At 39.0% G+C, this 72089-nt stretch overlaps 2 protein-coding genes across 2 annotated transcripts; one reads left to right on the top strand and one right to left on the bottom strand.

The window, feature by feature from the left end:
- Window positions 1–4689: 4689 nt before the first annotated feature.
- On the top strand, window positions 4690–12290 carry LOC104224699 (AP-1 complex subunit mu-2-like). Its single transcript, XM_009776384.2, has 11 exons — window positions 4690–5026; window positions 5349–5489; window positions 5857–5919; window positions 6021–6197; window positions 6271–6374; window positions 9471–9578; window positions 10046–10142; window positions 10239–10336; window positions 10469–10610; window positions 10713–10835; window positions 11945–12290. The coding sequence occupies exons 1-11, from the start codon at window positions 4898–4900 to the stop codon at window positions 12041–12043; spliced, it is 1281 nt and encodes a 426-aa protein (XP_009774686.1). The 5' UTR covers window positions 4690–4897; the 3' UTR covers window positions 12044–12290.
- Window positions 12291–18418: 6128 nt separating this feature from the next.
- Window positions 18419–25600, bottom strand: LOC138879864 (uncharacterized). The gene is made up of 4 exons (XM_070159505.1): window positions 25040–25600; window positions 24812–24919; window positions 24273–24769; window positions 18419–18497 (listed from the first exon to the last, which is right to left on the bottom strand). The coding sequence occupies exons 1-4, from the start codon at window positions 25598–25600 to the stop codon at window positions 18419–18421; spliced, it is 1245 nt and encodes a 414-aa protein (XP_070015606.1).
- Between the last annotated feature and the right edge of the window lie 46489 nt (window positions 25601–72089).

Genomic DNA, 72089 nt, shown 5'->3' on the forward strand with positions numbered 1-72089 from the left:
GTGGTCGACCCCATCGTATGTCTTGCTTATCCGTTACCGTGGTTATCAAATTTGGACGTATACATTGTTGTTCCTCCTCCACTTCTCCTTTGCCAGCACTTACATTTGAAGTTGCTTGAGTAGTATAAAGATGTGATCTAAGTTTGTCCAACTACTTAAGATATTGGATCACATTAGAAACTCATATTATTAAATGCTAACCAATATCTTACGAAGCATTATGTTATTCTTGAGATGATTTCTTATTAGAACAAGTGATGATAATACATAAGAACTAACTGATAAGCAGATTTTACTCACGTTTAAATGCCTAAATTAGTGGGTCATTGTAATCACTGCATGTTCAGATTTAAAAAGTTCCACTCCTAAAAAAAGTCAGCCCGCGACACGAAGCTCTAGTTATGTGCGGGGTCCCGAGAAAGGCTGGACCACAAAGATCTATTATACGCAGTCTTATCTATATTTCCGCAAGAAGTTGTTTCCACGTCTCGAACCATGATCTCCCGGTCATACAGCAGCAACTTTACCCAGTCGCAGAGACAGAATTACCGCCAAGAGGGTTTAAAAAAAAGAAAAAAGTTAGAAAGATTGTAGCTAGTGGAAATAGAACCAATGACCTTATAAAGGTTTTGAACCCCCTTGATCACTAAGATATGCTTTTGGGCTATATCAAGGGGATTCAAAATATAATATATAGAGGTAAAAAATAGCTTTCTGCGAATGGGGTTCGAGTGAATACCTTCCGGCCCCCTAAATCCGCCCCTGACTTTACCAATTACGCTAAAGCTCTCCTTCCAAAAAGTTTCACTCCTAGTGTCTTTGTGAATTTTTTTGAATGCCTCCTCTTTCTAAAATTTTAGTAAAATATAAAATATAAAAAATTTGCAGCAAGCATCAAGGAAATATAGTCGTGAAATTTGAAGTAAGGCTTTCATAGAAAGAAACACATTTTAATTGAACTTCAGACTTGTTAGTCTCAAATTGGAAACTTTAGGCCTCCGACTTCAATTTAGGAGTTTTGATACAGTTACCCACAAAAATAAAATTATTTACCTTTGTTTATTTATTTGTTTTTCTACTCATAAACTAATTACATTTCCTACCTATAATAGTTTCTGTGGGGAATTTTTTCTTTATTCTCCAATTCTTTTTTATTTCTATGCTTCTTTTCTTCTTCTTTTTTCTTTTTTTTTTTCTCCTTTTTTTCTTTTTTTTTTCTTTTTTTCCTTTTCTAATTTCATTTAACTTCTTCTTTTTTTAATTCTTTTTCTCTTCATAATCTAATTTCATTTACCGTTTTCACTATTTTTTGTGATTATTTTTTATACAATAAGAAAAAATAACTGATATAATAAATATTTGTTCACCTTTTTTTAATATAACTAGTACAATATACCTTTTTTTTCTTAAATTCAATTATTAAACTGAAATAATATCAGTTGTCACTTGATCTAATTCACTGAATATCACATTGATTGTTGATGAGCACCATAAATTACATAATCAGATTCTAAGAATCAACACGTGATTGCCATGCAAACCTTGATCTCCTTCCCTATAAATATCAGTATACACTCTACCATTAGCAGTAATACAACCAGTTATAGAGCAAGAAAGCATAATCTACGATAACCAAATCTTCATATATACTAGTTAGAATAAAATGACAATAAAATATTGAAAAATGCAACAAAAGTATAAGTAGCAAAAAAGACTTGTAGTACCATGTGATACCGATATGGTATATATAGATACCAACAGAGCATATGATTTCTCTAGAATAATGCTACAACTATCTGTGACTATACTACTGTACCAAAACATTAAAGGACGCAATAAAAGTATGAGAAAATTACATGCTCGTAATGCAAGCTAAATATTCGCAAAACAACTTGCTCATTTCGTATACTAAGAGGGTATATAGTTGTATGGAGTAGTTCCAATAATTGCCTATAACTATAAAAACTATTACATGATCCACATAATTTATGTCCATCGGCACACAAAAATTCCAGCATTACAACTCATGTTCATATAAATAATTTCATAATAGAATTTACTTAAAATGCAGCTAAAACAACCAAAATAATGTTCAACTACCATATGATACCAATATGGTATATAACTATACCAATATGGTATACAGTTTTACTAGTTAATTCCCGACAACTATATGACTATACTACTATTACATAACACACATGCATGAAGAGAAAAATAAAAAAATAGTGTACCACATATTAATATAATAAGGTATTTCAAGATATTGTACTATATTACTATTATTAAAAGAAAATCAAATATTGTACCAATTAAATGCAACTAATACAACCAAAAAATGATTCAACTAGCATATGATACCAATATAGTATATATCTATACTAATAGGGTATATAGTTGGAATGAATTGTATACTAAAATGGTATATTTGTATACTATTTGTGTATACAATACAAATTCGTCTTCTTCTCTGGTTCAACTATATTTCAAACCCAAATTTCTAAAATCTACTACAAAATCTCCACCAAATTGACTAAAACTTTAGCTACAACCTTCAATTAACTTTTCAAACAAACCCATACAGGATCGGATCAAAATAATTAAAAACTCAAACAAACCAAGTTATGAGTTTCAAGCTTCAAGGTCCTTCAATGGTGGATTTAAATTTTTGTCCAATAAATCTCCAAAAACCAGCATCAAAGGTACAATCTACATATCAAAGAACAATAACTAACGAATTTCAACAGTAAAACACTATAAAAAAATCAGATCTGCATTTGAACTCATTCATATGGAGTTTCAAAAATTGATCTGTTCTTCCTATGATCTAATTTTTGAATTGGGCCCTGTATTTTAGTGTTGAAAACTTATTTGCAGTTCTAAAACCATGAATGCTTGAAGTTATTTCAATTTCCAGTGCGAACGAATGGGAGAATAGGGCAAATCAATGCCTCAGTTCTTGGTCGCATAAAGCATCACTAGAATTAGCGGGTAAATAGTTTGGGCCACATGGGTAGGAGTGATAAATAGTTTGGGCCTGAGCATTAAAGGTTAAATAATTTGGAATTAATGGGTATAAAGTGAGATTTTTCTTTCAATTTTACCTGCACAATTGAACTTGATTTTGAGGCGTCTAAATTTTTAAAAAACTTTACAAATTTGGCTATTCTTTAATATATTGTGCACCCAACTTGTTATAAATAGGACAATATTACCCGATACGACCCAAATATGATTGAGAAAACTATCCTCTATATCCCCTCAAAATTTTAATAGCCCATGTTTTGTCCCACTTACAGAAAATGGCCTTTCGGCCCAAACATATTGCATATACTAGCCGAAAGGAATGAACATGACAACATAAACGCCTGTAGCTCAGTGGATAGAGCGTCTGCTTCCTAAGCTAAGGTCGCGGGTTCGACCCCTATCTGGCGCGATAGAGCAATCCTTTTTTTCCCTTTTAAATTGTATTTTGTACTTCTGGATTTGATAAGTATTAGCTAAGAATTGAATGAAATATGTAATGCAGGTCATATACGAAATATTTATTTTGTATATTTTTTGTATAATAACAGTCTATTTTTGTATATTTTTTGCATAGTGACCGTCTATTTTGTATATTTTTTGTATAGTAACAGTCTATTTTTGTATAGTGACAGTCTATTTTGTATAGTAACAGTCTATTTTGTATAGTGATAGTCTATTTTATATATTTTTGTATAGTAACAGTCTATTTTGTATATATTTTGTATAGTGACAATCTATTTTGTATATATTTTGTATAGTGACAGTCTATTTTGTATAGTAACAATCTATTGTATATAAATTGTATAGTTATAGTCTATGTTGTACATTTTTTGTATAATGACAGTTTATTTTGTATAGTGACAGTCTATTTAGTATATATTTTTGTATAATCATAGTCTATTTTTTATATTTTTTGTATAGTGATAGTCTGTTTAGTATGTATTTTGTTTCCAATTATCACTTTCAAAAACATACTTCAATACGTAAAATATGTTTGATTCATCTTCCACAGAAAAGAAAATAAAAAATTATCATACCCTCATTGTACATAAATGAAACAGAGAGAGTAACCAGAAATTGAGGCTCAGATTTGTGTTTAACTACAGGCAAAAAAAGAGAATCCAACGACACCATGGCTGCAAAAACCCACTGGGAGCATGCCCTGCCAAGATACGGGTGGGGTTATCTCAAAATTCCCCAATTGATTAATAAGCTCAGAAGGGAATGACAAAATCATCATCGCTCCTTTCACCAGCTCTACCGGCAAACATCGAATGCTCCGGCGAAAACATTAAAGAAAGGAAAAGAAAAAAAAAGTGGAAGTGTTGTTACTAATGCTATTCTTATTTAATCTACTAAACAACCCCTTAATAAAATTGATAAAAAGGGATGTTGTTTGGGTTCTTACAGTATATGGAGAAATCAATGACTAATTACAGAGAGAGAGGCAATCGATCGAGATGATAGAAGAGAACGGGGCAAGGATAGGGATAGGGATAGCAGATTGAGCCGTAATTACTTTTGGGCTAGCCACTAAAATTGCTTTTGGGCTATAAAATGATATTCCAATTTTAAGGCTACCGGGTGTTATATGTTTGGGCCGATGGGCTATAAATGATATTCTCTCAATATGATTGCACTAGCAGCCCATGACAACAACTTGATCGGAAGTCGATTTCGATCTCAAAACCCATCCTTCACCCAACGCATGAAAATTTTCATTTTACAACAATGGATCAGTGGAGCTAATAATTGTCCGTTTTAACTCTTAACACCAGTAGATCTTCACCGGGAAAAGGTTATCTCCAGACAGCTTTTCCGTTCCGATCCGTCGATATTGATCGGAATCAATCCTTAGTAGTAGAGTCACATGGCAGGGGCGGCCTCTGCGCTGTTCCTCCTCGATATCAAAGGCCGGGTTCTCGTCTGGCGTGACTACCGCGGCGACGTCTCATCCGTTCAAGCCGAACGCTTCTTCACCAAGCTCATTGAAAAAGAGGTAACATTTCTGTTCAAGATTTCATAATTGATGCGTTTGAAATTGGAGTTAAATTTGACTTCAGGGGAGTGAAAATTGATAGTTTGATTTGAAATTATGCAATTAAGTTTAATAGATTAGAGAAGGAGTTAGAATTTCTTTTGATGATTTCACTTCTTTCAAGTTTAGAGCTTCAAATCTTAAGCAATTTTTTGCAAGCATAGGTTCAAGGACTTATATTGATTCATAATTATTGTTGAATTGTTTTTGACTTATAATTGGAGCTTGAGAAGTTTAATGTTTGCTGTGCAATTTGATGATTATGTGATTTGATCCATTGCAGGGTGATCCTCAGGATCCTGTTGCATATGATAATGGCGTGACCTACATGTTTATACAGCATAACAATGTGTATCTCATGACTGCATCGAGACAGAACTGTAATGCGGCTAGTCTCCTTCTGTTTCTACACCGTGTTGTAGATGTAAGTTCTAATGTAGATATTTGAGGATGTGTCCTCTGACTGTGTTAATCCGAAGTCAAGTACTCCCTCAGTTACAAAAGAACGGCGGACTTTGAAGTAGGGTCAACCCATTCAATTTTCGGTCTCTATTTGGACATCAATTCCTTTAAATTTTAAAGTAAAATTTACATATTATGAACTACTCCTATATAAAATATGGTGTACATCAGAGTATTTTATAGTTAAAAATATTCTTGAAGTGGACGAAATATTTTGTTTGACTCCTCAAAATAGTAACAGTACCGTGTAGAATGGAACAGAGGGGGTAATTGTTTTCTTAGTTGGAACTTGGGAAGAGTTATCATTTTTTATTTTACCTTTTTGGCAGGTATTCAAGCATTACTTTGAAGAGTTAGAAGAGGAATCCCTTCGCGATAATTTTGTTGTTGTGGTATGGGGAAATTTCATGTGTCTTTAAGATCAAAAGTTCGAGAGGAAATTATCATCATGTTGGTTAATTTTGACTGAGCTGATGTTTCTTGCCTTTTGCAGTATGAGCTACTTGACGAAATGATGGACTTTGGTTATCCTCAATACACTGAAGCAAAGATTCTCAGTGAGTTTATCAAAACTGATGCATATAGGATGGAGGTTACACAGAGGCCTCCAATGGCAGTTACAAATGCTGTGTCCTGGCGGAGTGAAGGGATACGCTATAAGAAAAATGAAGTAGGTTTACATGTTTATTTAAGAGGAATTCCTTTTCTTCAATTGGCTACATGGAAGTTTGTTGTTCTTTCAGGTATTTTTGGATGTCGTAGAGAGTGTTAATATACTTGTAAACAGCAATGGGCAAATAGTGAGGTCAGACGTTGTTGGTGCACTGAAGATGAGGACATACTTGAGGTTAGGATATTCTTCCCATTTTTACTGAACCTACTATCTGGCTCATGCCTCATAAGAAAAAAATTAATAAATATTTTTTTTTTTTTTTTACTTTTCCTCCTATCCCTTTAGTTAAGTTAAGATACCAAGAAATCCAACTGCATGAATTTACATTCTTTAGTTAGCGTGAGATAGTATATCAGAAACATAATTCACTAGATTTTTGAGTCATGCATTGCACGTTCCTACCTCTACAGGTAATCTGACATTTCAATGTATGAGTCATAGTGTTCATTAGGTGGTAAATGTTAAAATTATGTATATAGGTGATAAATCAGTTTGACTTTTACCTCATTTTGTGCTAGTAATGTAAAGAATAAAGTTTAATTCACAACCTTGTTCCTTCTTTTCACTGAATGTAGCTATAAAGTGATCAAGTCTTTATACATCTCACCCAGGAAATTTCCGTCACCAATAGAATTGCTTGCTATACAAGCTAATTTGACCATCATAATCTGCAAGCGCTCAATTATAAGTTAGAATTGCTAAAATCTTCCCGGCAAAGTTAGGCATTGTTAATGTTTCATTGCATACTCATTTCTAGGTGCATGTTGGATTTTAATATGACCTCCTGGGATTGGGTCGTCTTTGTTCTAATCTTACAACTATGTAAGATTAGAGTAGCCTAGGGGACGGGCACTAAGTAGAAGTTCTGAGGACCCTCTACTTAGTTCGAGAGCTTTAATTGTCACAGAGGTGTAGATGGAGGTTAGGGGTGTCAAGTTTATACCATGAAAGATTAACCGGAAAAGGGCCAAATATACCCTTGTACTATGAGAAAAGGTTTAAATATGTCCCTCGTTATGCTTTTAGTCCAAATATACCCCTGCTGTTATACTATTAGTTTAAATATACCCTTCATCCGTTAAGGTTGTCCAAGGTGAACATTCAATTATATATGACACTAGCATTTGATGAGGTGGATGTCACGTGGCATGCCACCTCAGCGCCCCCAACCCATTTTACCCCTCCTCTCGATTTGTTCTTCCACCACTAAAATTTCCTCCCCCACCACCTAGAAAAATAGTCAATGCTACATGAGTTTTTGCCGCTGGCTTCTCATAACTCCGATACTCCTGATGTTGCAAACACACACTATTGAATTGTCGTTTTTGATACTATACACTTATGTTATCGAATCAAGAAAAAAATCACAGGTAACATTTAACATAAGCTTGAGGTCAAGCGGGTTCATTTATTTGTACACATAAAATGCTTCATTTTTTAGCTTAAATTCTATGCATTGACAAATTAAAAATATTTATACTATCACAACACTTAAACATAATTGCGGGTAACTTTATAAATCTCTTCTATCATCTTAGTCTTATCTTACGTTACAAGGAGGCTTAGAGTGTATATTGCTCGACAGAAAAATGATGATGAAGATGTGGAGGATGAATTTTACTCTTTGGTTATAGTTGCTGGGACCCTATCAGATGGATTGAAGGGGCTTTTCACTAGGGGTGTACATGAGTCATTTTTGGTTCGGGTTTTATTAGTGGAAGAACAAATAGAGAGGAGTAAAATGGGTTAGGGGCACTGAGGTGGCATGCCACGTGACATCCACCTCATCAAATATCAATGCCACGTAGGATTGGATGTCCACTTTGGACAACCTTAACGGATGAGGGGTATATTTGAATCAATAGTATAAAGGCAGGGGTATATTTGAAACAAGAGTATAACTAGGGATATATTTAAACCTTTTCTCATAGTACATGGGTATATTTGACCCTTCTCCGAAGAATAACCCATTCAACCCACCTAGACTTGAGCGGACTAGGCAGGATATTTGCTTATTGGTGGTTATTTTGGGCACAACCCAAACTAACCATTCTAAAATCTTTGACCAATTTCGGTTGCATATGGATCCCAAATTGATTTATAAGAAAATTTATCGAAACATAGAAAAATGAGTTTTTCGATTTTGGTACGTTGCGTTCTTTGAACTTTGAAGTAGTCATGCTAAATAAAGAAAAAACTTTTATTAATTCGAGTTGGTAATTAAACAAATTGTAGAATAACAAACAAACAATGAGAAAAGCCTTTGAGTTGGCGGGTTGGGTTGTGACCCATTGTTTAGCCCAAATTGGCACGCCTATTTTGACAGGTTAAACCCAACCCATTTATTGATTCAACTTATTTTAACCCGTCAATATTAGCCCAACCCACCCATTTGACACCCCTGATCAAGTTTACAAGGCCGAATAAAATTATACGGATTAATGAATATTCAGAGACACACCCATAGCAGCAATCAACCGGTGTTGCACTTGCAATCATGCCTCCTCTCCACCCGAAGATATCTATGGGGCACATGTCCTAATAAGCATACAAATCCAGCGCTTAACTTCTTGATTGGTGGGTTGCACCATGTAAGGGCTAGTTTTGATACTCCTAGTTAAACTTTCAAGTACTCAAGTGAAAGTTGAAATTAGTTCCCTCTTCTAATTTGTTTTTTTTACTTACCCCTCCCCGGGAGCTCCCCACTTTGCTCCCTTGGTGACTCAAACCCGCAACCTCAAGATTGGAGGTGGATGGGTGCTTACCACTTGCGCAATTGTCTCTTGTCCTTATTCCAATTTGTTTACTTAACCTTTTTAGAAGCTAATACAAGGCCTTCAATCTCTAAGGGTATTTTCTATCACCTTCAAAGATGTTCCAAACTGAGTATGATTCGTCCCAATTGTAATCATATCTGAATGCAAGTCCCTTCTCCAACCTTTTGATTTAATATATGTGGTCTAGTTGTTGGACTGAGTTGTTCTTTGCCCTTCCCTTGATTTCTTTCAGTTTTCAGTGATCTAGTGAGCTTTTTATTCTGCATCGGTTGTAGGCTAGTAGTGTCACTACCTTATCTCCTATTTGAATGTCAACTTCTTTAGGTAAAGTTGAATGTCTGGGATTTTTCCTATGTTGATACAAAAAGCACTTAGTTCCACTACTTGAAAGTCATGCTCCTCAGTCTCGTTGAGTTTGACTTGTTGGTTTTATCTTACTGTATATAGAGCGACTGTTATCTGGAATGTAAGCCTTACTGTTTCTTTCTTGCAGTGGTATGCCTGAGTGTAAGCTTGGTCTTAATGATAGAATGTTGCTGGAAGCACAAGGACGAACTACGAAGGGGAAGGCCATTGATCTAGATGATATCAAGTTTCATCAGTATGAAATTGTTCAGTTATTTCTTTTTGTGGTGTTATGATTTACTGGTCTCTCCTGTCAAACGGAATTGTATGGATTGGTAATTGATTTACTTGTATATCGGGCTTTTCGAAAATAATGGGGCATGGGAGGTCGGGAAAAGGAATTAAGTAGTTAAGTAGTAAAAGGTCCCTTTTTTTGGGAGGAGGTCCGCCTACGGTTTTTGAACCAGCAAACCTAGACCTCCCATACAATTAGTCAAATGAATTTGATCGAATATCCTGACCAGTTTCTGATAGTAACATATGTTGCTCGGACTCTCTAAAATATGCCGCACCCGTGTCGGATCCTTCAAAAATGCATTACTTTTGGAGGATCCGACAGTCACTCCGGGCAGCATTTTTGAAAAGTGTTAACATTGATAGTAACCCATTTTTCTCTCTTATTGCCCTTCTCTTTCTATTCTACTAATTTTGCTTGTAATATAGGTGTGTTCGCTTGGCCCGATTTGAAAACGATCGCACTATATCATTCATACCTCCAGATGGAGCTTTTGATCTTATGACATACAGACTCGGTACTCAGGTAAATCATGAGCTTACTGCATCTCTAAAACTTTTAGTTTACTTGTGGAAGTCCTTAAGCAAAATAGTTTAAACCCTTGGTGGTACTTGTTCTCAGGTTAAGCCTCTCATATGGGTAGAAGCTCAAGTGGAAAGACATTCTAGGAGCCGTATGGAAATTGTGGTTAAAGCACGGAGCCAATTCAAGGAACGAAGGTATGTGTATCAAGTATACATGTGAAATATTCAACTGATTAGATGCATCATTTACTCTGTACTATGGATGGCATGCAATATATTATAACAAAGCTTTCCATGTCTAGTTATGAGTTTCTTCAATAATTTCAGTACTGCAACCAATGTTGAAATTGAGTTACCCGTGGCAACGGATGCTACAAATCCAAATGTCCGAACATCAATGGGGTCATCTACTTATGCACCTGAGAAAGATGCATTGATTTGGAAAATAAAATCTTTTCCAGGTGGTAAGGTTAGTATAGACTTGATCATAGTTGAAGATTAACTCATAGTTTTACTTTTCTCTTTGTTCTCTCGTTGGGCTTGCCTATACGTACTTTCATTTCTTTTTCAGGAATATATGTTGAGAGCAGAGTTTACTCTTCCCAGTATTACAGCAGAAGAATCAGCTCCTGAGAGAAAAGCTCCCATACGTGTGAAGTTTGAAATACCTTATTTTACAGTTTCTGGCATGCAGGTAAGCCCTTAAAGGCATTAGTTGTACTTAAGTTTCAGAAAGCCCTTAAAAGCATTGGCTGTACATAAGTCGTAGACTTCCAGGTCTTTTTTCTCCTTCATCTCTGTAATCTCTAGGCCCATGCTGATAACCTTGCTTAGTCTATCATATTGAGCCACCACTATTAGTCTCGGATAGAGCTGTTAGCTCTCCATACATTAGGATTTAGAACTGGCAATTACTTTAGGGGTTGACACTTCAAATGGTATTCGGAATTAGGGCTTATTGTACATGATAACCTTGCTTAGTCTATAATATTGAGCCACCACTATTAGTCTCGGATAGAGCTGTTAACTCTACATACATTAGGATTTAGAACTGGCAATTACTTTAGGGGTTGACACTTCAAATGGTATTCGGAATTAGGGCTTATTGTACATGTCAAGGCATATAGGAGACAATGAGGTGATGCGGATGGTTGAGTTCTGCTGTAGAGGCACATTGGAAGAAATTTAAAAGAACTGCCAAAACATAAAACAAACCTGTCCATTTAATTATTATCCTTCAAGTTATTTTCCTCGCTAGTGGCTACTGTTGGTGCTTGACAAACTGCAATAAGAAAAGAGAGGCAGGGCGAGGGTTCTGTGCTGGATGATGGGGCGATGGATAGCTGATTGTAATCTCTTCATGTACAGTAACTGCATATACTACAGTCTAATTACCTATGGGTGTGGTCTGTTTTTCCGGTACAGGTATAGGCTGTAATACTGCAATTCACCACCTAAATAATAATGATTTAAGTGGAGACAAGTTTATAAGATATGGTTCCGACAGTACTGACTAATATGTGGATTCCAATTAAGCACTTAGTGTTCCCCATATGCCTTCCTAGAGAACCGGAAGTAACAATCTCCAGTGATCGAACTTTTTAAGATCTAATCTGGCTCTGCTGTGTGATTGAACTGTCATCCATAAAATATCTTGCCTTCTATGACTTATCTCCTTTGTTTAGTGTTTGAAGAGTCTCTTTTACATGGCAACTCAAGTATACTTTTGTTTTTATCTGGGCTTTAATATGATATGGTGTGTTCTTAACATTGTAATGACATGGATTGTTCAATGCATGTTAGGTTCGCTACTTGAAGATTATTGAGAAAAGTGGCTATCAGGCTCTTCCATGGGTGAGATATATTACGATGGCTGGTGAATACGAGTTACGACTAATATAAAAGGTCAAGCTGAGATGGTGTTTCCGGCCAATTGAGTTTGTTAGCAGGCCTCAGGTAAACCACAAGTTCTAAAATTTTGAGCTGCTTCGTGGAACGCAACTGCTCATTTTCTGACTGGGTTTTAAGGAAAATTCCTGGGCCAGTTTTGTTGTTAATTGTAATTGACTCTGTTATATGTGATGGTGTTCATTTGCTTGTAGCATAAAATGCTTATGATTAGTTGCGTATCAAATATTTTTTCAAGGCAGATTCCCAACTTCCAACTGCTTGTATGGCCAAATATTCATTGTTTTAACTTTGTTTAAAGCAGCTTCGCTTCGAGCATTGGATAAACAATTGATGTTAACATTGAATTTCATTTTTATATCTCAAGGTCCTCGAAAGATGATAGCTCAATAATATTTGCTTGTAAAAAAATCGTTTAGTAACTTGAGTTGCTTTATTTGTACAAAGTTTGGATCTCGTTATGAATCAAGAACCTTTGCTTTTAATATGTTGAATGGTGAATAGAAGGAATCACTATTGTTACGGGATATCATTATGGAAGGGATCATTATGTTCAGTCCTTTGGGACAAATGACATACAAGCAATTCTAACGCAGTGAAGAACTGCAACAACAACAACAATAAATCCAGTATAATCACATGAGTGGGGTTAGGGGAGGGTACTGTGTACGCAAACCTTATCCCTACCTTGAGGGTAGAGCAGTGAATAACTGAAAATTTAAAAGAAAAAAACACTAAAGCGGAACCGTAAATTGATAAGATCAAATAACAACGTGAAAATAACTGACTTTAAACGAACCATTTTATGGTCTGGTGACTCTGAATGTATATGCCTAGAAAGCATAGACGTATCCAAGTTTCCTATGATTTGCATTTGCCATGGCCCCTTCTATTGTCCTTTGATTAACAAATTTCATTGGAACGTCACAGATAACTTCCACTTAATCTGTTAAAACCATAATATTGCGCCCTGTATATACAATAGCCCCAGCTATACTTGAATTCTTTCTTTTATACCGAAAGTGTTGTAATTTAAAATTCTTTCTTTTATACCGAAAGTGTTGTAGTTCAATTTTTCCACGGTTACATCGAGTGTCATCATGAATTGGCAAGAAATGAGGATAACTAAAAGAAATGAGAATTCATATTGCTGACATCAGTTTACTTGGGATTGAGACATAATTATTGTTACATCGAGTGTCATCATATTCCCAACCGTTGGTAAAACTCCTTGATCTCTATTATTCTTTCTATACTAACTTACGCTCTTGCAGTGTATTCCTTAGGCAATATGGTGAAATAGCGAAGCAGTTGAGCCATAGCCCTTTGTAACGACCTGGTCGTTTGTTCTTAGAGTTATAGCCCCATTTTCTCCATCTATGCTTCTTTATTTGTTGTTTGGCTGTGTTGAGTTGTATCGAATTGGTACGTTTGAGTTCAGAGTAGTTTTGGAGTAAAATGAGCACTTAGTCTCTTAGTTAGAAAGCTAAGTTAGAAAAGTCAATCGGAAGTTGACTTATGAGTAAACGAATTCGGATTTGGAATTTTATGATTCGATTAGCTTCGTCGGGTGATTTTAGAATTAGGAGTGTGTATGAAATATAATTTGGAGGTCCGTGGTAGAATTAGGCTTGAAATGGCGAAAGTTGGAAGTTTAGAAATTCTTAGGCTTGAATTCGAGGTTGATTTGGTGTTTTGGTATTGTTTTGAGTGTTTTGGAGGTTCGACTAAGTTCGGGTAGTGATATATGACTTGTTAAAATTATTGGTTGAGGTCCCGAGGACCTTGGGTGAGTTTTGGATAGGTTTGGGTTATGTTGTGCTCGTTTTTCTTATGTTTCGACGCCGTTTCTTCAATCATAAATGATATCATATTGAACAAATGAGCTCCGATTTTTTTTTATTGAAGCATTAGATCCGTATCGTAATTATGGACCCGTAGCAAAAAGAATCGTCGAATTTGGACATCGTATGAGGATTTTATGGTCATTTTACTAAGAATTAGGTTGCCAGATCTTTCAGATTAATTACGAAATTGCCACTGACGGCGTATTTAAAAATCTGCACTATTTGCAAATATTAAAACCTACATATCTCATTCATTATAAGGTCAAATTGAGTGATTCAAAAGCCTAACTTGACTAGAATTTCACAAGGAATCCATTGGAGGCATAAAATACGAGTTTCGGGATCGTTTGGCACGATAAACAAGGAAGAATAGCTGGTAGAAAAATATATAAAACTAGGGTTTGTTCATTATTCGGTCATATTTTGAGTTGGAGAGCTCGGATTTGAGCGATTTTGGAGGCGATTTTCACCATATGGATTGGAGTAAGTGTTTTCTACTCAGTTTTGGTTATATTTCATGAATCCATCATCGTTTTTGGGATTTGATTGATGATTTCAAAGTGAAATTGAGGGAGTTAGGGTTTGAGTTTTGGAGAGTTTTAAGTGAGGATTTGAAGGACCAAATGGAGTCTGATTTTGATAAATTTTATATGGTTAGACTCGGGAGAGGACAAGGGTTTTGATTTTGCCATTTTGATTGAATTTTGAGACGGGTGCCTCGGGGCCGGGTTTTGACCGATTTCGAATTTTTGGCATATTTTGTAGTTTTAATTGTGGAATTCGATTATTTAGCACATGGTGATGGTAAGATTATGGTAAGATTCAGAGCTTTTGGAGACCGAGTCCAGAGACGAGGGCATCCTGGAGTATGATTTTTCGCTGTTAAGGTAAGTAACAGTTTTAACTCTGGCTTTGAGGGTATAAACCCGAAGAATTTGATATCGTGTGACTGTTTGGAGGTGATACCCATACTAGGTGACGGGCGTGTGGGTGTATACCTCGAGGGATGAAGACTTGATCCGTCCCGCGAAGCCTCATGGCCATCATATGTGTTTACGTAGTTACTTGTTGTTGAACTTGTCTACCTTCATGTTAGAGATCATGCTTAGGCTTTATTCATGCTCACATTATTTGCACTTAGTCATAGAAATTATTGTACATGTTTACCTCAGTCTCTATTATTTGCAAATATGTTGCGATACTTGATGTGGGCTGTGTCCCCTTATTTGTTGATGATGGTGAGGCTAGTGAGGTACATGATTGAGTGAGGCCGAGGGCCTGGTTGTGAGGATATTAATACCATAGCGCGTGAGTTGTCCGCGTAGCACGTGAGTTGACTGTGCGGGTCCAAGTATTTATACCATAACGCGTGAGTTGTCCGCGTAGCACGTGAGTTGACCGTGCAGATCCAGGTATTGATACGATGGTCTGGTTGTGAGGATATTAATACCATAGCGCGTGAGTTATCCGCGTAGCACGTGAGTTGACTGTGCGGGTCCATGTATTTATGCCATAACGCGTGAGTTATCCGCATAACATGTGAGTTGACCGTGCAGATCCAGGTATTGATATGATGGCACATGAGTTGTCCGTGCTTAGCGCTTGGGCTTTGGGAGCCCTTCTGGAGTCTGTATACACCCCCAGTGAGCGCAGAGTGTATTGACTATTGAGTGCAAGTGCTGAGTGATGGAGTGACACTGTTGTGAGGTTGCATTTACTTTTGCTGTTGCTGCATTTATCTATTAAATTTCTTTGTGGCATTTACTGAGTTATGGAATTTACCTGTTTATTCTTGTTATATTTAAATTGTGAAAAATAAATAATTGGATTGTTATACTTAGCTCGTCACTACTGCTCAGTTCCTTAGTTATTTCTGTTACTACTGAGGTGGTTGTACTCATACTACACCCTGCACTTTATGTGCAGATCCAGGTGAGTTAGAGCGCGGCGATCGTTGAGTTTAGGCCGACTATCTGTGGAGATTGCAAGGTAGCTGCTAATTCCGCAGGACCTTGTTACTCCTTTTGTCATTTCTTATTTTGGACAGTTAGACAGTTATATTTCTTAGTTCATAGTTTTAGACACTCATGACTTAGTGACACCCCGATGTTTGGGACTCGTTTCCGTATTTTATATTAATTATATTTAGAGTTGGTTTAGTTTATCAGGAATTAAATTATTGAAAATGTTTTATTAAATTCTTATAATCAAATAAGTAGTAATATTTTGGGAATAGACTTGCCTTGTAACACGATAGGAGCCATCACAACCATGATTAGATTTTAGGTCGTGACACCCTTCTCGCTATTTTCTTTAATATAGCGATGATCTGATTTAGCTAAGATTACATCTCAGTCACAGCTCTTCGATCATTATATTCTTTAAGATAGCAATGACATGATTCCATCCTCTAACAATATATTTGTTGTAATTACGGTATAACTTCAAGTTTTATGTTTCCAGTTTCATTACACAAGTATAATTACATAATTAAATATTTTTTTTATTTCATGAGAGTTAATTATAAAAAAATTTAAATAGTTTTTTCAAATAAACATGTAAATTTTTTTTAATGCATGATAAATATATATGTATGTGAAATATAGAAAATATTATTTCCTATTCGGTACTTAAAAACAAGATGCAATTTGTAGCTTTTAAAAATAATTCAAAATAATCAGACACCGGAGAGAATTTTTGGAGCATAATTTCAGCTAAGAACTAAGAGCCTGCTTTGCTAAGCCCTTGGGAGGCCAAAAGAAGTATTTTTTTTCGTTAAAAATACTTTTGTTAGAAATGTTAAGTGTTTAGCCAAACCGGAAAAGTTCTATTGAGCAGCAGCAATAGAAAGAATTTTTCTATCCTCACACCCCTTTTCTACCCCCAAAAAGATATGTGTATGAATTTGTGGGTTAAAGAGTTTTTCCAATTAAAGTAACAAACTTGAGTAGGGATTATTTTAATGTTCAGAGTCGCCACTTGGAATTAATTTTTGGGTGTTCCAAGTCACCTTTTATTTGAATCCCTAGTCAAAGGAAGGTTTGATTCTATTGTTATTGGTTTGCAAAAATAAAGTTCGGATAAGAAATTTTATTGACCGGGGAGAAGATGTAAGGCATTCCCCGAGTCCTGTGATTCTAGTACGGTCACTTTTATTGACCAAAATTGGCTTGAATTAATTTTTGGATAAACTATGCTTTATTTGATTTTTCATGTTTGCCTATGTCCGCCTTTATTTTTGATTATTAGAATTATTAAAAAAAATAATTTGAATAAATTACGTTGTCATAACCACGCTACGCAAGCGAATGCGTGATTGAATAACAAAATTGATTAACTATCATAATTGCGCCTCTCAAGCGAATCCAAATTCATGGCGATCAATTATTTATAGTACTTTTGAGAAGTTGCTACATTTGAAAAAATTAATTCTTGAATTTTTTTAGTCAACTATCGCTTTACGCAAGCGAATTCGTGATTTCAGCAAAGGATTAACTAAATTAAAAATTAACTAAAACTAATGGGTATGGTATGAGATTATTGAATTAATTTATTGAATATTAAACATTACGCTACACAAGTGATTCCGTGAGTTAAGGCACGCTTACTAATTGCCTAGCGTTTAAACTAATTATTAAAGTGATCAAGTTGTCCAAATATTTTAATTACAAGGAAGTAATATGAATTTTAGTTATTCGATTACATTTATTTATTTAGCATCAGGCCAACAGGGATTTGCTATGGAAGAGGGGCCAATATTTCATGGCCCCAACAATTATTAAAAGGGCCAGACCAACTAGCATGAATGCTTGCGCCTGGACTTAATTTATTAAACCTAACTATTTTATTTCTTTCCTTTAAGAGAAAGAATATACCCATAACTCTTCAACAAATATTTCTAGAAGACTTTTCCTAGTTTAACAACTTAATTCCATACTTCAAGATATGCAACTTCGTTAAAAGAAAGAGATTAAACCACTGAAAATATTATATTAACAGAGCTAAATGAATCAAACAGAGGAATAAACTATTGCATAAACTTCAACACAAACAATATTTTTTCAATTACATGTCCAAAGTTCACTTATTTACTTGCAAATCACATTCAAAAGATAAGCAAAATGAACCACTGTGCAAAGTGTGCAAAGTGAAGCTCCTTAATTTTTGATATAGATTCCCTATATTAACAAAATCATGTATTAAAATATATAGCTATTAAAGAGCAAGAAAGCTGAAGCTCTTTTTTAATTTCCATTTTACTTGTTTACCAACACACTAACTGTACATTAACAACTGAGGTACATAAAACAACTAAATACAAAAACAAACAGATCCAGAGAATGCAAAGTTATATATTTCTCATTTATTATAATAATGTAAGGATCAAAACACATCTCAAAACAATATCTTCATTGTCTATTGCAAAGAAAATTACTCTAAAGGTCAAAAGAGTTACTTAATTTGAGAATTTTAGCAACAAAAATGACCTTTGAAGACACTGAACTAACAAATAGAGCATACACTAAAACCCGACAGCAGCAGCAGCACCAAACAGACAGTAGAAAACAGCAGTAACAGAACCCAAGAATACCCCCGAAAACCTAGCAAGAAAGCACTTGAACTAGAAACTAGTAATCCCAGAAATTACTTAAGAGATCTTTATGTCTTTCCAAAGATTTTTCACACAAATAATACTCACAAAAGCTCTGAAATTTCAGCTTGCCATATGTGCACAACTACTGATTTCTTTAAGATGTGTGCCCTTTTTTAAGTGTAAAGGATGATGGCTAAGTGTGTTAGAGTGTGTTATGTAAAGTGAGCAAAGGGCAACCCTTAAGTAGGCAAAGAAAGTCACTTTTTGGGCAGATTTTGGTTCACCAAAAATCTGTCCAAAAAGAGACTGACTTTGTGTGCTAAATACTGTTCAAAGGCTGTTCAAAAGGTGGAAGGACAACCTGAAAATCTGCTATAACAGAAGCAAATATGAAATTTCAGCCACCCTACTAGTAAAAAGTAAGTTACTAGTACTCTAACTCATGATCAAACCCATTTGATCTTCAGATTTTAACGACATCAATATCACCATATTGATTCAAACCAAACTAAGACAGAAAAACACATAACTAGACTTAGAAATATGAACTATAAATCAACTAAGGGAAGCTCAGAATCTAATAACTAATCAAACAAAAAAAGTATATAATCCAGACTAACTAATTGAAACCATCAGCTTAACACATCTCATACCAACTGATTGATTCATTAAAACAACTATAACTAAACAACATACTTGAATCAACAGAAACTCAACACATTAACTACTAAATAGCCCTAATAACCAAGAGACAAACAACTGTTAATCAAACTAATAAATAAGTGATTACACGAAATGACTACGAACATAGACGAAATAATAACGAATTTTATACTATAATAAAAACTGTAATCAAACAGTAGAAAACAACAAGAAAACAAAAATCTGAAACATGGGGAAAAGATTAGGGGTTGAGTTTACCCAATTCTAGGGACATTCGAGGCCGAATCGAGCGACGAGAAAATATCGGAACCTTCAAATAGCAACTGTCCAACCCCGAAACACGCATTTCTTTCGGGCAGATGCTAAAACAAATGAGTTTCGACGTCTTGCAAAAAAGAAACGGCCGTCTTTGAGTCGAGAAATGGACTGAAACGGAGACGCGGTGGCTGGATGCTACGACAATGGTGGTTTTGGTTTGGAGATAAGAAAAGAACAGGAAAAGAGGAGGAGGAAGGTATAGATTTTATAGGAGTTGGGGCCACCAACCAGCGGTGGAACGACGGTGGCAGTGAGGCGGCCGGCAATGATGGAAGACGACATTTATGGGTGAATTAGGGGGAAGTGAAGGTATCGTGGATCTCTATCCATTCATGTATGTGTTTTAGGGTGGTAGTGGTCGGAGCTTGACCAATTTGAAAAAAAAAGCGGCGGCTAGGGTTTCCTAGATCTAAAAATCATGGAATTTGAGCGGGGTTTTTAGGGATTTGGGTTGGGGATTTGGAAAGAAGAGGTTGAGGTGATTGTATGATGCGATTTTGGGGTGGTTTGGATGACGGCCGCCGCCGGTGGGCGATTTCCGGCGGCGGAGCTGGAAGAGAGGAGAAAGAGAAGAGAGAAGAAGAATAAAGGGGGAGAGTAATAAGAGAAACAAGGCAAATATTTTGGGGATTTTAGGCTTTATATAACGGGGGTGGGAGATAGATAAGGGTGTTGGATCAAATGAAGATGGGTGGCTGAGATTGAATCTTGATTTCACTTAATAAAATGACGTAGTTTAATGATAAAACTATGCAGTTTTGGACCAGGTCTTGGCAGGCTATTTGTTTTATCGGGTATGGCCGAATTGGGCTCAAATGTTGGGCCAATGTAGCTCAATTTGAATTAACATACACTAGCCCAATCCCTTTTCTCTCTAATGAAATTATAGTCTTATTTAGTCCTAAAGAAAATGTGCAAGTAGAAAGAAAATCTTTTTGGTATATATAAATTAAAGATGCAAACTAAAATATACAAAATAAAAATAAAAATATTTTTGGTACTTTCTAATTGTTGGTCACGTAATACTCCAATGAAAGTATTTTGTGAAAAAAGGTGACCAAACCTTGCTTTAGAGGTGGCCTACATATCCTTGGCTATAAAGGAATCATGTCAGTGTAGTTCATGGAAAATTTGGTAGCTGGGACTACTAGACACTGGAGTTAAGACTGCTACTGCTGCTGCTATTACTGTTACTATTACTCGCTTCTTACATCAAAATAAAAAGAGGAGAGCACTACATATGTCTGCAAACTAAGAGTACAAATTCCAATCTATGTGTCTTCTGGAGTCAAATCTTGATTCTTAACCTGCTCGCCTATGTTGACCTTAGATTGGATCTTGATACTCTTTAAAGAAAAGATTATGGCTCATTCTCAATCTTTTGTTTTCTCAATTAGAATTTGGGAAAGTGAAACTTGAGAAGCTGGGTTGATGAAACACTATCAAAGCTAACTCCAACCATCTTGTGATCGAAAGACTTCTTTCTTCTGATGAGAATTTGGAATTGCAAACTTTAATTGCCACAATCGGTGCTTTACAGTGGGGTCCTGCAAAGCCATTGAAGACAAACAAAACAAACAGAATTGTTTTGCCCCAGTTTGGCACTAGGAAAATTTTGTGAGTTATTAGAGAAAGCTATAAACTATCTACTTTGCTGAAAGGAAGACAAAGACAGTATTATAAACTAGCTATCTAAGGATATGCAACCAGGGAGGTAGTACCCTGTGTTAGAGAGAGAGAGGGACCATAACTAGGGATGTTGCCCATTTATCATAGAAAAGGAAATATAACCAGGGGTTAATACCATGTATTACTGAAAAGGAAGCGTAACCAAAGGTTGATGTCCTGTATTACTAAAGGAATATAATCAGGGGTTGGCACCCTATATTACTAGAAGGGACGTAATCATGGGTTCGTACCCTGTATTACTGGAAGGGATGTAACCAGGGGTTGGTACCCTGTATTACTGGAAGGGAATGTAACTAGGGGTTGGTATCCTATATTACTGGAAAGAGTGTAACTAGGGGTTGGTACCCTGTATTACTGGAAAAGAATGTAACCAGAGATTGGTACCCTATATTACTGAAAAAGAAATGTAACCAGGGGTTAGCACCCTGTATTACTGGAAGGGAACGTAACCAGGGGTTGGTACCCTATATTACTAGAAAGGAATGTAACCAGGGGTTGGTGCCCTATATCACTTAGGAAGAAATGTAACTAGGGGTCAGTACCCTATATTACTGAAAGGAGTGTAACCAGGGGTTGGTATCCTGTATTACTGAAAGGAGTGTAACCAGCCTATATTACTGGAAAGGAATGTAACCATGGACTGGTAACCTGTATTACTGAAAAAGAAAAGTAACCAGGGCTTGGCGCCCTGTATTACTAGTAAAGTGTTGAATTCCTCAAGGTGAAAATGTTCTACCTGAGTTAAGCTACGTAAAACATCCTGAGCGAAGAGTATTTTTAGCCGGAACTATGAGCTGGATCCCCCTAGGCGAAACAGTTCTACCTGGTTAAGCTACGTAAAACAACCCGAGCGAAGAGTACTTCTACCCGGAACTATGAGCTGGATTCCCCTAGGCGAAAGGGTTCTACCCGAGTTAAGCTACGTAAAACATCCCGAGCGAAAATTATTTCTACCCGGAACTATGAGCTGGATCCCCCTAGGCGAAACAATTCTACCTGAGTTAAGCTACGTAAAACATCCTGAGCGAAGAGTATTTCTACCTGGAACTATGAGCTAGATCCCCCTAGGCGAAACGATTCTACCTGAGTTAAGCTACGCAAAACACCCTGAGCGAAGAGTACTTCTCCCCGGAAATATAAGCTAGATCCCCTTAGGCGAAGCGATTCTACTCGAGTTAAGCTACATAAAACTGCATGAGCGAAGATTATTTCTACCCGGAACTGTGAGCTGGATCCCCCTAAACGAAACGGTTCTACCTAATTTAAGCTACGAAAATGGGAGGTGTGAATAGTAGTGATGCATGCTAAAAATAAAAGAAAATGGAGATTGTAAGGAGCTTACATTTGCTGACATTCGTCCTTTGAGAATCGCCATTCTGCGCTGCTTTGTTCCTGCTTTAAACAAAGACAAATTTGTGAGTTTTCAAAGTAGTGGTTGGTTTGTGGCCTTGATGCCCTGTTGTAGTTTGAATTCATGGCCATGTCGCTGTTGAATTCTATCAGTGTGGTACCGAGGTGCTCGAATACTCTGTATTGCATTCTGGAAACCTTGTTTTCTGATGTTACCCCCTGACTGTTTCATACTCGGATGTCCATGGTACCGGTAACCCTTGTCCCTATGGCAAGGCAATTTTTCCCTTTAAAATCAAACTCGATTGTCTTGAACCCAGTACCGGTATGTGTTTATAGTACTTATCAACTTTTCTCTTGAAGTAGGCATTGCTTATGCAACCTTTTCAGTTTCTTTGAGACACTTTGTTCGCCTTATCAAATAAGATCAGAAATGGATTCGTGCCCTCGTCAATGCCATATATGTCCCAAATTGTGCTCGATATTATGGGGAAATTGTAGCTAGTTTTGCAGCCATTTCTTTGCTTTACTTTCGATGCAAGATTAGATCGAAAGGGACTCAATGAAAAATTATGGGTAAAAACAGAAGAATAATTGAGAGTGAAAAAGAACTGTGCTTAAACAAAAAGGTGTCCCTTTCGGGGGAAAGGAATATGGAGACTTATTTGGAGGTATGTACCGACTTCAATGAATCATGACATGTATTTTGGACTGGATGCCTGATCCGTATGAGCTATCTAATTCTCAAAATCTATCGCAAATGTTTATCTTGAAATTGCCTTGGTTGTACTCATGCCGGAGTATCGAAGACCCTCATTTGGATAGTAACGCCCTTTATGGGTTTTCGCTAACTGGCCTCTCTCATTTCTCTACTCACCGTCATCTTATGGTTCCCATTTGGGTTTTCACCAATAAGACTCACATTTCTCTGCTCACTGTCACCTTACAATGCCCATACGGGTTTGCACCGATAAGACTCTCTCATTTCTTTCTTTTTTTTGACTAAGATGTGGAAGGTTGCCGAACGCCCTTGGGATAGGGACTTCAAATATTCTCAAAGATCGATCAGAAGTTCTTAACAGGGAAAAGGCGAAAAGAACCTTGAACTGAATTACAACTTTTGGAAGCGTTTCTATAGAAAACACCATAAAATAAAACAAACTTCTGCCTCAATTTTGGAGTATTGGAAATATGAATTTTTTTTGTTGATGGGATCAAACCCAGGGTTAGGCTGCCTACATATCCTTTCGAAATCAGGTCGGACGTAGTTCAATGACTCAAAAGGTTTGTTGTTTGACTCTTTTTTTTTTCCTTTTTTTTCTTCTTCTTTTTTTTTACAAGTACACAGGTTCCAGAAAGTGGAAAACAAAGAAGACAAATATGGCTCAAGAGGGATAACATAACACCTATTTGGAATAACGAGCAATGATAGCCTTTGTCATCTCGATATGAGAAAATCATGCATGAAAGTTCCACAGTGGGTGTATATTAGACATAGTATCTTTTGACTGCATCTGCAATAGTCATGTCTGGTACCCGTCCTTCTTCATCTACCAAGTGCAAGGCCCTTTTTGGTAATACTTTCTTGATGATGTAGGGTCTTTTCTAGTTTGGGGCGAACTTTCCTTTAACTTCTACTTAGTGTGAAAGAATGCATTTTAGAACGAGTTGGCCTGCCTCGAAGTGCCTTGGACACACTTTCTTGTTGTAAGTGCGTGCCATTATTTGCTGGTATAATTGGCCAAAACACATTGCCGCTAACCGTTTTTCATCAATCAACATCAGCTGATCCAAACGAGTCTTTACCCATTTTGTATCTTCAATCTCCGATTCCACAATGATCCGAAGAGAGGGAATTTCGACTTCAGTCGGTATTATAGCTTCCTTTCCATATACTAGTAGATAAGGAGTTGCACCAACAGATGTGCGGGCAGTCGTGCGGTATCCCAAAAGAGCAAAAGACAACTTTTCATGCCATTGTCTGGAACCTTGGATCATCTTCCTAAGAATCTTCTTGATGTTCTTGTTCACCGCTTCAATAGATCCATTGGCTTTTGGCCGATAAGGGGTAGAATAGCGATGCATAATTTTAAATTGCTCGCATACCTCCTTCATCAAATGACTATTTAGATTGGCTGCATTGTCAGTGCTAATGGTCTTTGGGACACCAAAGCGACAGATGATGTTGGAATGAACAAAATCTACCACTACTTTCTTGGTGACTGCTTTGAAAGTGATGGCCTCCACCCACTTGGTGAACTAATCAATTGTAACCAAAATGAATCTATGCACATTTGAAACCTTTGGCTCGATTGGCCCAATAACATCCATTCCGCAAGTAACGAAAGGCCAAGGAGAGGACACGGGATGCAACTCTGAAGGAGGCGAGTGAGTCAGGTCACCATGAATCTGGCATTAGTGACACTTGCGAACAAAACTAAAGTAATCTCGCTCTATAGTGAGCCAATAATACCCTGCCTGTAGAATCTTCTTCGCCAAAACATATCCATTCATGTGAGGTCAGCATACCCCCAAATGCACTTCACCCATGATCCGCTCAGCTTCTATGGCGTCTATGCATCTCAATAAGTTTAAATCTGGGGTCCTTTTGTACAAAATTTCCCCATTCAGGAAGAAACCACCGGCGACCCGCCTTAAAGTTATTTTTTGATCTCCTTTGGCATGCTCTGGGTATTCTCTTGTTTTCAGGAGTCGTTTTATGCCATGATACCATGGTTCACCATCTGGTTCTGTCTCAATTGTATTGTAGTAACCGTGTTTATTCCAAACTTGAATTTCTAGTGGATCAATATGAGTGTTGCCTGGATAAGGAAGCATCAAGGCTAAAGTAGCCAAGGCATCGACTAGCTCGTTGTGAAACCTGGGAATGTACCTAAACTCAATGGAGTTGAATCTTTTGCTCATGTCTTGCACACATTGTCTGTATGGAATAAGCTTGATGTCTCGAGTCTCCCATTCGCCTTGGGCTTGCCGAATAAGCAAGTCGTAACCCCCCATAACCAATATTTCATGCACATCTAGATCAAGGGCCATTTTCAGACCAATTATACAAGCTTCATATTCTGCCATATTATTGGTACAGAAGAACCGAAGTCAGGCCATTGTAGGGTAATGATATCCAATGGGTGAGATGAGGATTGCCCCGATCCCAACTCCTTTGATATTGACAGCCCCATAAAATACATTTTCCATACAGGTTTGTCGTCTAGAATTACTTCCTCTATTGAATTGACCTCTTCGTCTAGGAAGTATGCGCTAAGTGGCCTGTACTCATCATCAACTGGATTCTCTGCCAAATGATCTACCGAAGCCTGTGCTTGTTGATACCCAATATATATATATATATATATATACTTTGAAAATAGCATATATGCAGTTATAAGCATTCATGAGCATTTTTATAATTTTTATAATTTTTAAAAGCTCCAAATTGATTTATTTCTTCCCTTTTTATTTATAAAATTTCCAATAATTATCCTTCAAATTATTTTTCTGGTTATTTAGCCATCTAAATTCTATATTTTATGCTAAAATATTGTTTAAATATTTTAGTGCATTTTTATAATTGCATTTACATTTTTAAGCTAATTTGCATATATTTGCAATACTAGCCCTATTAATGCATAATTACATTGTTGATGCATAAAATGATCTTTTATATTTTTAAAATGTTAAATAACTATTTTAAACCATTTTAGTACATGAAATTATTTATTATTTCTTATAAATTATATAGTATTAAAATTGCTATTTAAAATATAGGCTAATTTTATTTCAATTTTAGCCCAAATCCAACCCCAATACCAGCCCAATTTTTAAACATAAATCTACCCAGGCCCAATACCCATCTGTCCAACCCAAATACCCGACCAAATCCTGGCCGTTGATCATTTTGATCAACGGTCCAGGTTTCTCCTTTCCTTAATTAAACCAACCTATACCCCAAAACCCTAATTCATTTCCTACCTTATACCACCGTCACCTAATCCTCTTTGCTCTCAAACGTTCTCAACCTAAACCCTAATCTCCGAACGCCGTAACTCATCTATGGCCGTCTCCGGTGACCTCTCACCACCTCTCAGGCCTCTAATGGCCTCCCTCACATCATTCTTGCCATCTCCAGGGCCCTCAAGGGACCAGGGTTAGTCACTTGCATCTATGGCTCCTCCCTCGCCTGTTTCAAGCCATTCCGGTGTGATTCTGAGTGAGATCGTCCTATATTGACTACAATCTATGGTTTTCTAAATCGGTTCCTTCACCTCTCTATGGTTATCTTCGAAACCCTAACTTCTTTTCTAAACTTCTTAGATCTGTACTGATCTAAGATGATTTGGGTTTGTTTCATGTGAGTTTTACAATAGCCTTGGGATTCTTTACAAGAATCGAGTGATTTTCAAGCGATTTTCATCTTTTTCCTAAAATTAGGGTTTCCGGAATTTCTTTTAAAATTTGTTTGATGATTTCTGTGTTTAAACTTCTGCTTCTCATATATTTTGACTAATTTCTATGAGTCTGCTACAACCTTAGCCGTTTGTACTGGACACCTTAATTTTTGGGGTTCTTCGTTTGGTTTCTGAATATTAGTACATCTAATTGTGTTTTTGCTTTGGGTTCTTCTGATTTCCCATGATTATCTTGTCCTAATATGCTTCTACTGAATTTCTTAGTTCAACACTTTCACTGATTCTATATGCTTGATCTTTCCCAGTGAATCAGTGTCATTTAACTATGTGTTTTGTTAAAGCTATGTGAAATCCTGACTATTCATGTTCTACCTCATTTTATATGCTAAACATGCTGACTTCCATGATTTTCTGAACACCTGATTACTCTGAATCCCTTATTTCCTGGTTTAATTTGAACACTTTCCTTTAAACGTTTGATTCTTACCTCCTTACTCAATTTGATTGAATTTGCTTGCCTTAATCATTTTTCCTGCCTTGTTTGTATTCCGTTGATTATTACTGATTTCTTTCCTTAATTAAATTGCTGTTCATTTACCCTTAATTACCTATTCTATACCTAAACTTTACTTGATTCTTTTCCTTAAATACTTAGCAAGTTTTACCGTTGATTTAATTGTCCCTTGATTGAGGGAAGATCTTGCTGATTTACATGTGACTTCCTTGATTTTGCTAATTAATTGATCTCTTACCTTATTTGTTAAGTTTTTGATTACTATATAAATCCCCCTTATTCTAAGTTCTGGACAACAACGAGACTAGTCCAAAAAACTCTCTCTTATACTTAAAGTTTTCTGCTCTTTTTTGTTACTTACTACTCCCATTGAACTAGCCGGTTGTAAGCCAAGGATAGTTATTGCACTACACTTCTCTATACTTTGTGTTTGCTCTCCTTAACTGGTATGTTCTGATTTAATTACAAGTTCAAAACTCTATGTGTTCTCTTACTGTATTAGTTTACTGATTCCTGTCTATCACTTGGCTTTTCTATATGTAACTAGCATGCTTAAATCCTAGTTTCACTTAGCATATATGAGTACTACCTATTCAACTTATGATTAACATGTCTGATGACTTGTCTATTGCTTTCTCTAGCATGTCTCAAATTGACTCTACTCCATGTATGTATGTTTGATTGTCTGTCTGTTTGTATACCAAATTCCTGATAGTAATCTACTTTGCTAGGTTACTTACTACTCCCTAAGTACTTCTGACCCTATGTTCAACTCTGCCTAGTATAACTATGTTCTCAACTGTTTGATTAACTCCTAAATCCTATAAAGAACTCTGAAAAAAAGAAACTTCTGTGCTCTTGTTATTACATTAATATGCTCTATGTGTCCCCAATTCCTATACTCCCTGAGTGAAATCTGTGTCTGAATGGTGCTGTTTAAACTGTTTGCTAGTTTCTCATAGGTTCACTATTTTCAAAACTGTTTTATTACTAATCAACTCCTATTTTTAATAAAACTTCTTTGCTTAATTGAGCCCTTTCCAACATTGTTTTTATATCAAAACTATTTCAAAACTATGTCAAGCACTCTCACATTACTCTTAGAATATTAGGTTCTGCCCCTCTGGCATGTGTACTGCCTTGAGATCTCTCTGAACTCTGGCATGTCAGAGCTGGCCTTTCCACACTGCACCTAAATTAGTTACAGTTTGAGAAAGTCTAGGTGTGAGCACTGCCCGGGATTCTTGAGGTCCTTAGGGAACTCTGACACACCTAGACATGACACTGTCTATGGAACTTTGGCATTTGATGCTATTGGAGGCTTGGAAGTCATTTGGGCCTGCTTCAAGTTCCCTATAGATAACTTCTTCTTTTCTTTATTTGTTTATATAATTTATTCAGCTGGTCTGTAATAATTATTGGGGTGATTAGTGAAAAAGGGTGGGTAGTTACATATCTGTTGGGTAACTCGGGTAGATACCATGCCTATAAGATTGTGTTAATGCACTTGCTATGTTTGCTTTACTTTCACAATCTTAGAAATCATGTCTGTATGATCTAAATGTCTTCAATAGTAGAAATCATGCCTATAGGATCTAAATGGTTGAGATCATGTCTGTAGGGTTAAAATCAACTTTATAATTAGATATCATGCCTATAGAGTGTAAAGTGTTTGAGTTCAGTTTCTATTACAACATGTGTTTACATTCGTCACACTAGAAATCATGCCTATAAGTTCAAAATCAGCTATTAACAATTAGATACCATGCCTATAGGACTTGAAATCAGAAATCCTGCCTATAGAACTAAAAAAATCAGTTTAGTTGAACAAATCGGTTTAATCTATGTTAGTTCATTCTGAATGGTTTAATCAACTGTCCGCTTCTTTAAATCAATTTTCAAATACTGCCTTAAATCAATACCACTAGAAAGCATGTCTATAGGATCCCCAAGTGTCCGTTTAAAAACTGTTCACTGCTTTACTATATCAATGTAGATATCATGCTCTTAGGACATTACTATTCTGCGTATAGGCAAGCCTATAGGGCGATTAAATTCTACAACTCTGAAACTGTGCTTTGTCACTTAAAACTGTTCAGATTTAACAGGTCTTGATGTTTTAAGCATCAATACCATACAAGAGGGGGGGAGTGATTTGTGTGGTACCCAATTTTCGCTATAGAAGAACCTAGTTCTTCTAGGTGTTCTAACTACTACTGTTTGCGGAATAATAAGTACATAAAATAAAGAACACAAAGATTTTTATGTGGAAAACACCTGGCTCAAAAGGTGAAAAAACCACAACCTACTACTCAATAGGATTTTCCCAAACTTTCACTAAAATCACTGAGCCAAAACAACATTTACAAAAACTCTTTGTAAACCTAAGGATTAACTCTAATCCCGTTGTGGCACACAACCTCAACTATTGCGACAACTTCAAATTAGCTATAACTTGAACACTCTAGGTACCTAGTACAGTTGCTTCTATGAAAGCTGAAAGGTACAACTTTAAACTACCTACTACAATTGAACTAGAGTAAAAGATAGACACAATGGAACTGGTTCTTCTATCTCGTTCAAGTAGCTTCAGGAGTGCACACTCACATCACACATAAATTGCTTGCAAAATCGCCTTGCTTTTTGCTCTCAATTTAGTTTCACTTCTACATATGCGCAATCCCTGTAAAAGAGAACAATCACTGTCATTTAATAGGTTAGTAATCAGAGTTTGATCGGGACTCAATTGATGAACTTCTATCGTTGAAGAGTTCATGATGATATCAAACTCTAACACTATCTTTATCCTGGATCGTGTTCTCTTCATATAAGTAGACTTTCTCTCCTTATCTAATATGCAACCTTTTCGATCAGATCAGGAGATATTGCTGCTTGATCAATAGGACTTATCTCCTTCATGTGCATCTCACATGCATAGATTTATCATGACTGTGCTTCACAAGATGGACCTGGTCCATGACTGAGTTCATTTGTCATTCTTCAAAACTTCACCTGTTCTTGGGCCAACAGGTCTAAATCAGTAGTCAAGCTAAATAGGATTTTGACACTTTGTACTAACTCAATATTGTATAATCCTTGCTCAGCTAAATATCATGTTCTAGGATTTTCTCTTAAATACTCGACTGTTGTTTGAAGACATGCATTTACTTGTTATATTTGTAGAGGTGACTGTGAGCCTGTAATTTGTTCCCTTTAAATGCATTCCTACTTGTTCTTGATTGACGCCTAGACTCTTATCCTTTAAAACCTTAGGAAGGTCTAGAACTGTCCGAAAGTAGAGGTCCTAAAATACCTCTAGGGACACAAGGAAGGGATGGGTGGTGCATGCATAGGACATTTTCAAGGTTGCTAGAATGCTTTAGGCTATGACCAAGGGGAGGAATTTGGGTGGAAAAGGATATGATGACTACCCGCTAATGTCACATGTAGCCCCTCATTGAGAAGTATTTATCGGGCATTGTGTGGGTTGATCCTATAGGCTAACCAACCAAGGACCCCACTTTCCCAATTCTCGATGTTTAAACCTTACTCTTTTATATGCAACATGTTCAAATTCTTTGAGTCATACAGTGTCCAAAACATGCCCTTATTTGCAAGTATGTGTTTAACTATTTATTTGATAAAGGACTAATTCATAAGTATAAGTTCGGCCGGGACCCACCGTTGTCAACCAAGAAGGGTGCCTAACACCTTCCCCTCAAGGTTTTTTTGAGCCCTTACCCTAAATCTCTGGTAATGTAAACTAGTCTAAGAGTTAATCGCTCTAGGTGCCCTAACGCACCATAATCCGTTAGGTGGCGACTCTTCAAATTACCCAATTCCCAAAAAGAAATGAGTTATTACCCCCATAATGTAGAAACCCGGACTTCTCTCTCTCTGCGGAGGGAAAAAAGGGGGCGCGATAGCATGACGACTCTATTGGGGATACCTTTAGGCTTTTACTATAACGAACTTATCTTTTGTGAATTAGTCCAAGCATGCTCCATCCCACGTACCCTTTCCCCTTATTTGCATTTAACTGTCTACTTTCTTTTAAGCATTTATAATTCTTTTATTCCTAAAACTGAATTGTCTCTTTTTTCCTTTCCGTAACTGTCTTTCAATTATTTAAATACCGTATTTACTATTTTCTTACGTTCAAATACTTGAATAAATGCTATTTATTACTGCATAAATCATGTTCCACATCATGTTCCACTAATGCGTATTAAATCTTATAGCAACGCTTGATGAGTGGTTGCACTCTTCCTATTTATTACCCTTAAATTCGGAAAGGCTTATTTGCGGGAAAACTAGTCGATCAGCAGTGCAGTCGATGGTTCCATGCCTTTCTCCCTCAAGCTGTCCACTTAAGGGTACCAGTCTAAATCCCCATAGTAACCTTACTCTGATCAAATTGTGCATGCATCATGGTCAAACCTAGTCGGATCAATTATGTTATCCAAATAATGATCCTTTAAGATGAGCCTTATCCAAAAGTGTCACGACCCGGATTTCCCAACCCTCAGGAGTCGTGATGGTGCCTACTAGCGTGAGCTAGGCAAACCGACTATTTGAACAAATTACCTTTTTCCCATTTTAATCCTTTACAAGAAATTATGAGCAATAACTTAAAGACATCGGAATTTATATCAAGCGAAAGAAAAATAATAAAATTACTGAGTATAACCAATACAACTGTTTAAACAAGACTACAATGAACTGGAGTCACAGCTTCAAAGACAGTCTAAGAGTACTACAAATAAAGGTCTGAGAGAAATAAAAGATACACTGTTTCTAAAATAAGTAAAGGAAACAGGATAAAGGAAAGATAGGAGGTGAAGCCAAGGCCCGCGGACGCCTGCAGGACTACCACGGGTCGCCTGATGAACAAGAAGCAGCAATCTCACTGCGGTCCAAAGTTTACAACACTGGGATCTGCACAAAATAGTACAGAGTGTAGTATCAGCACAACCGACCCCATGTGCTGGTAAGTGCCCAGCCTAATCTTGGCGAAGTAGTGACGAGGCTAGGACCAGACTACCAAATAAACATGTGCAGTTAAATCATATATAGCAAAAATAGAAGCAGATAATCATAATTAAAATTGGGCAGGGGAAACATGCTGCGGGTAGTGACAGATAACAACAGAATATCAAGAGGAATATAAAGAAACCGAAATCCAATTACTAACAAAGATAGGGAAAACAAATGTAGAGTTCACTTTCATTTGACATCTTGTTGTAGGCGTGCAACCCGATCCCATTTCATGTATCTCGTTGCAGGCGTACAACCCGATCCCATTTCATATATCTCGTTGCAGGCGTGCAACCTGCTCCCATTTCATATATCTCGTTGCAGGCGTGCAACCCGCTCCCATTTCATATATTTCGTTGTAGGCGTGGAACCTGCTCCTATTTCATATATCTCATTGCAGGCGTGCAACTCGCTCCCAGTTCATATATTTCTATGGCAGCGTGCCACCTGATCCCATTTACAAATCAACAACAATCACAAAAGAATCCTGTTAAGGGAACAATTATATTTCAACAACATCCCGGCAAGGGAACAATAATATCAAGACAAACATCCTGGCAAGGGAACAATAATGATAATAACATCCCGACAAGGGAACAATAATGATAATAACATACCGACAAGGGAACAATAATGACAATAACATGTGAAGAGCAATAAACCATAATGGAGTCATAACAATTACCATACAAGACTCACGAGCATGCTTGACATCGACGTATAGATACTCGTCACCATGCCTATACGTCGTACTCCACAATTAACACGTAGCAAATAAGACACGACTCCTAATCCCTCAAGCTAAGGTTAGACCAAACACTTACCTCGATGCCACAAACACAATTCAAGCCTCAACTATCGCTTTACCTCTCGATTCCACCACCAATTCGCTCGTATCTAGCCACAAGTTACTTAATTACATCAATAAACGCTAAATGAATCAATGCCAATGCATGAAATAAGTTTTCCAAAGTTTTACCCAAAAAGTCAAAAATTGCCCCCGGGCCCACATGGTCAAAACTCGAGGTTCGAACCAAAATCCGATTAACCATTCCCCCACGAACCCAAATGTATAATTTGTTTTGAAATCAGACCTCAAATCGAGGTCCAAATCCCCAATTTTTGAAAAAACCTAGGTTCCACCCAAAACACCCAATTTTCCCCATGAAAATCATTGATTTTGAGTTAAATCATGTGAAAAGATGTTAAAGATTGAATAAAACTAGTTAGAAATCACTTACAATTGATTTGGAGAAGAAATTGCCTTTGAAAAATCACCCTAGATTATTTTGATTTTGAAAGAGTGTGAAAAATGGTTGAAATGTGTCTAAGTTATAAATTTACAGGTCTCTGATGTCGCAATTGCGACCAGGGTTCGCAATTGCGAACCATTCAGAATCCTACAACTTTCGCATTTGCGAAGAAATCTATCGCATTTGCAACCACCCCTTATTTCTGAGGGGTTCGCATTTGCGAAGTAGGCGTCGCATTTGCGACTGGGGCCTTCCGCTTTTGCGAGCCAAATGGTCGCATTTGTGATCAGGCCTGCCCAGGACCTTGGTTTGCATTTGCGATGGAATTCTCGTATTTGCAAGCCAGGCTTCACATTCTTGAAGCCTGCAGACCTGATCATACCAGCTGAAAACCTGCAATTTTCCCAAGTCCAAATTCCACCCCGTGGCCTATCTAAAACTCACCTAAGCCCTCGGGGTTCCAAACCAAACATGTACACCAACCTAAAAACGTCATACGGACTTGCTCGTGCATTCAAATCACTCAAATAACATCAACAACTATGAATTTAGCATCACAATCATGAAATTTCTTTAGAACTTCAAATTTATTTCCAACTTTCTCAAAAACGATCCGATTCACGTCGTTTCAAGTCCGTTTCTTACCAAATTTCACAGACTTATCTTAAATCACATATAAGACCTATACCGAGCACCAGAACCAAAATATGGGCCCGAGACCATCAAGTTTTAAATACATTTAATTTCCAAAACTCATAAATAATTTCAGAAAATAATTTTCTTTAAAAATTCATTTCTTGGGCTTGGGACCTCGGAATTCAATTCCGGGCATACGCCCAAGTCCCATATTTTCCTACGGACCCTCTGGGACCGTCAAATCATGGGTCCGGGTCCTTTCACCGAAAATAATGACCAAAGTCAACTTAAATCCATTTTAAAGTCAAAATTCATCATTTTTCATAGATTTTCACATAATGGCTTTCCGGCTACGCGCCCGGACGGTGCATGAAAATCGAGGTGATAATGTAAGAGGTTTTTATGGCCTTGAAATGTAGAATTTACTTTTAAAACAAGTGATGACCTTTGTGATGACCCAAAGGTCATCACAAAAAGTCCACCAGGGTTTCCATAATCCCAACGGACACAACCACATTTTGTGCAACAATTTGGAGAACTAAATGCCAAAATGCTAATCATGAATGTATAAATAGTCGAGTCTGGTGGGGGAGAAGGTCCTAACCCTTTTGTTTTGCAGAAAATGAGGCACGAGGTCCCCAGATTCGGTATGGTTAGCAATATTCCACCATTGCTGCTAGATTGGTAGGAGGACCTTTCCTCAAGTGACAAGAAACATGTAAGGAAGTACCTGGGTAACTTGCCTTCCCTGCTATACATTGAGCCTAACAACAAGTTGATCGAGGCTGCCACTTTGTTCTGGGACAGTGAGAGGTCTGTGTTCCGTTTCGGCGACATAGAAAGGACACCACTTCTTTAAGAAATTGGAGGGCTTGCGGGGTTGACTTGGGATAGTCCCGGGTTATTGGTGCCGGAGAACCATACCAGTAAAGGGTTCTTAAAGATGATGGGGTTGAAGAAAAATGCCGACCTAGTATGCCTGAAGGAATCTTACATACCCTTCAAATATCTGTATGAGAGGTATGGCCATAGCAAGTCCTACTGTACCTACCATGATAAGCTCTCTCTCACTTCTCTAGGCCACATCCACCGTAGAGTGTTCATGTTCATTGTATGCTTCTTAGGCCTGATAGTATTCCCAATGAAAAGAGAAAGAATCCATACTAGGTTGGCCATGGTCGCCAAGACTCTAATGGAAGGGATCAATGGACAGACGTACACTATAATCCCCATGATCATAGCTGACATCTCCTGGAGCACTGTCAAAGAGGGGTCAAACATTTCAAGGGTTGTAACTTGTTGCTGCAGTTGTGGTTGTTAGAACATTTTCAAAAGGGTCGCTATCTCCAAGAATTTCTGCGAAGGGCTTGGAACGATCATATTACCTTCCATCACCCCAAGCGAATGACTTACATTCCAGATAGGTTTGCTCAGCCGGAAAGTGCCAAAGAATGGCTAGAGTTCTTTGACAATCTGACCGAGGAACATGTGCAATGGATGTTTGAATGGTTCCCAACAGATGAATTCATCATCAGATCCAGGGACGCTCCACACCTGGTGCTGATTGGGTTGAGAGGGATATATCCTTATGTCCCTATCCGAGTTATGAGGCAAGCAGGCAGGAAATAGGTTGTACCAAGGGTTTCCAAGATGAGTCATTTCAGGACAGACTTTCAAGACGACAACATCCCTTACAAATGCCAAGCTCGGTACATGTGGCACTGCAAAATCATTCTGGAAAAGAATACTGTTGAGCCAGACAGGTATCATGCAGGGTGTGAACCTCTCTACCCAGCATGGTTAGAGGACAATCTAAAAGGAATGGTGATGCCAAGAGACGGTTGAGGGAATAGAATCATAGACGAAGAAGCTGAAGCTCAAGTCAAATACAACAGGTTGTGCAAGAGGGTCCACGACTCTGAGAATGAGCATCATGAAATACATGAGAGGAATGTAAGGTTGATTGAACAATGGAAAGAAATGGCATTCACTTCCAATAGGAAGCTGGAATATCTGGAGCGAGGAATATTGGAGCTGGAAGGTAAAGTCATAAAGAGGATCAAGTATTGCCAGAACGCTGAAGGGGATGAAGGAGGACGTCTGGATAGAGCCTACTTGCTACTAGGTCTGCGCGTGCTAAGGGACCTATATGATGGAGTCAGGAAGATCGAATCTGGGGAAGGTCCTTGTGGGACCAAATAGGCTAGATTTATTTGCTTTCCTAAAATGTAATAAGGCCAAGTGCTAGTAGTGACTTATTTTTCTATTATCTTAGTATTGTTTTACGATTCGTCTATTTTTGCACTATGAAATGAAACATTTATTGGCATCTAAAGTTCTCCAAATCTATTCGTCGCTAGTCCTACCTCGGGCACAACGAAGCTCCCAAATTAAGACACGAGTTTACATTTCCGCAATATGTGTTTAAATACCGCAAACATTTCAGAACCCTCACTGACTTGCTACCTTTTTTGTTTTCCTTATTTTTTGATTATTCCCATCCCCTTAGGTTGGTTCGCTCATACTGGCCTCATCAGCATATCACACCAAATATAGAGGCCCTCCACCTCCTCCTCCTCCAAGCAATACAAAAGGTAGAGGAAAAGCAAAAATGGTCGACTTAAGTGGTATCCAAAAAGAGAATATTGAGAACGCAAAAACTTTAAATGGCCGTAGTACTCCGACCCCAAATGATCTAGTCTTGAGATTGGAACAAAAGATATTGGAATTGCAAGGAGAACTTGAGTAAGTACGCAACTTGGCAAACTTGTCACTAACCCTAAATGTCCCCGATATCCACCAACAAAATACAAAGAACCCAACACCTCCCTAAAACACACAAAACCAACACCCACAAAAATCTTCCTGCACCAAATCAATACACAACTGCACCCCAAAATCTTAATCCATTTCCAATACCAACTCTGCCACAACATCACCATCAACCAATTCAGTACCTACCAACCACCACTTACCACACTCCTCAAAATACACCATAACCCATTTCCGATCCCCAAAACTCCACCAATGACCATCATTACACCCAAGTACCTGGCACCCATCAAAGCAATCCTATATACGTAGAAACCATACCTCACTCTATCCAACCAATCTCCTATACACCGGAACCCTACGAGAAGGACCTGCTCATTAGAAACATGGCTGAAGAACTCAAGAAGTTGACGAGCTGAGTCCAGGGTGTTGAAGGCGACAAAGGAATAGAAGGTTTGAACTATGAAGACTTATGCATATAGCCAGACGTAGAACTGCCAGAGGGATACAAACTGACGAGTGTCTAGCATATATAAAATTCTAACTCGTACTCTGTTAAATAATAGTATAGAAAGATGTCGAATCCACAGAGATTGGTTTATCTATTCTACAGACGTTTCTTGTTTTAATTACTATTTGAGAAAATTAGAAAGAGTTGAGTTGCAAATTAACTAACTAAAAATGCATGAATAGAGCAATATAAAATATTTTGTTTTTTATAAATATAATAAAAAGGTATTGGGATCTTGACTTCACTTAATATTTCTATATAGTAGAATTATTATTCTTCAATTTCTATTTCTCAAAAATGTATAAATGCCTCTCACGATTACAAATATATATTATTACTTAAGTTGAATAATTAATTGCACTCCTCTCAGTTATACAAATTAATCTTCAAACTAATAATATTAAAGAACCAGAAATATATGATTGAACTAAAACACGCTCTTGTTAGTAAGTCCCTTTCGGTTACCCTACTTGTTATAACTGATTATTGCATTATTCACCTCTCTCGATTACAAATAAATGTAAAATTAATTATAACATAAAAGAGACATATATTACTCAATAAATATTAACATTTATCAATACTACACTTAACTATATTATTTCTTCTACCTCTCTCAATTACAGAATTAATAAATAGTTAATATGTAGTACAAGATATATAGATGTTAATAAATTAAATAACGTCTAACTGTAAAAACAGATAAAAGTTAAATAAATTCTAGCTCAAGCATGTGAATTTGAGGATTAATATCTACTATTATATAGAAATATTAAGTTCCGTCTTTCTCCCAACACAAGAAAAGTTACTCCATAATGGAGTTAGTATTGACAACAAAAATATTCTTGCCCATTAAATAAGAAAATAGAAAGAAATATTCAAGAAAAATAATTCCCACTATTTAATTAAAAACAGGAACTAGAGTAATTTCCTACACTGAATAACTGAAGAAGCTGAAGAAGAAGAAGAAGAAGAAGAAGAAGAAGAAAGAAAATGACTTCTGAAGATAGAGGAATTATATTTTTCTCCTCCCTTTCATTTCACAAACGATGCCTCTTTTTATAGGCAAGCCATGACAAAATTTTCAATTCTCTTCTGGATATGAACTTGTCATGGCTGTTGTGACATTGTTATGCTTGGTTATGATCTTTGGTTGTAAGTTAGTTATGGATCAGTTATAGTTTGTTGAAGCCGGTTGTGAGTCGGTTATCCTTTGTCATGGTAGATCACATTTATACAATCTTTCTTTGAATAATTCAGTACTTGAACTTTTCTTGTCTGATATCCTTCATTGATGAACTATGAATTTTCTTATTAAATTACGATATTTCCTGCAAAGAAAATTAAAATATTAGTATCTAAATATTAAATAACAACTTAATTTATACATGATTTTTTTTATCAAATTCTCCCACACTTAAATATTTGCTCGTCCTCGAGCAAATAAAATAACTAAACATAACAGCTAAACAATTTAACCAGAATCATGAGAACTCTTGCCAAAGAAAAAGTAACTAAGACCAATTCACAAGCTCATACAACTTTTAACCATACTCGTATTCACCTATTGAGAACTGAAATCATAATATTTCCTAATCCCTAGTGTGTCTCACAAAATGAAGAGAGTTGCCCATATATCATACAATATATAAATGTAGAACAAAGAAGGACATAGATAGAAAAATTCACACACTCTCAACAAAGAAGTTCCTCAAGCTACTGAAAATTACCATATGCTTGACTATCATGTGGTTCTCCACTAATGTAGGAGTCTTTGAGTCGAGATCATGTATGTCACGACCCCAACCCCGGTCATGATGGCGCCCAACACACTGCTAGGCAAGCCTGACCAACTAACAACCTCAACCCATTTTTTCTTATAAAATTCATTAGCTGACACAGTTAAACTGCCAGTTTACCATAATAAAGGTCTGAAACAACGAGTTAAATTATGCAAAACTTCAAATGATAATACTACTATATAGCCCATACAGATCCGGTGTCACAAGTCTCGAGCCTCTAGTACAAGTTCAACAGCCTACTACATAAGCAGTCTAGAAAAAAAAAGAAGTGCGGAACACAAAAGGATAGAAGGGAGGGATCAAGGCTGCGGACGCCATGCAGCTACCTCGATACTCCCGGATAATGCTGGTCGACTGGAAAACTCTCACTTAGCCTCTGGAACACCTGGATCTGCACGCAAGGTGCAGGGAGTAATGTGAGTACTCCGACCTAGTGAGTAATAAGCATAAATAATGACTGAGAATAAGATTTCACGGAAAACACAGAGTAATCTATAATGCGACAGTTAAAACAAGTAATATGAAAGCACTAAACCAATGAAAAACGAAATATGATAATTCTACAACAGATAAGCAGTTAAGTGACAGACAATTAAAGAAAGTCAACACATAGAACAGTACTATATAGTGACCACTGCGGCGTGCAGCCCGATCCGTATATCTCGTCGACGGTGCTCATTGGGGGTGTGCAGACTCCAGGAGGGGCCCCTTACGGCCCAAGCGCAATATCAAGCCATCTCGTGGCATCAAATATAGGCCCTCGGCCTCATATCAGTAATCTGTATCACACTACTGAGGTGCGCAGCCCGATCCCATAGTATCCTCATATTTGGCCCTCGGCCATACTCAGTCCAGAATCATATAAGCCCCTCGGGCATTAGTAAAACAGTAGTTCTCAGCCCCAAAACACCATTTAATATATCATTTTAGTTTCAAACTGAGTAAAAGTGGCTGAGTTGTAAAACAGTGGAAAACAGTACGACTGAGTTCAAGTAGTAGGTCAAAACAGTGAGGAAATAGTGAATAAAAATCCCCGGAGGGTTCAAATAGTTAGCACGGAGCCCAAATATGACAATTAGTCCAAATAATAATGATAACAAATGAGTTCAAATCAAATACACGGTAAAAGAATCAATCGGGACGGACCAAGTCACGACCCCCAATAGTAAACGACCCCACGCTCGTCATCAAGGCGTGTCTCACCTCAATATAGCACTATGATGTGCGAATCCGGGGTTTCAAACCCTCAGGACATCATTTACATTCATTACTCACCTCGAACTGGCTACAACTCTAGCTCGCGATGCCTTTGTCCCTCGAATCAGCCTCCACGTGCGTCAAATCTATCCAAAATCAGAACGAATACGTCACAATATGCTAAGGGAATAAAACCCAAGCGAAAACAATCGAAAATATCAAAAATCCCAAAATTAGCGAAACCCGAGCCTCGAGCCCACTTCTCGAAACTCAAAAATTTTCACATCATTAAATTCCTTGTCTCCCCCACGAGTTCATACATATCAAAATCACAAGAATCGGAGTTCAATTGACCCCTCAAATCCCCAATTTAAGCTCTCTTAAACTCAAGCCCTAAACCTCCATTTTTTGTCCATTAATTCCTTAAATTTCAGTCATAATTCATGAAATATCACCATAGAAGTGTGTTTTAAGTCCAAAATTCTTACCTTATCGAAGTTCTCTTGAAACCTCTCTTCAAAATCGCCCAAAAACTCTAAGTCCGAAGTTAAAAATGAATAAACCCTTCAAAAATTGCGAAGAAGAAACATATATACATTCTGCCCCCGCATCTGCGGTCCAATACCCGCTTTTGCGGTCATTTCTCCGCATCTACGGAATTTCACTTAACGGACTAACACCACATCTGCGGTCCACTCGCCGCATCTGCGGCTCCGCAGATGCGACCCTTTTCTGCATCTGCGATAACAAGCCTCCCTCAGCCTTCCGCTTCTGTGACCCAATCAACGTATCTGCGAGACTTCATCTGCGGTCCCCAAACCGTAGGTGCGAAAACACCAGAAGCAGCAGAAAATCTGCAATCATCCAAGTACCAAAACTTCCCGTTAGCCATCCGAAATCACCCCGAGGCTCCCGGGACCTCAACCAAAAGCACCAACATGACCCCATACCTTATTCGAACTTGTTCCAATCATCAAAACACCTCAAACAACATCAAATTACCCAAAACTCATCGAATTCAAGCCTACGTTTTCCTAAAAACTTCTGAAACACGCTTTTGATCAAAAACCCAACCAAACCATGTCCGAATGACCTGAAATTTTGCGCACACATCCCAAATGACATAACGAAGCTACAACAACTCTCGGAATTCCATTCCGACCCTCGGATCAAAATCTCTCCTACCAACCGGAAATCGCCAAAATACTAACTTCGCCAATTCAAGCCAAATTTTACACCGGGCCTCCAAAACCAATTCCGATCACACTCCTAAGTCATAAATTACCTCCCAAAGCTAACCGAACCATCGGAACTCACGTCCGATCCCTCTAACACATAAGTCAACATCTGGTTGACTTTCCCAACTTAAACCTTCTTAAAAGAGATTAAGTGTCTCATTTCTTTCCAAATCCACTCCGAACGCAAACCAATCAACTCGAAAATACCGATAATGAAGCATAAAGAAGCAGAAATGGGGGAAATGGAGCGGCAACGCATGAGACGACTGGCCGGGTCATCACATCCTCCCCAACTTAAACAAACGTTCGTCCTCGAACGAGTCAAGAAACATACCTGAAGCCTCAAATAGGTGAGAATGTCTGCTCTGCATCTCCCGCTCGGTCTCCCAGGTAGCCTCCTCCACGGGCCGACCTCTCCACTGCACCTTCACTGAAGCTATATCCTTTGACCTCAACTTCTGAACCTGACGACCCAAAATAGCTGCTGGCTCCACATCGAAGGTCAAATCATCATCCAACTGAACCGTGCTGAAGTCCAAAACATGAGACGAATTCCCAACATACTTCCAGAGCATAGAAACATGAAATACCGGATGCACACTTGACAAGCTAGGTGGCAAGGCAAGCTCATAAGCCACCTCTCCAATCCTCCGAAGCATTTCAAAAGGCCCAATAAACCACGGACTCAACTTACCTTTCTTCCCGAATCTCATAACACCCTTCATGAGCGAAACCTTCAACAAGACCTTCTCACCAACCATGTAGGACACATCTCGAACCTTCCGGTCCGCATAACTCTTCTGATGCAACTGTGCTGTACGAAGCCTCTCCTGAATCACCTTCACCTTCTCTAAGGTATCCTGGACCAAATCTGTCCCCAATAGCCTAGCCTCACCGGGCTCGAACCAACCAACTGGAGATCTACATCGCATCCCATACAAAGCCTTATACGGAGCCATCTGAATACTCAACTGGTAGCTGTTGTTGTAGGCAAACTCTGCAAGCGGTAGAAATCTATCCCATGAACCTCCGAAATCCATAACACAAGCACGCAACATGTCCTCCAATATCTAAATAGTACGCTCGGACTGCCCGTCCGTCTGAGGATGAAAATTTGTGCTCAACTCCACCTGAGTACCCAACTCTCGCTGAACAGACTTCCAAAACTAGGAAGTTAACTGAGTACCTCTATCTGAGATGATGGAAACCGGAATACCATACAACCGAACAATCTCCCAGATATATATCTTTTCTAACCGCTCTGAAGAATAAGTAGTACACACAGGAATGAAGTGCACAGACTTGGTCAGCCGATCCACGATCACCCAAATAGCATCGAAGTTCTTCAAGGTCCATGGAAGTCCAACAACAAAGTCCATAGTGATCCTCTCACTTCCACTCAGGAATAACCATCTGCTGAAGCAAGCCACCCGGTCTCTGATGCTCATATTTCACATGCTGATAATTGAGACACCGAGCTACAAATCCCACAATATCTTTCTTCATTCTCCTCTACCAATAGTGCTGCCTCAAATCCTGATACATCTTCGCGGCACCCGGATGAATAGAATACCGCGAGCTATGGGCCTCTTCTAGAATCAACTCTCTAAGCCCATCCATATTGGGCACACAAATCCGGCCCTGCATCCTCAACACCCCATCATCACCGATGGTCACATCTTTGGCATCATCATGCTGAACTCTGTCCTGAAGGACAAGCAAATGCGGATCATCATACTGGCACTCTCTGATGCGATCATATAAAGAAGACAGAGAAACCACACAAGCCAACACCTGACTGGGCTCCTAAATATCTAATCTCACAAACCGATTGGCCAAGGTCTGAACATCAACTGCAAGGGCTCTCTCCCCAACTGGAATAGATGCTAAACTCCCCATACTCACTGCCTTTTGGCTCAAAGCATCGGCCACTACATTGGCCTTTCCCGGATGGTACAATATGGTAATATCATAATCCTTAAGCAACTCTAACCATCTTCGCTACCTCAAATTAAGATCCTTTTGCTTGAACAAATGCTGAAGACTGCGGTGATTAGTGAATACCTCACAAGATACGCCATACAAGTAATGCCTCCAAATCTTTAATGCATGAACTATGGCAGCCAACTCCAAATCATGGATAAGGTAGTTCTTCTCATGGGGCTTCAACTGACGAGAAGCATAAGTAATAACTCTACCCTCCTGCATCAATACATAGCCAATTCTAACTCTCGAAGCATCACAATACAAGGTATATAAACCTGAAGCTGATGGAAAAACCAATACTGGAGTTGTGGTTAAGGCTATCTTGAGCTTCTGAAAACTCTCCTCACACTTGTCCGACCACGCAAATGGAACACCCTTCTAAGTCAACTTGGTCAAGGGCGATGCGATAGATGAGAATCCCTGAACAAACCGACGATAATAGCCCGCCAACCCAAGAAAGCTACAAATCTCTGTGGGTGAGGACGATCTAGGCCAACTCTGAACCGCCTCTATCTTCTTTAGATCAACCTGAATACCCTCGCTGGACACTACGTGCCCCAAGAAAGCCACTTACCCGAGCCAAAACTCACACTTGAAGAATTTTGCATAAAGCTTATCCTCTCTTAATATCTGCAATACAACTCGCAACTGCTCCGCGTGCTCTTCCTGGCTATGCGAGTATACCAGAATATCATCAATGAATACAATAATGAACGAATCCAGATAAGGACAAAATATACTGTTCATGAAATGCATGAACACTGCTGGGGCATTGGTCAGCCCGAAAGACATAAAAGAAACTCATAATGACCATATCTGGTCCTGAAGGCAGTCTTAAGAATATCTGAATCCCTGATCTTCAATTGGTGGTAGCCCAAACGGAGATCAATCTTGGAGAACACCCTCGCTCCCTGAAGCTGGTCAAATAAATCATCAATGCGAGGCAAGGGATACTTGTTCTTAATTGTTACCTTGTTCAATTGCCTATAATCGATGCACATTCTCATCGTGCCATCCTTCTTCTTCACAAACAGAACTGGCGCACCCCAAGGTGACACACTAGGCCGCATGAACCTGTTATCTAGGAGTTTCTGAAGCTGGTCCTTCAATTCTTTCAACTCTGCTGGTGCCATACGATACGTCAGAATAGAAACGGGATGAGTGCCCAACACCAGGTCAATACCAAAATCAATATCCTTGTCCGGTAGCATGCCCGACAGGTCTACAGGAAAAACATCGGGAAAATCCCTCACAACTGGGACAGAATCAATACTAGGAGCCTCAGCTCCGACATCCCTCACAAACACCAAATATGAAAGGCAACCCTTCCCAACCATACGCTGGGCCTTTAAGAAAGAGATCACTCTACTAGGAACATAATCAGTCACACCACGCCACTCTATCCGCGGTACACCCGGCATAGCCAAAGTGACTGTCTTAGCATGACAGTCTAGAATAGCACGACACAAAGATAACCAATCCATGCCCAAAATGACATCAAAATCCACCATGCTCAATAGCAATAGATCCACTCGGGTCTCCAAAACCCCAATAGTCACCACACATGACCGGTACACACGGTCTACAACAATAGTATTGCCCACCGAGGTGGATATATGAACAAGTAAGGCAAGAATCTCTCGGGACATATTCAAATAATGAGAAAAATACAAGGATACATAAGAATAGGTGGTACCAGGATCAAATAATATAGAGGCATCTCTGTGGCAGACTAAAATAATACCTGTAATGATAGCATCTGAAGCAATGGCATCTGTCCTGCCTGGAATAGCATAGAATTGAGCCTGGCCACTGCCTGATCAACCTCCCCCTCTAGGGCGACCCCTGGCTGCCTGACCTCCACCCCTAGCTGGCTGGGCGAGTGGTGAAGTAACTGGAGCAGAAGTCGAGGGCTGACCCCTCTGCTGTAGTTGACCATCACGAAGTCGAGGGCACTGCCTCCTCATATATCCAAACTCTCCGCACTCATAGCAACTCCTCGGTGCTGGAGAAGTGGACTGAAGGGAACCCCTCGCACCGGAGTGACCAGTAGAAGGACCTGGCATGGAAGAACCTTGGACTGATGGAGCACAATATGAACTTTGAGCTGGAAGGGCGCTGAGTGATGACTGGCCCTGCTGAGACCCATGATAACTATGACCTGAAGATGCCTCACGATACTCTAGATGGGCCGACTGAGCGGGTCTGAAAGGACGACCTTTACCATGCTGGAATTAGCCCCTCGAATGAGCACCATTGTAACTGCCCGATCCTCGAGGCCTCTTGGCCTCCCTCTCCTCTCGCTCCCGACGGTGAACCATCTTAATTTCACGAGCGATATCAACCACCTCCTCGAACGTAGAACCCAATACTCTTTCTCTAGTCATAAGAATACGGAGATGGTAGTTAAGGCCATCCACAAATCTCCCAATCCTCTCATGATCCGACGGAATCATCCAGATGGAATGACGAACCAACTCAGAAAACCTCATCTCATACTGGGACACAGTCATATCCCCCTGCGTCAACCACTCAAACTGTTACACTCCATATTTTCGTACATGAAAATATGCCATAAATAAATTAATGAGAACCCGGAAGTGAGATGTCACGTCCTGCAGTACTACATTACAACGATGTTGCACCCGGTAATGTTGTACGTTGAATTTGTCATAAGGTAACTGACACCAGTCCAAGGAAAAGATTATTTGGAGATTATAAGGATTATGCTATTTCAAACAAGTAATAAGTAAATTCGTAAAGGTGAAAGGGGAAGCAAGTCAAAGAAAATGAATTTTCGTCCAAGTTTGGTATGTTGGGATAAAATACGGCTTGAGCTAAAATACTCGGTATTTATGGACTAATAGCATTCAAGGTACCACATGAACATAATATTAAGGTGTATAAGGTATGTGAAAAGTGAGTAATATTTTAAGTTAGTGAGAATAATTTTCAATTTTGCGGGTAATTAATTAATTACCGGGCATCGGAATATTACCTAATTAATCCAAGTATTTGGATAAGTATAAGTAAAAAACGTGGCAGCCCCTTTTAACTTAAAAAAATGACTTATTAGTCTATTATTACATGTGTCACATTAAGAATTGGTTTTACAATTTAATGTCCTTAATTAATGTTGTGAAATATCTCCTTCTTACTCTTGGATAAGAACAATGGAATACTTACAGACTTGTGATAACTCACTGTAACTCCCTTCGCTACAAAGTTGTTTTTGATTTCTAAAAACAACATTTTCATTTGATTCACTGAAAAATAAAATCTACTTTGTAAACTTGACATTTTTTTATTCTTCTATTAAACAAGTTCTTTTGTAAAACGATACAAAATTGTAATTCAATTTTTATCTCTTTCAACTTTCTTTCCCTTTCTTTGTCAAGTGAAGGCAGTAAAATTGAATCCTTTTTTGGTTAAAGAGCTTGAAAGTGAATCCTTTTGGTTATTACAATGATGATGATAATGTATATGGAGATGTGAAAATTGCAATTTTGTATTACATCTCGACAAACAAATACACGAGGAAGCTCGAAAATTGGCTCAGAAGTAATTACAACATCGTCTTTTCTCCATTTTAAGGAGATTGTTCATGGATACAAGTAGAAATTTGGCGACAAAAGTATGTTAAGGCTATCCCTTCTTTCTTTTGGCATGATCCATACGATATGAGCGAAATGTGCAAATGCACAAATTCCATAAGTGACTCTACTCATAGAAGTAATAGAAATATCTATGTTCTTTAATTCCCATGTGTCATAATATTTTATCATCTGTTCATGGGTCTCAGAAAAATACAAAAGTTGAAAAGATATTACTTTATGATATTGCTCAAGAGGCAAAGTGGTCTTATGACCTTCCGAATGATTTTATTAACGTACTTTTCATGCATTGCATTCATTTGTATTGACCCATGACCAGATGACGTTATATACTCGTATATATGTAAATATATGTATGTGGGATATGGGAAAAGGTTACGACGTTATATACGTACCACCACCTGATCAGTTGGGATATGATGATGATGTTGCCCACAGTGATTGTAAATATGATTCAAACGGCATTATATACGTGTATATATGTATACGGGATATGGGAAAGGTTATGGTGTTATATACATACCACCACCTGATCAGCTGGTATACGATGATGATTTTGCCCATAGTGGCTGATATGATATGATGGGATGCCCTCAGAGATTGATGATGTTATGAAACATGTACCTATGCACGGCATGCCATTCATACGCATATGCATGACGTTAAAAGTAATTTATGATTTACAAAGTTATTCAGACTTACAGGTTGAGTCATGTACTCTATATGTCTTTGATGTCTCTTATGTATTTATTTATGTGCCTTACATAATCGGTACATTATTCGTACTGACATCCCTTTTGCCTGGGGACGCTGCGTTTCATGCCCGCAGGTCCCGATAGACAGGTCGAGAGCCCTCCAAGTAGGCTATCAGCTCAGCGGAAAATGTTTGTGTGCTCCATTTGCTTCAGAGTTGCTCGTTTGGTTAGTATGATTTAGACGTGTATTGTTTGGTAAGGCGGGACCCTATCCCGACCTTTATGACATTTATGTACTCTTAGAGGCTTGTAGACATATGTCGTGTACGTGAAAGATTGTACGGCCTTGTCGTCCTATGTTTTGAGTTTATAAATGATTATGTTGGTCTATTAGGCCCGTATGTCATGTGTATATAATTATGTAATAAGAAAGATACGTTACGTTGGTACTCGGTTGAGTAACTTATCAGGTGCCCGTCGCGGCCCATCAATTTGTGTCGTGACACAAACTGCCTACGCAACTCCTCTCTGAAGGACTACAGTACATACTTCTCCAAGAAGAGAGCGGAGAACTGCTGCCAAGAAAGGGGTGCTGCATCGACAGGCCTACGCCTCTCAAAATCCTCCCACCAAGTGAAGGCAACCCTCGAGAACTGAAAGGTGGTAAATGCCACGTCACTAGACTCAAGAATCCCTGCCGTACGGAGCATCCGCTGACTTTTATCTAGAAAACCCCAGGCATCCTCTCCCTCAGCACCACTGAATGACAAAGGCTGGAGTCTACCAAACCTCTCAAGATGACGCTGCTCATCATTCGGCATAACTGGCACAACAAACTCCCGAGATGGTGCAATCGGCTGGGTTGGAGGTGCTCCCGGCGTCTGAAGCCCCTGTACTACCTGCTCAGGTGTGGGAGCAATGAGGGTCTGATTGCCTCCCCGACCTGTGAAGTAGCTGCTGCTGCTTTGGCTGAAACTGTCTGAGCCAAGCCAGTGCAAACTGATAAGATCTATGCCAAGGCCTCCTGAAGACCCGAATTCATGATGGGTACAGCTGGCGTCTAAACTGGTGCTGCTGGAGCATCCATAGTTGGAGACTGATCCGGAGCTAGGACAACTGGTGGATCTGCAGGTGCTGCCCTCGCTGCTCTGCCTTTGCCACGACCACAATCGTGCCCACGACCTCTGGTGGCCTCAACGGGTGGCACTGGTGGTCGTCCACCTCATTCGGTAGCTCGCGTCCTCACCATCTGTGAGAGAATAGAATAACAGAAGTTTAGTACTCCAACCAATAAGTTCGCACGACAAGAATATCAAGAATATGAAGTTTTTCCTAAAGGTTCTGTAGCCTCCCGAGGATAAATACAGACGTATCTATATCGATCCGCGAGACTCTACTAAACCGGCTCTTGACTTGCGAGACCTATGTAACCTAGGATCTGATACCAACTTGTCACGACCCCAACCCCGGTCGTGATGGAGCCTAACACACTGCTAGGCAAGCCTAACCAACTAACAACCTCAACCCATTTTTTCTTATAAAATTCATTAGCTGACACAGTTAAACTGCCAGTTTACCATAATAAAGGTCTGAAACAACGAGTTAAATTATGCGGAACTTCAAATGATAATACTACTACATAGCCCATACAGATACGGTGTCACAAGTCTCGAGCCTCTAGTACAAGTTCAATATCCTACTACATAAGCAGTCTAGAAAAAAAAGAAGTGCGGAAGACAAAAGGATAGAAGGGAGGGATCAAGGCTGCGGACGCCATGCAGCTACCTCGATACTCCCGGATAATGCTGGTCGACTGGAAAACTCTCACTCAGCCTCAGGAACACCTGGATCTGCACGCAAGGTGCAAGGAGTAATGTGAGTACTCCGACCTAGTGAGTAATAAGCATAAATAATGACTGAGAATAAGATTTCACGGAAAACACAGAGTAATCTATAATGCGACAGTTAAAACGAGTAATATGAAAGCACTAAACCAATGAAAAACGAAATATGATAATTCTACAACAGATAAGCAGTTAAGTGACAGACAATTAAAGAAAGTCAACACATAGAATAGTACTATATAGTGACCACTACGGCGTGCAGCCCGATCCATATATCTCGTCGACGGTGCTCATTGGGGGTGTGCAGACTCCAGGAGGGGCCCCTTACGGCCCAAGCACAATATCAAGACATCTCGTGGCATCAAATATAGGCCCTCGGCCTCATATCAGTAATCTGTATCACACTACTGCGGTGCGCAGCCCGATCCCATAGTATCCTCACATTTGACCCTCGACCATACTCAGTCCAGAATCACATAAGCCCCTCGGGAATTAGTAAAACAGTAGTTCTCAGCCCAAAAACATCATTTAATATATCATTTTAGTTTCAAACCGAGTAAAAGTGGCTGAGTTGTAAAACAGTGGAAAACAGTACGACTGAGTTAAAGTAGTAGGTCAAAATAGTGAGGAAATAGTGAATAAATATCCCTGGAGGGTTCAAATAGTTGGCATGGAGCCCAAATAATGATGATGACAAATGAGTTCAAATCAAATACGCGGTAAAAACATCAATCGGGACGGACCAAGTCACGACCCCCAATAGTAAACGACCCCACGTTCGTCATCAAGCGCGTGTCTCACCTCAATATAGCACTACGATGTGCGATTCCGGGGTTTCAAACCCTCAGGACATCATTTAAATTCATTACTCACCTCGAACCGGCTACAACTCTAGCTCGCGACGCCTTTGCCCCTCGAATCGGCCTCCACATCATCAAATCTATTCAAAATCAGAACGAATATGTCACTGATGATAGGCTATAATTGTGTATTTTAGTCACTTATTACACTCTAATTTGCTGCACTTTAATTGAATTTGAGCTTTAATCGCTAGTGTTTTGCACTAAATATATGTTTTATGCCTTGTAGGAGTGATTCCAATCTATGTAGGCGTTATGGAATGAATTCAAGTGATTTGGAGCTTTGAAGTCTGATTAAAAGCCCAAGACATTAAGCCGAGATCGTGTTCGAAGGTCGTGTACCAAGTTCGGATGTTAAAAGAGGACGAAATAAGTTCACTCTGAGAAAATTACACTACCGCGCCGCATGGGATGCCGCAAGGCGCGGCGCAGTAGTGTAAAATGTTGCCTGATGTGAAAAGTTGAGGCTGCTAAAAATTTCCATTAGCGCGTCGCATGGCGCGGCGCATGGTGCGGCGCGACTGTACAAAATTTACAGAGCCAGAGTCCTATTTCGCGCAGGAGAAGGTGTTTTCGTCTGGGCCCGAGCCTACTTGGTATATATACATGGAAAAACGTTATTTTGAAAGAAAAATAGACTTTTGACAGATCTTAGACCTAGGGACACATCTTGGACGTGGAGGAACACAAACCACGCTTGGAGGAGGCTTCTAACTAGTTTTTCTTCTCTTCTCTTCCTTTAATTTCATAGTCCATTAGTTCTAGAGTTTTGGGTGCTACATGAACGTTGTAGTTTGAAGCTTGAATTGTTCTTATCATTTTATCATATTGGTTTATTTATTCAATCTTGCGCTTAATTATTTGATTGCTTGATCACCAATTGAATACTATCTACGAATCTAGGATTGAACTCGGGAGAGGGAATTCTAGATTGCATATAAGATTGAGTAGAGAAAGATCTTAACTCTTAGGGAGTGCGGATTTGTTGTTAGGTTAGGAATATACCTAATCGCCTTGCTTGGTTATTATACGGGAATTATAAATGCGTTCTTGTTAATTCTAATTCCATAGGAATATAGGCGTTAGGTTAGCTTGAATAGGCGAGTTGTACTTCGGGAGAAGGCTACGAGCAATATTAACCCTGTCAACCAATAAATCAGATAAATTAATTAGATGATTTAAGTGGAAAACTCAACAGGATTGCTAGCTAACCCATAACTCTAGAATATTCACCCACATTGAATTCGCCGTTAAGCTTGTCGTTGTTTTCTTTGATCTCTTAATTTGTTACTTTAGATTAATTTTAGTTAAATATTCATACTTTAGGATTCGCTTGAATAGATTAATTGTTTGGTTTAATTTAGTTGATAGTTAATCACAAGTCCTTGTGGGTACGATATCTGGACTTACAATCCTATATTACTTGTCGACCACGTATACTTGCGTGTGCATTTGGGAGCAACAAGGTTTTGGCGCCGTTGCCGGGGACTTAGAAATTAACTAGTCTACTAGGTTAGATTTTTACTTTTTTTCTATTCAAGTTTCTTTTTATTTTTATCTTAGTTTCATATTTTATTATCTTTGTTGATATGGCATCTTGGAATGATAATTTGTCGAATATTGGTTATTCTTATTATGGTGATCCTTGTCCATATTATGGAGGACCACACTTGTAGCAAAATTGTGAATCTCAATCTTATGGGTGGAATATTTGTAATATGTATGGTGGTCAAGGTGGCCATTGGGATGGTTGTCCTAATTCTTGTTATCCTTCTCAGAGTTCTTATTATAATGTTTCTAATAATATTTATGAGTTTGATTGGAGCAATGAAGTGGAGGATATGGAAAGCATGGCTCGTATGATGGAAAGGCAAATAGCCGAGCAACGGGATGAAATTCGAAAGGCTATACAAAGAATTAGTGAAGCAATCATGAGAATGATGGCCGAGGCGGAGGAAGTGGCTGAAGAAAGAGAGTTCCCACTAGAAGATAATTTAGAAGAAGCAGATATAGTGAACCAATCTTGGCTAGAGGAACAAGCTCAACTGATAAAATCTCATGAATTTCTCCGTGATGGTCTTTCAAATATGACAGAACAACTGATAGAAGGAAGAACTGAGCTCAGGCAAGAAATAGACCAATTTGGCTTAGATATCCATGACATTCTTGATCAATTGAATAAAAAGGTTGAGGTGTCTGATGCCCTACAACCAATTTTTGTGGATACTGGCCAGCTTGAGGAGCGGAAAGAGGAATTCCAACTATCCTACCAAATTATTCATGATACCAAGGTTGACGAAGAGTGCAAAATTGAGGATGTCAAAAATAATGCAATTTTGGAGTTGGAGCGTATTGGACCTCATTTTAAACACTTTTCAACATTATGTTTGGTTGGTGACATGGGAATTGATCCATTCGAGCATATGGAGGAGTCGATAGATGAGGAACAAAGTGTTTATATTCTGAAATTTGCCATAACGAGGAGGCAAAACGACATCCCTCACTTAAAAGCCAAGAAGTGCAAGATGCGATATCTATTGCTTGGTACCTTTATTTTCACACCACCTTCTCATGAACATGACAGAAAAATTGATGCAAAATTGGGGGCACAATTCATATCTTCAAAATGGAAGGAAAAGTGGTGAAAATGATGGCGTCGTGCCGCGACGTTAAATCAAGCGCTTGTTGGGAGGCAACCCATCTTTACTGTTTTGTTATTTTTATTTTTTTTCTTATTATTGTTGTAGTGTTGTTTTTGTTTTGTAGGATTATAAGAATATGGAGTCAAAGCCAATAGGCATGTGCAAAAGAGAGCAGGTGGTTGAAACTAAGTGTGAGGTACTCGCACAAAGGATCATACCTGGGAGAAGTCTGAGTATCCCGTGAGCTGCTAATTCTTCGTCCTTTGGCCTACCAGAGAGTCTCTTTTACCCTCTTGTTATTTATAGTGTGCATTGAGGACATTGCACAATTTTAAGTGTGGGGTGAGGAGATTGTTTGGGTGATTTTCTGTGCTATTTTAGATTAATTATAGTAGGAGTTTTTGTCAAAACAAAAAAAATTGGACTTTTTCCAACGATGGATTTTCTAGACAGTTTGTTGAGGGATTTAAGCTAAAGAAAAAGGACAAAAAGATTTTCTTTGTAGGTAGTGTAGCAATTTCCCCTTGTTTTTTCTTTGTGCCGCGGTTCTTTTCCAAGGGTTTTGTTTGAACCGGGTGTAGGTAATTTTATTTTTTTAGGAGAGAAACCATTGTGTTATGATTGAAATTGAAGCAATATCTTTTAACTTTGTCATGCCTTGAGAATAGTGAGTACTTTTGTTGTGATGCTTAGGCTCAGTTTTTGACTCTTATATAAGTACCTTAAATTGTATGATCTTAACTTTGCTTAACTTCTTTGACTAGAGTGTCTTGATGAGTTCAATCCTGAGTGAGTTATGTGCCATGTGTGTGTAAGGTTTTGTATTATTCTATGCATTGCATTTGATGTCTAGAACTTGCCCCGTGTATTTGCAAAGCGAAATAGTAGTTTTGTTCTGTCTTGGAAGTGATATAGGCGTTTCTTTGTTGAGCCATATATATATATATATATGATATAGGCATTTTTTTGTTGAGCCATATATATATTTTACCTGCCTAATTGTTATGTATCATAGTTAACCCCTTTGAGCCTGTAATCCTGTTTCTTTGGTAACCACATTACAAGCCTTTCCCATTTGTTTGAATGAACCATGTATTTGAACCTTTTCACCTCTCACGAGCACTTGAATTGTTATGAACTTTGTAAAAGTTAAAGTGTGGGGTGGTTGGTTTGGCTTTTGAGTGGAACAAATGAAATAAGGAGAAAGATGCACTGTTTTGAAAAGTAAGAGCCACATGAATAGAAAAAAAAAGGATAGTTGTATTGCTGTGAAAAATATGTGATAGTGGTGACTCTTGATGTAACTATGCTTAAAGAAGTGGGGAGTTAATCTATATTGATGTGAAGGTGGAGTTATGGTTTGACATAAGTGTGGGGTTTTCAATGTTAAAGTGTATGTATTAAAGTGCTTAGGGAGGTGTAGTCACTCTTATATCTAAATGTATCCTACCCGTCCCACAACCTACATTACAACCAAATAAAGTCCTACTTGATCCTAGACTAAATGAGCTCGATTAGTAGAGTAGTACACTACGGGCAAGCCTATGGTGCATCTTTTGTGGCATATGAATGTTATTTCTGAGAGTGAGTGAATTCTTTCTATCTTGAGTTCCTAATTGTTCTTAAATTTTATTGTGTGGAACTACTCTCTTTTATTGTGTGAGGGCATTTGATTCATGAAGGAAAGGTAATGTTAGTGACCTCTATGTTAGAGTAAGTGGGTGAGTTGCGAATAATGCGTGGTACTTATGAGTCAAATCTTGAGGTGAAGATGTTACACTCTTGTGCTTAGTCTATTTTAAATATTCTTGGTATGATGAGTTAGGAGAATTGTTTAAAAGGTTGTGTCTATATAAAGTGTAGTTTGATTGCTCGAGGACGAGAAATGGTTTAAGTGTGGGGTATTGATGATAGGCTATAATTGTGTATTTTAGTCGCTTATTACACTCTAATTTGCTGCACTTTAATTGAGTTTGAGCTTTAATCGCTAGTGTTTTGTACTAAATATGTGTTTTATGCCTTGTAGGAGTGATTCCGATCTATGTAGGTGTTGTGGAATGAATTCAAGTGATTTGGAGCTTTGAAGTCTGATTAAAAGCCCAAGACATTAAGCCGAGATCGTGTTCGAAGGTCGTGTACCAAGTTCGGATGTTAAAAGAGGACGAAATAAGTTCACTCTGAGAAAATTACACTACCGCGCCGCATGGGATGCCGCAAGGCGCGACGCAGTAGTGTAAAATGTTGCCTGATGTGAAAAGTTGAGGCTGCTGAAAATTTCCATTAGCGCGGCGCATGGCGCGGCGCATGGTGCGGCGCGACTGTACAAAGTTTACAGAGCAGAGTCCTATTTCGCTCAGGAAAAGGTGTTTTCGTCTGGGCCCGACCCTACTTGGTATATATACATGGAAAAATGTTATTTAAAAAAAACAGACTTTTGACAGATCTTAGACCTAGGGACACAACCTGGACGTGGAGGAACACAAACCACGCTTGGAAGAGGCTTCTAACTAGTTTTTCTTCTCTTCTCTTCCTTTAATTTCATAGTCCATTAGTTCTAGAGTTTTGGGTGCTACATGAACGTTGTAGTTTGAAGCTTGAATTGTTCTTATATTGGTTTATTTATTCAATCTTGCGCTTAATTATTTGATTGCTTGATCACCAATTGAATAGTATCTACGAATCTAGGATTGAACTCGGGAGAGGGCATTCTAGATTGCATATAAGATTGAGTAGAGCAAGATCTTAACTCTTAGGGAGGGCGGATTTGCGGTTAGGATAGGAATATACCTAATCGCCTTGCTTGGTTATTATACAGGAATTATAAATGCGTTCTTGTTAATTCTAATTCCATAGGAATATAGGCGTTAGGTTAGCTTGAATAGGCGAGTTGTACTTCGGGAGAAGGCTACGAGCAATATTAACCCTGTCAACCAATAAACTAGATAAATTAATTAGATGATTTAAGTGGAAAATTCAACGGGATTATTAGCTAACCCATAACTCTAGAATATTCACCCACATTGAATTCGCCGTTAAGCTTGTCGTTGTTTTCTTTGATCTCTTAATTTGTTACTTTAGATTAATTTTGGTTAAATATTCATACTTTAGGATTTGCTTGAATAGATTAATTGTTTGGTTTAATTTAGTTGATAGTTAAGCACAAGTCCCTATGGGCACGATATATGGACTTACGATCCTATATTACTTGTCGATCACGTATACTTGCGTGTGCATTTGGGAGCAACAGTCACAATATGCTAAGGGAACAAAACCCAAGCGAAAACAATCGAAAAATATCAAAAATCCCGAAATTAGCGAAACCCGAGCCCCGGGCCCACTTCTCGAAACTCAGAAATTTTCACGTCATTAAATTTCTCGTCTCCCCACGAATTCATACATATCTAAATCACAAGAATCAGAGTTCAATTGACCCCTCAAATCCCCAATTTAAGCTCTCTTAAACTCAAGCCCTAAACCTCTATTTTTTGTCCATTAATTAATTAAATTTCAGTCCTAATTCATGAAATATCACCATAGAAGTGTGTTTTAAGTCCAAAATCCTTACCTTATCGAAGTTCCCTTGAAATCTCTCTTCAAAATCGCCCCAAAAACTCTAAGTCCGAAGTTAAAAATGAATAAACCCTTCAAAAATGGTGAAGAAGAAACATATATACATTCTCCCCAGTCATAACTGCATCTGCGGTCCAATACCCGCTTCTGCGGTCATTTCTCCGCATCTGCGGTATTTCACTTAACGGACCAACACCACATCTGCGGTCCACTCGCCGCATCTGCGGCTCCGCAGGTGCGGCCCCTTTTCCACATCTGCAATAACAGGCCTCCCTCAGCCTTCCACTTCTACGACCCAAGCAAGGCATCTGCGAGACCGCACCTGCGGTCCCCAAACTGCAGGTGCGAAAACACCAGAAGCAACAGAAAATCTGCAATCATCCAAGTTCCAAAACTTCCCGTTAGCCATCCGAAATCACTACGAGGCCCCCGGTACCTCAACCAAAAGCACCAACATGACCCCATACCTTATTCGAACTTGTTCCAATCATCAAAACACCTCAAACAACATCAAATTACCCAAAACTCATCGAATTCAAGCCTGAGTTTTCCTAAAAACTTTCGAAACACGCTTTTGATCAAAAACCCAACCAAACCATGTCCGAATGACCTAAAATATTTCACACACATCCCAAATGACATAACGAAGCAACAACAATTCTCGGAATTCCATTCCGACCCTCGGATCAAAATCTCGCCTACCAACCGGAAATCGCCAAAATACTAACTTCGCCAATTCAATCCAAATTCTACACCGGACCTCCAAAACCAATTCCAATCACACTCCTAAGTCATAAATTACCTCCCAAAGCTAACCAAACCATCAGAACTCATGTCCGAGCCCTCTAACACATAAGTCAACATCCGGTTGACTTTTCCAATTTAAACCTTCTTAAAAGAGACTAAGTGTCTCATTTCTTTCCAAATCCACTCCGAACCCACACCAATCAACTCGACCACATAAAACACCGATAACGAAGCATAAAGAAGCAGATATGGGGGAAATGGAGCAGCAACGCATGAGACGACTGGCCGGGTCGTCACAATGTAGGACTTTTGCAAGGTTGTAATGTAGGTTTAGGGATAAGTATGATACATATGGATAATAGTGACTTAAATTCCCTATGGGCACTACACTTTATTTTATCACTTAAGCACAATTGTATTTGCTCTAATTTAAATAATAACCTCTATTTTGTTTCACCCCTTTCACATTTTTTTTGATGGAGGTGCCGACATTTCTTTATTGCTATCCTCTCCTTCTTTTTTTTTTTTAATATTTTTTTAAAGAATTTTAGAAGCAACTATCTTTTTAAATTCTCATGGCAACATTTAAAAAGATTGACAACCTCAAACAATTATTCTTTCACCAATTATTTTCACAATTACACCTCACGCCTAGAATTTTACATTCAGATCAATTCTTAAAGTGCCCAAAAGGGAATTTGGTGAACAAAGAACAAGTCATAACAACAAACAGGCTAAGGCTCAACAAAATAATTTATTTAGGGTTAAATCTTGGTGATCAACAAAATAAGAGATAATTTATTTAGGCTCAACTAGGCTAACTAGGGATAAAAATCATTAAGGTAGGTCAATTTAGGTTATGGCTCAACAAAGAAGGCCTACGTTCATGTCACGACCCATCTCCATAACAGATCGTGATGGCGCCCAACACCGTCGTCAGGCAAGCCAACGCGGAAGTATTAGTAAATTCTTATTTTACTTACCCAAAACAGTTACAACATTTTCTTAATTTGCAATTTAAAAACAGGTGATAATATGCAACATTCGATAATAATTATACAACCCAAAAGAAACGTCTGCTAATGTGGTTCCAAGACCTGGTGTCACAAGTTGTGGGCAACTAGTAAAATATACAAAAGAATAAATCCATCCTACTGTCCAAAATAGAATAGACAGTAAAAATAAATAAAGAGAGACTCCATCAAGTTGCTGAACGTCACAGGAAGGGGAAGCTCACTATGGAAGTCTCGGACTATGAATCAGGGGCGCGCACTAGACTGATAGCTAGATGTACCTGCCTTAGATCCTATACAATTAAGTACAAAAGTGTAGTATGCATACATAAACAATATGTACCCCGTAAGTATCCTGTCGAATCTCGAAGAAGTAGAGACGAGAGGTCGACTTGATACTTACTAAGGTCAAATAATATAATGAAGTATCATGCTAAGCATGGGAGTCACAAATAATCAACAGTTTGTAGCAAGAGGTAACAAGACATGTTCATAACAATTTTACAATTAGCCATTTACATTTCAAATATTTAGCAGATCAAGTCATGGATAAGATTTCACATAGATATCATGCGCACATTATCCCAAGGTTGACGACCCGATCCAACAAAAAATAAACTGTGTACTTCCAGAGGGTCGAATGGCGCGAACCATAGATGCATCTATTTCTATCGAGGCGATCGGCCCGATCCACAAATATCAATTTATATCAACAAAACACATGAAGGCGTATTTATTTTCAAACAATTTCATACAAGTGTCCAACAAATGTTCACATTCGCTTATATTCCTTTCCAAGTCGCTAGCATATCCTAAGTAATCACATTAGAAAGAAAATATAGAGGCATTCACAAATATAGCATGGTACGGGTCCGAGACTACCCGGACAATTAACATAATAGTAGCTACGCACGGACTCTTGTCACATAGTGCGTACGTAGCCCCCGCATTAACTAGCAATTATTCAATTGTTACACCTATGGGGACAATTCCCTCTTACAAGTTTAGAAAGGAGACTCACCTCGCTCCAAAGTGCACTTCAAATATCAAGAATGAGCCCGAACTCTCAATTTGGATCCGAACGATCCAAAACTAGTTAAATGAGGTAGGAACTAGTCAATATAAGCTCACAAGATCATATTCTAGCTATTTAAGCAATTTCCCAACCCTTAACACAAGTTTCCTAAAATCCAACCCCAGGCCCACGTGGCCGTATTCCGAAATGGTTTGAAGGAAGTTGTCCTCTATAACCTAAGGATCACTAATATATGATTTCTAAGTCATTTCATAACAAATTTCGTGGTTAAATCTAACTTTTGTTAAAACCCTAAGTTTTGCTCTAACCCCATGATTTTGCCTTAATCCTAGTGTTTAATCTACCTAAGATGCAAGTATTAGACTAGGAATAGGTGGAAGAAACTTACCTCAAGATTCTAGGTGGAAGTTTTCTCTCAAAAGCTCCCAAAATTGCCAATGGAGGAGTGAAAAGTGGCAAAAATGACTTAGAACCCATATTAAATGAAGCTCATTGATTCAGCAATTTCCGCATCTGCGATCCTACTTCTGCGAGAAATCGGACGCACTTGCGGAACCAGCCAAGCGGGCTGCGACTGCTTCTGCGGTCTCGAAGCCGCTTCTGCGGCTTGGGAGCTACTTCTGTGGTTTTGTCCTGGCCTACCCTGGGCCGCATCTGCGATAGGTGGACCGCTTCTACGGTCTCGCACCTGCGGTAGACCAACCGCAGGTGCGGTTATGACAGAAGCAGATGCTTCAGCACTTCTCAAAAATTCCAACTTCACTCGACCCTTGTCCAATTGCGCTCGGGCCTCCTAGGCCCCGCCCGAACATATCGACAAGTCTAAAATCATGAAACGGACCTACTCGAACCTTTAGAATGCCCGAAACAATGCTAAATCAAAGAATTACCCCCTAAAACCAATTGAATCCAACTTATGAACTTCAAGTTCTTTATTTTCCTCTAACGAGCCGAAACGCCCTTAAACCACTCAGATTGACACCAAATTTTGCGGGCAAGTTTTAAATGTTATATTAGACCTATACCGGGCTCCGAAACCATCATACGAGACCGATACCCCTGTGATCTACCATTATTTAGTTTCCTTAAATCCTTAGAATTTCAGTTTAACAATATCTAATAAAAATTCATTACTTAGGCTAGGGACCTCGGAATTCGATTCCGGGCATATGCCAAGGTCCCATATTTTCTTACGGACCCTCTGGGACCATCAAAACACGAATTCTGGTCCGTTCGTTAAAAATGTTGACCAAGGCCAAACTTAGCCCTTGAAGAAAATCTTAAGGAATCAAATGGGCATATTTCAACCCAAATCCTTTCAAATTCCCGAGCCAACCATCCTCGCGGGTCGTAAATGAGTTAAAGCAAGTGCGGGAAGTTTTATTTAGGGGGACGGGGTTATAAAAGGTAAAACGACCAATTGGGTTGTTACATTCTACACCTCTTAAACAAACGTTCATCCTCGAATGGGCATAGAAAAGTACCTGAGGTGCTGAATAAATGTGGGTATTTGCTCCGCATGTCCTCCTCGGACTCCCAGGTCGCCTCCTCGACTGGTTGGCCCCTCCACTGGACATTTACCGCTGAAATCCTCTTGGACCTTAACTGACGATCCTACCTATCAATAATGGCAACTGGCTCCTCCTCGTAACTCAGGCTCTCATCCAACTAAATAGTACTGAAGTCCAACACATGGGACAAGTCGGCAAGATACCTCCAAAGCATGGACACGTGAAAGACTGGGTGGACTCTTGATAAATTGGGGGTAAAGCAAGCTCGTAAGCAACCTCCCCAACTCGTCTCAACACCTCAAATGGGCCAATAAACCTTGGGCTCAGCTTGCCCTTCTTCCCGAACCTCATAACACCCTTCATTGGCGAGACTTTCAAGAGGACCTTCTCGCCAACCATAAATGATACATCTCGCGCCTTCTGATATGCCATAACTCTTCTGTCTAGACTGAGCTATGCGAAGCCTCTCCTGGATCAACTTTACCTTGTCCAAGGCATCCTGTACCAAATCTATACAGTATAACTTAGCCTCACCAGGCTTAAACCACCCGATAGGAGAACGACACCGCCGACCGTATAAAGCCTCAAAAGGAGCCATCTCAATGCTGGACTGATAGTTGTTGTTGTAAGCAAACTCTGCCAAAGGCACGAACTGATCCCACTACCCTCCAAAGTCAATCACATATGCTCTAAGCATGTCCTCCAAGATCTGGACTATCCGCTCCGACTGCCCCGTCGGTCTGTGGGTGAAATGCTGTGCTAGGCTCTATGCGGGTCCCCATCTCATCCTGAATAGCTCTCCAGAAATGAGAAGTGAACTGAGGGCCTCTATCTGATATGATGGAAACAGGCACACCGTGCAACCAGACTATCTCCCGGATGTAAATCTGAGCCAGTCTCTCTGAAGTGTAAGTAGTCACAACCAGTATAAAGTGTGCCGACTTGGTCAACCTATCCACGATGACCCATATTACATCAAACTTCCGCAAGGTCCAAGGCAAGCCAACTACGAAATCCATAGTAATGCGCTCCCACTTCCACTCTGGTCTAGGCATTTGCTGAAGTAGGCCACCCGGCCTCTAGTGCTCGTACTTGACCTGCTAGCAATTCAAACACCTAGCCACATACTCCACTATGTCTTTCTTCATCCTCCGCCACCAATAATGCTGCCTCAAGTCACGATACATCTTCGTAGCACCCGGATGAATGGAATATCTCAAATTGTATGCCTCCTATAGTATCCTTTCCCTCATACCATCAGCATTAGGAATACATAGGCGACCCTAGAGCCACAAAACACCATCCTCGCCAATAGAAATATCCTTGGAACTATCCTGAAGTACCATCTCTCTAAGAACTACCAAATGTGGATCATCGAAATACCGGGCCTTGATCTGCCCCAATAATGAAGACTGAGCAACAACACACGCAAGAACTCAGCTGGGCTCTAAAATATTCAACCTCACAAGTCTGTTAGCCAAGGACTGGATGTCCAAAACTAGTGGCCTCTCCTCTGCTGGTATGAACGCCAAGCTACCCATACTCTCTGCTTTCCTGCTTAAGGCATCTGCAACCATATTCGCCTTGCCCGGGTGATAAAGAATGGTGATGTCATAATCCTTCAGCAACTTAAGCCATCTACGCTATCTCAAATTGAGATCCCTCTACTTGAACAAGTGCTGTAAGCTGCGATGATCAGTATAAACCTCACATGATACCCCATATTGATAATGCCTCAATATCTTAAGAGCATGAACAATCGCGACCAACTCTAAATCGTGCACAGGATAACTTTTCTCATGGATTTTCAGCTGACGTGAGGCATATGCAATAACTCGACCCTCCTGCATCAATACACACCCCAATCCGACGTGTTAAGCATCGCAATATACCGTATACACCCCTGAGCTGGAAAACAACACAAGAACTGGTACTATAGTCAAGGCTATCTTGAGCTTCTAAAATCTTGCCTCACAATCATCAAACCAACGGAAGAGAGCACCCTTCTGGGTCAATCTAGTCAGATGTGATGCAATAGATGAAAAGCCCTGCACAAATCGTCTGTAATAACCTGCTAACCCCAGGAAACTCCTGATCTCGGTCACCAGGGTAGGACGTGGCCAACTCTGAACTACCTCAATCTTCTTGGGGTGTACCTTAATACCCTCTCTTGACACAATATGCCCCAAGAATGCCACTGACTCTAGCCAGAACTCACACTTGGAGAACTTAGCATATAGCTTCTGCTCTCGAAAGGTCTGAAGCACTACCCTCAAATGCTGCTCGTGCTCCCCAGGCTACGGGAGTATATCAAGATGTCGTCAATGAAGACGACAACAAATGAATCAATCTAATGCCTGAATACCGTATTCATCAAGTCCATGAATGTTGCTGGGGAATTAGTCAAGCCAAAGGATATCAGTAGGAACTCATAATGGCCATATCTAGTCCGAAATGCAGCCTTCGGAACATCCGAGTCTCGAATCTTCAGCTGATGATACCCTGACCTCAAGTCAATCTTGGAGACCACCCTAGCACCCTACAACTGGTCAAACAAGTCATCGATATGAGGCAACAGATACTTGTTCTTGATGGTGATTTTTTTCAACTGGTGGTAATCAATGCACATCCGCATAGTCTCATCCTTCTTCTTCGCAAATAATACTGGTGCACCACAAGGCGATGCACTGGGTATAACAAACCCCTTTGCTAACAACTCCTCAAGCTGCTCCTTCAACTCCTTCAACTCCTTCGGAGCCATACGGTATGGTGGGATAGATACATGCTGGGTGCCTAGAGCCAAATCAATACAGAAATTAATATCCCGATCCGGTGGCATGCTAGGAAGATCAGAAGGAAACACATCGGCAAACTCTCGAACTACCAGAACTGAATTAATAGTCGGAGACTCTGCGGTGGTGTCCCGAACATAAGCTAGATAAGCCAAACACCCCTTCTCGACCATATGTCGAGCCTTCAGGAAAGAGATAATTCGAATAGATGTATCAACTGTGGAACCCTTCACTCCAACCTCGACAATCCTGGCATTGCCAATGAAACAGTCTTGGCATGACAATCTAGGATAGCGTGATATGGAGATAACCAATCCATGCCTAGGACGACCTCAAAATCGATCATATCAAGTAACAGGAGATCCGCTCTACTCTCAAAACCACAGAACGTGACCACACAGGATCGGTAGATCTGATCCACAACCACAGAATCGCCCACATGAGTGGACACATGAATAGGAGTGCCCAAAGGCTCAGGAGAAATAACCAGGAAACGAGCAAACATAGATGATACATATGAATAAGTAGACCATGGATCAAATAATATCGAGGTATCTCTACCGTCATCGGAAATAATACCTGTGATGATGGCATTTGAGGCCAATGCATCTAGCCTAGATGGAAGGGCATAGAATCGGGCCAGAGCGTAGGCTGGCTAGCCTCCACCTGACTGAGTAGTAGCTGGCTGACCTCTCCCTGCCTGGCCTCCACCTCTAGGATGGCCCCTACCAGTTTGCCCTCCACCTCTAGGCAGCGGGGTAGCCGGTGCTGAAATCATAGGCTACTGACACTGCTGTACTACCTTGCCCCGAAGCTTGGGGCAGTATCTCCTCATATGACCAAGGTCTCCGCACTCAAAACAACCCCACGGTGCGGTGGCCTACTGCCCTGATGGCTGACCCTGATGGCCTGTAGACCCACTGGAAGAAGCTCGAATAGCCAGTGGACGGTATGAACTCTCCGGCATAGCACTAAAATAAGGATCAGAAGAACCTTGAGGACCTGAATACCCACCGGAGGAACCCTGAACGGCTGGCGGGCGATAAGAACTCTTTGCCATGGTGATGAAATAGTGGCACGCCAGAGCACCCCGAGCAGGTAGTGGTTCTGAACATAGGGGGCTGCTGGGTTGACCCTTCCCAAACGGACCTCTACCTCTAGCCGGGGCACCTCTGAACTCTCCGGAGAATCTAGCCCTCTTATCTTGCTGCATATGCTCTCTACCCCTCATACGGTATCCCTCAATCCTCCGAGCAATCTCCACCACTAGCTAATAAGGAGTCCCCATATCCACCTCTCAGGCCATATTGGCCCTAATGCCAAAATGCAACCCTGCAACGAACCTCCACACCCTCTCTGTGTTAGTAGGGAGTATCATCAATGCATGATGGGATAACTTAGAAAACCTTGCCTCATAGTCGGTCACCGACATATGACCCTGCTCCAGCTGATTGAACTGATATCGTAGCTCTTCCCTCTCAGAGGGTGGAATATACCTGTCCAGGAATAACTATGTGAACTGACTCCAACTGATGGGAGGAGAACTTGTTGGCCTGCCAAGAACATAGGACTGCCAACATCTACGGGCCCTGCCCTCAAGCTGAAAAGTAGTAAAGTCAACCCCATGCAACTCCAATATCCTCATGTTGTGCAGTCTACCCCTGCACCTATCTATGAATTCCTAGGCATCCTCATGACGCTCACCCCCGAAGTAGGAGGGTGAAGTTTAGTCCATCTATCCAATAACCTCTACGGGTCACCGTCCGTAGCTGGTCTAGGCTGGGGCGCCACTGCAGCAACTGGCTGGGCCCCATCTGCAAGTAGTACACCCGGAGTCTGATACACTACATTTGCGTGTCTAGGAGCCTGAGCAGTAGGGGTCTATGCTCCCCCTCCTTCCTGTGATGTAGCTGGATTCGCTGGAAATAAACCAACCTGAGTCATAGAATCCATGAACTGCAGCATACGGCTCATGACCTCCTGAAAACCCGATGTTGTCATAAAGTCTGCCGGGGTAGGCTTAGCTGCGGGCACTTCGCCTTGCTCCTTGATGATAGGATCTCCCGCAAGATCTACTGGTGGTACTATCGGGATAACTCTGGGATGCCCTCGTCCCCTACCTCGGGCTGGTGCCCCCCGTCCTCTACCTCGGTCTCTCGCAATGGGGGGAGCAGCTCCTCCCGGGTCTGGAACATCAGCCGCGCATGTCCTCACCATCTGTGAGAGAATAGAAGAGGGAAAGTTAGTATACCAACCACTGTATGATAGGAAATGAATAAAGAGTAGTTTTCCTAACACCTTATAGCCTCTCGAAGATAAATACAGACGTCTCTGTACCGATATGCAAGACTCTATTAGGTTTGCCCATGACTTGTGAGACCTACGTGAACCTAGTGCTCTGATACCATGTATTCACGAGCCATCTCCGTAACAGATCGTGATGGCGCCCAACACCGTTGTCAAGCAAGCCAACACGGAAGTATTAGTAAATTCTTATTTTACTTACCCAAAACAATTACAACATTTTCTTAATTTTCAATTTAAAAACAGGTCATAATATGCAACGTTCGATAATAATTATACAACCCAAAAGAAACTTCTGGTAATGTGTGTGCCAAGACTTGGTGTCACAAGTTGTGGGCAACTAGTAGAATATACAAAAGAATAAATCCATCCTACTGTCCAAATAGAATAGACAACAAAAATAGATAAAGAGAGACTCCATCAAGCTGTTGAATGGCACAGGAAGGGGCAGCTCACCGTGGAAGTCTCAGACTATGAATCAGGGGCACGCACTAGACAGATAGCCAGATGTACCTGCCTTAGATCCTGTACAATTAAGTACAGAAGTGTAGTATGAGTACATAAGCAATATGTACCCCGTAAGTATCCCGTCTAATCTCAAAGAAGTAGAGACAAGAGGTCGACTTGATACTTACTAAGGTCAAATAATATAATGAAGTATTATGCTAAGCATGGGAGTCACAAATAATCAACAGTTTGTAGCAAGAGGTAATAAGTCATGTTCGTAACAATTTTACAATTAGCCATTTACATTTCAAATATTTAGCATATCAAGTCATGGATAAGATTTCACATAGATATCATGCGCACATTATGCCGAGGTCGACGGCCTGATCCAACAGAAAATAAACTGTGCACTGCCAGAGGGTCGAATGGCGCGAACCATAGATGCATCTATTTCTACCGAGGCGATCGGCCCGATCCACAAATATCAATTAATATCAAGAAAACACATGAAGGCACATTTATTTTCAAACAATTTCATACAAGTGTCCAACAAGCGTTCACATTCGCTTATATTCCTTTCCAAGTCGCTAACATATCTTAAGTGATCACATTAGCAAGAAAATATAGAGGCATTCACAAATATAGCATGGTACGGGTCCTAGACTACCCGAACAATTAACATAATAGTAGCTACGCACAGACTCTCGTCATCTAGTGAATACGTTGCCCCGCATTTAGTAGCAATTATTCAATTATTACACCTATGAGGATAATTCCCTCTTACAAGGTTAGAAATGAGACTCACCTCGCTCCAAAGTGCACTTCCAATACCAAGAATGATCCCGAACTCTCAATTTGGAGCCGAACGATCCAAAACTAGTTAAATGAGGTAGGAACTAGTCAATATAAGCTCACAAGATCATATTCTAGCTTTTTAAGCAATTTCCCAACCCTTAACACAAGTTTCCTAAAATCCGACCCCGAACCCACGTGCCCAAATTCCGAAATGTTTCGAAGGAAGTTGTCCTCTATAACCTAAGGATCAATAATATATGATTTCTAATTCACTTCATAACAAATTTCGTGGTTAAATCTAACTTTTATCAAAACCCTAGGTTTTGCTCTAACCCCATGATTTTACCTTAATCCTAGTGTTTAATCTACCTAAGACGCAAGTATTAGACTACGAATAGGCGGGAGAAACTTACCTCAAGATGCTAGGTGGAAGTTTTCCTCAAAAGCTCCCAAAATCGCAAATGGAGGAGTGAAAAGTGGAAAATATGACTTAGAACCCATATTAAATGAAGCTCATTGATTCAGCAATTTCTGCATCTGCGGCCAGGGGACCGCATATGCGGTCCCGCTTCTGCGAGAAATCGGACGCACCTACGGAACCGGCCAAGCGGGCTGCGACCGCTTCTGCGGTTTTGGCCTGGCCTACCCTAGGGCACATCTGCGATAGGTGGACCGCTTCTGCGGTCTTGCACTTGCAGTAGATCAACTGCAGGTGCGGTTATGACAGAAGCAGATGCTTCAGCACTTCTCGAAAATTCCAACTTCACTCGAGCCTCGTCCGATTGACGCTCGGGGCTCCCGGGCCCTGCCCGAACATACCGACAAGTCTGAATTCATGAAACGGACCTACTTGAACCTTCGGAACGCCCGAAACAACGCTAAATCTAAGAATCACCCCCTAAAACCAATTGAATCCATCTTATGAACTTCAAGTTCTTAATTTTCCTCTAACGAGCCGAAACGCCCTTAAACCACTCGGATTGACACCAAATTTTGCGGGCAAGTCTTAAATGTTATATTGGATCTGTATCGAGCTCCGGAACCAATATACGAGCTCGATATCCGTGTGATCAACCATTATTTAGTTTCCTTAAATCCTTAGAATTTCAGTTTAATAATTTCTAATAAAAATTCATTACTCGGGCTAGGAACCTCGAAATTCAACTCCGGGCATACGCCCGGGTCCCATATTTTCCCACAAACCGGGACCGTCAAAATACGAATCCGGGTCCGTTCGCTAAAAATGTTGACCAAGGTTAAACTTAGCCCTTTAAGAAAATCTTAAGGAATCAAATGGGCATATTTCAACCCAAATCCTTTCAAATTCCCGAGCCAACCATCCCCGTGGGTCACAAATGAGTTAAAGTAAGTGCGAGAAGTTTTATTTACGGGGACGGGGTTCTAAAAGGCAAAACGACCAGTCGGGTCGTTACAATTCATTTCTTAACTCAAAGATCTGCCTAGAATTTTGCCTCAATTCACATTCAAGGCAAGTTCTAGATTTCCAGATAAGTAGGAGAACTAGACAATAACACAATACACTTGGGCTAACGAAAACTATGATTTCAATCACTAATAAGTAAGTATGAGCTTAGAAAAGTGATCATTAAACCCGTGAATGATACTTAATCAAATTCATCTTTTCTAAATCTCATGCTTTTCAAGTCAAATTAAGTTTAACCAACTTATTTACCAAAACAAGTTAAAGCAACTAAAAGTCCTAAAAAAATGTTCAGTTCAAAATATTACGACCATGGCAAAGAACTGAACAAGAAATCCATGGAAGTATATGAAATAAGTTGCCTTAAGAATAAGACAACTATTTTTTTTTTCATTTTTTATTTTATTTTTTAAAATTTATAATTTTACTAAAAGCACATTTTTCAGTTGTAAAATATGCATTTTGTTTTATATTTAACCGAAAAAACTTAAAAGAAACACACATATAACAAACATATTCATCTACCCCAAGCTTAAATAATGTCATGTCCTCATGACAAATAAATTAAAAGGAAAAGGAGATAAAGGAGCTTCCCTGATTTTTTCGATTCTGGCCTCATTTCCTTTTTCTTGGCTTCTCAAGGTTTCTTCATATAATAAAGACAAGATTATGGTAAAGAAAATGTTCTTTTTCATGATAGGAGAAAACTTTCATTGTCTCAATCATGAGAGTGCTTCTTTATCATGGCAAAATATATTAATACATACTAAATACACACACACACACATATATATAATACAAACATGCAATTATTATTATTATTATTATTATTATTATTATTATTATTATTATTATAATATTTTTTTTTTTACTTTTTTTATATAAGAAAAAAGCTAATTTTATTATATATATTTACTTAAAAGAAAATATTATATGTTACTACTAATACTCACTTTAAAGATTAAAGAGAGGGGAAGAAAATAGTTCTTAGTTTAACGTCGCCATCTCGACTTATTTTTAAAATTAGGCAAAAAGGATTGTTGAAGCCTATTTGTCGAAGAATCTGCTGATATAAGGCTTCAAATGATGACCGTTTACTTTGAATTTGTCTCCCCTATCTGTATGTTGTACTTCAATGGCACCATAGGGGGTCACTCCTGTTACTGTATATGGTCCTGTCCATCGTGACTTATACTTTCCTGGGAATAATCTCAATCGGCTATTGTACAATAGAACATGATCTCCAACTTTAAAATCTTTATGGAGGATGAGCTTGTCATGCCACTTTTTTGTCTTTTCCTTGTACAATTTAACATTTTCGTATGCTGTAAGTCTGAACTCTTCCAACTCATCAAGCTGTAATAGATGATTTTTACCTGCATTTGGTAAGTTTAGATTCAACAATTTTGTAGCCCAATATGCTTTATGTTCTAATTCCACAGGTAAATGACAAGTTTTCCCAAAAACTAGTCTACAAGGAGATGTGACTATGGGAGTTTTATAAATAGTTCTGTATGCCCATAACACATCATCTAATTTTAAAGACCAATCTTTTCGAGAAGAACCAACAGTTTTTTCTAAAATTCTTTTTAATTCTCTGTTGGAAACTTCTACTTGCCCACTTGTTTGAGCATGATATGGAGTTTCCATTTTATGAGTTACTCCATATTTTAACAACAAACTAGCAAATTGTCTATTTATAAAATGAGTTCCTTGATCACTTATTATAACTCGTGGAGTTCCAAATCTAGAAAAAATATTTTTCCTGAGAAAAGCACAAATAATATGAGCATCATTTTTTCTAGTAGCAACTGCTTCTACCCATTTTGAAACATAGTCAACAACTACTAAAATATATTCATAGCCATTTGAAGGAGGAAAAGGACCCATAAAATCAATGCCCCAAACATCAAAGATTTCACACACGAAAATAGAGTTAAGAGGTATTTTGTCCCTTTTTGAAATGTTACCAATTCTCTGGCATTTATTGCAAGTGGCGACATAATTTCTTGCATCTTTGAATAGAGTAGGCCAGAAAAATCCAACTTCAAGTACTTTAGCTGCTGTCTTTCTTCCTCCATAGTGTCCTCGTGCAGCCCCATCATGGCAGTGACTTAAGATGTTGTTCATTTTTGTCTTCGGTACACATCTCCTGATTATGTGATCTGCACAAAATTTAAACAAGTAAGGATCTTCCCAGTAATAATGTTTTGCTTCTTTTTTAAGTTTTTTCTTTTGTTCATAAGAAAAATCTTTTGGAATCCATCCTCTAGCTAAATAGTTGGCAATATCAGCAAACCAAGGTGGTCGATTTATAATGGTTGTGACTGAAAATATATGTTCATTGGGAAATCCCTCTTTGATATCTTTTATCTCAGTAGGAGGATTTTCCAAACGAGACAAATGATCAGCTACCTGATTCTCAGCACCTTTTCGATCTTTTATTTTAAGATCGAATTCTTGTAAAAGGAGTATCCATCTTAGCAATCTGGGTCTAACATCTTTCTTTGCTAAAAGGTACTTTAAAGCTGTATGATCAGTATAAATTGTAACCTTTGTTCCTATCAAATAGGAATGAAATTTGTTAAACGCAAATACTACTGCTAGTAGTTCCTTCTCAGTTGTAGCATAATTCTTTTGAGCTTTATTGAGGGTTCTACTGGCGTAGTAAATAGGCCTGAAAATCTTGTCTCTCTTTTGTCCCAATATCGCTCCAACTGCTATATCACTTGCATCACACATTATTTCAAATGGTTCGCTCCAGTCAGGAGAAACAACAATTGGAGCATTAGTCAATTGTTTCTTGAGAATCTCAAATGCTTTCCTACAATTATCTGAAAATTCAAACTTCACATCTTTCATCAGTAGGTTAGTCAAAGGTTTTGAGATTTTTGAAAA

Source organism: Nicotiana sylvestris, chromosome 10, assembly GCF_000393655.2.
Source record: "Nicotiana sylvestris chromosome 10, ASM39365v2, whole genome shotgun sequence".
Classification (NCBI taxonomy): Eukaryota; Viridiplantae; Streptophyta; class Magnoliopsida; order Solanales; family Solanaceae; genus Nicotiana; species Nicotiana sylvestris.

What these genes read in the sequence shown, in the direction of transcription:
- LOC138879864 (XM_070159505.1), bottom strand. Translation starts at nt 25,600, where the DNA reads ATGGCAGAATATGAAGCTTGTATAATTGGTCTGAAAATGGCCCTTGAT. An exon ending in TGGGTGAAGTGCATTTGGGG is followed by an intron (nt 24,920 to 25,039) that starts GTATGCTGACCT and finishes CACTAATGCCAG; the next exon opens with ATTCATGGTGACCTGACTCA. An exon ending in TTGGGCCAATCGAGCCAAAG is followed by an intron (nt 24,770 to 24,811) that starts GTTTCAAATGTG and finishes ACAATTGATTAG; the next exon opens with TTCACCAAGTGGGTGGAGGC.
- LOC104224699 (XM_009776384.2), top strand. Translation starts at nt 4,898, where the DNA reads ATGGCAGGGGCGGCCTCTGCGCTGTTCCTCCTCGATATCAAAGGCCGG. An exon ending in TACGCTATAAGAAAAATGAA is followed by an intron (nt 6,198 to 6,270) that starts GTAGGTTTACAT and finishes TTGTTCTTTCAG; the next exon opens with GTATTTTTGGATGTCGTAGA. An exon ending in GATGATATCAAGTTTCATCA is followed by an intron (nt 9,579 to 10,045) that starts GTATGAAATTGT and finishes CTTGTAATATAG; the next exon opens with GTGTGTTCGCTTGGCCCGAT.